General features: G+C 36.7%; 2 protein-coding genes across 2 annotated transcripts; both read left to right on the forward strand.

Moving 5' to 3' along the window:
- Positions 1-6346: 6346 nt before the first annotated feature.
- Positions 6347-17380, forward strand: LOC128243827 (uncharacterized). Its single transcript, XM_052961794.1, has 7 exons — positions 6347-6470; positions 7213-7395; positions 8657-8830; positions 9373-9543; positions 12833-12974; positions 14881-15060; positions 16367-17380. Exons 2-7 carry the CDS (start codon positions 7227-7229, stop codon positions 16557-16559), a joined length of 1029 nt encoding a protein of 342 aa, XP_052817754.1. The 5' UTR covers positions 6347-6470; positions 7213-7226; the 3' UTR covers positions 16560-17380.
- An 11524-nt stretch (positions 17381-28904) lies between these two features.
- LOC128242574 (uncharacterized) lies at positions 28905-41592 on the forward strand. The gene is made up of 7 exons (XM_052959778.1): positions 28905-29067; positions 29813-29995; positions 32480-32653; positions 33196-33366; positions 36392-36533; positions 39095-39274; positions 40579-41592. Exons 2-7 carry the CDS (start codon positions 29827-29829, stop codon positions 40769-40771), a joined length of 1029 nt encoding a protein of 342 aa, XP_052815738.1. The 5' UTR covers positions 28905-29067; positions 29813-29826; the 3' UTR covers positions 40772-41592.
- The last annotated feature ends 12235 nt before the right edge of the window (positions 41593-53827 follow it).

The raw sequence follows: 53827 nt of genomic DNA on the forward strand, positions 1-53827 counted from the left end.
CGAATCCCCGCAACAAACCGAATCCATGAGTGTTGGACAAGGAAATGTTCATAAATGTTTATGAATTGTTCACACCGCAGATGGATTTGAACGATTCCAAGTCCAATGCTGGAAAGAAAAGAAAAGTGGAAAAACTGTGAGATGGATAACATTGTGAAAAAATAGACTTCAGCAATACCTCCCCCCAACAAATCGAATCGATGAGAGTTGATATGTTGGACAAGGACAATGAACCTATGGATCTTGTTTAAATCAAATGCTTTTCTAGTGGAAATAAATGATAATAAACCAATATGAATATTTGTTGTATTTATTGATTTCAATTCAGTATCAGGCATATTATTGTTTATCCTTATTAAAAAAAAACTGAAGGCGAGTTGTCAAAAAAGTTCGTCACCCTAAAATATATGTACATCGTCACTTGTTGTGCTTAATTTTGTGATTCAGTTTAATCGTTCTAAAATCAATAAAGAATATACTACAAGGGGGTACTAAATGTGAAAAAACTACATCGCTTAAACGCAAATGCGCTTAGGTAGATACATAGCTAAAACGCGAATGCACTATAGTGAAAATCCAAAGTCAAAACTTTGGAATTTTTGAAAAGTTGTTTAAACGAACCATGATTTTAAGCACTTTATTAATGTAGGGCTCTATCATTTGTAAATCAAAACTAAAAGAATGCTTAATCTGTTTTGAAATTAGGCATTTATCATTTTCATTTTATGTGATGGTAATGTGTACTAGTATGTGCGTCGGTAAAAATTGCTTGTGGACGCGGTACAGTCTTCAGTTTTGATTGTATCTCGATGAAACTTGTACAGTATTTAGATATCTATTAGTGCTCGTGTTTTTTTGAAAACCAGCCAGATCCGCCCATGCATGTCTAGATTATGGGCCTTGAAAGTATAAAAAAAATCAGTGCGTCAGTAAACAATTGCTTGTGAACGCGATACAGTCTTCAGTTCTGATTTTATCTCGATGAAACTTGTACAGTATTTAGATATTTATTAAAACTCGGTTCTTATTGAAAACTAGCCAGATCCGCCCATGCATGCCTAGATTATGGGTCTTAAAAGTATAAAAAATGCTATTTTTAGCAAAGTCTATTTTTAGCCAAGTCTACATGAGCGAAGTCTATTTTTCGCTAATTTTAAATGTCAAGTCACAATTGCTTGTGAATGTTTGTTCAAATTATTCCCCTGGGGTCATTACTGGCCACGCCCCTGGGTTCACAGGTTTGGTATATTTAAATTGGGAAATGTTAAAAACCTTTTTGGCTGAACAGCTATGCAGATCCTTGCTATTTTGAACAAGGCTTAATTTAGAAGTCCACTACCATGGTTGTTCAAATAATGTCCCTTGGGTCAAAATTGGCACTGCCCTGGGGGTCACAAGTTTCCTAGAGACTTATGTAAAAATATTTTCAAAATATTCTTGTTTCAAACCACGAGGCCCATACCTTTGAGATTTGTTGTGGAGTATCATATGATGACCGTCTAGGAAAACCTTTTAACTTACTTTTTAATTATTAAAGCTACAGCAATTAAATTTTGACCATGTGTACAGTTTTGCAAACAAGCATCAATGTTGTCCTCGGATGTCCTTGACTTTGACCTTTTGACCAACTTTTTTTATTTTTAAAGCTACAGAAATGAAATTTTGACCATGAGTACAGTTTTGAAAGCATATTTGTATACCCTCAGATTACCTTAACTTGGCCCATATTAAAATAGTTCATGCAACTAATCTGCTTACAACACTTCTGTCCTCAGATGTTGAACGGACAGCGTTTTCAGCTAACCCAAACACAAAAAGTGAACTATATATTTGTTGCCCATTACTCATACGAACATGCTCTGGACTGAAAATGACCACGAGAGCCATGCCAGTAGAGCATAGTCCCTCTTGGGCCTCTTGTTGTATAAATCCATTGTCATTATTGAAACCAAAATTTACCAGATTAAAAAGAGGATATTTGTTTAATTTAGTGCATTTTATTTCACAAGTGTAATAGAAATACATATTTTAACGAGTGGCAAAGCCACAAGTGAAAAAATAGGTTTTCTTTGATCACGAGTGAAATAAAATACGTAGTTGTCAATTTTCTATTTCCGGTATGTTGAGAAAAAGTTCTCTTATATTCTTTTTTATAGTTAATTATTCGCTCGTTTTTAGTGCTAAGGTTTTATGAACAGTAATCAATGAAGTTTTACGAGTGCACATATGTTCCAAAATGTTTAATGAAAACACCTTTATTTTAAGCGGAGCATGAATACATAACCAAATTACTACTCCGCCATTTATTGAATGAAAATTTAAAAGGTTGAATGTGTTAGCAAAAGAATTGCGGATAATCATTGGATATCAAACATTTTTCTTAGTGTTAGAGTGTGTTTCATTACACATGGATTTTCAGTCATCTTTCTGTCAGAGACCAGTCTGTTTTGCTTGAAGACAGCTCGATTTCCAGGTAATGATGAGGACCACGCTTGTTTGTTGACAAATTTTGAGGCGTGGGTGGGGTAAAAAATAATCAGTAAATTGTTAGGTGAATTTTCCGGGAAGCTCGTATTAAGTATTACAACAACAAACAGTTCTAAATACATAAGAACGATGATATAAAAAATCTATTTATGCTCGAACAGTTGTTTTCCTCTGTTATTTGTTTGGTATGAAAGCATTCAGCTTCGCCTTAGTTCATAATCATGAAAACGTTTAAAAAATGGGATAACCGGTTATAAACGGTAAGTTGTTAACTTCCAAATATATATTTATTTAAACATTTCCCCCAATTGATATTTTCACTGTTGTTAATTCACTAATAAAACCCCATTTTTCATCGAAAAGCATAAAAGAAAAACTGTTCATGTTCATTTTTTTATTTTCAAACATGTTCAAACTGACACTCATAAGCCATATGTACAAAAATAATTGCACTCTGAATTGCAATTTCATGGTCTGAACAAAAATTTGTATCGAAAATTTTGAAAATCTATAAGTTTTCTAGAAGGGATCTCAAGATTTCATAAACGAACCATAGGCTTCATCCCTGAAAAAATCTAGGCTTCATGAAACTCAAACACTCAGATTGCAAAACCTTCAACAGTTGTACTCTGAAACTAGCGTTCACACCAGTTTTCATGAAAAAAAATCAAATCTTAAAATTCATAATGTTCAACTGAGAATGTCAACAATGTTTTTCAAAGGATTGGAACGTAGAGCCTTGTGAGCGTCTTGAGCTCAGGGATATCTTCACGGGGTATGGGTACTGCAGATATTGTATGTGCGTGAAGTTAGCACCGTAGCACCGTATCACCATATCACCGCGTATATATATTCAAAATCAATACAATAAGAGGACATGCAATATTCTCGTGGAAACATGTAAGACTCGTTCTCGCAGAAACGAGCAAGGGGACCATAGGGACCTATGTCACTGTGTAACCGAGACCTGGCCCTAGGTGATGGCACATGTTAATACCCTTGGATTTTAGGCAGGCTATGCGGGATAGGGACATGAACTCGATCCCCAATGCCAATTTGGCCCATATTCAGACACTGTTATGGTGCGGATGCCTTAAAAACGAGCAACGGGACCAATGTCACTGTATCCAAGGGAAACTGTTAATACTACGAGGATTTTAGTCTGGCCCCGTCCTTAGCCCAACATTGTGCGTATATGGGCAATATAAGCCCTACTGACCCCTACCATACATGTAAGACTCGTTCACGCAGAAACGAGCAAGGGGACCATAGGGACCTATGTCACTGTGTAGCCGAGACCTGGCCCTAGGTGATGGCACATGTGAATACCATAGGATTTTAGGCAGGCTATGCGGGAAAGGGACAAACTGACCCAAAAATTTTACCTAACACCATAACAGTGTCTGAATATGGACATAACGATAAGTGTACTAGGATGAACTAGGCCACGAGCCTTACTTTATGATGCATTTATATCGCTGGAGCTGTTGTACTGAGTAGCCGAAAATAGAGCTCGAAAATCGACACTTTGGGGACGGACTGACCCGATTATTCGACTAAGGGGTCCCTAATAGAAAGTGTAGTGATAAACTAGGTTCAGGGCCTATAATGTGAACTATAGATAATAATAATACGCTTTCATGGCTCATGTTCTAGGCATTGACACGTTTGCTTAAAATTATCATGGCTATTGCCACTATGCTAAGGTGGTCGGCATTTGGAATCTCTTCAATCTCGAATATACCATTGTATTCGGAAAAGTCTGGTTTGAGTACATTAACACGTGAGCATTGCCTTATGCCTCAATATGCTGTGATGGCTCATGTTCGAGGCATTCACGAGTTTATGTTCAATTACCATGAATATTGCAAGAGTGGTAGGAATTTGCATTCCAGGCATATGCAGTGACCTATTCTGCTTGTTAATGGAGAACACTGCGTTGGAGATTGATTAACAACGGGTTGCAGACATCAGGTTTAAAGCTGCACTCTCACAGAATTACCGTTTTCCGTTTGTTTTATTTTTGCCTTGGAATTGGAAAATATTGCGTGAATATCTGCTAACCAGTGATTAAAGACTGCTTACAAAAAGTCAGATCGCAGATCTTCATAGTTCCATTCCAAATTTAATGTTTTATGGCTTAAACCGTTACTTACGGTTAAAGAAAAATGCATAAAACATCAATTTTGGGACGGAAATATATAAAGCTGCGATCTGATCTTTTGTCAGCAGTCTTTTATCATTGGTTTGCAGATACTTACTCAAAAGAAATCTCGTAATCAAGACAAAAAATAAAAAAAAGTTGTCAAAGCGTTCAATCTGTGAGAGTGCAGCTTTAAAGCCTAGCTTAAGATTTGAAATTGAGGGTGTTTCTAGCACAGTTTCGAATTTAAATAAGTTCTATATAAGAAACAGTCGTTACATAGTACCTGTTTAACAAAAACAATAGCTTTATATTTTTTAGGGACAGATTTTGCCGAAATTTACCTTCAATGCCTTATAGATAGAAATTTGGGATCCCCGATTCGCATCTTACGATAAACAATCGAATGATGACCAAACGATTGACTGCTACCGAACATCCTTATCAACGGAGGGTACACAGGGGTAACATTTTGGATGGTATAAGAGGTGCAGGAGAGAAAACAGTGATTACTTAACAGGGAAAAGAGGGCTTTTCGTTAAGCAGTGTTGTCGAGTATCCAATATGTTTACTTTAAGATCAAGATAAGTAGCATTATCTTTATGTTAAGGTCTATAAACGTATGCTACATATATACAATATATGTCTTGAAGAAATTATATTTAAAAATATGGTAACATTTTGTAAAGTTATGAATGTGTTAGTATCCTTTCCTGAATGTGGCCATTTGAAGCGGTAATTTATCAAAGCCTGTCATTAATAAGCATACATCAAGTATATAAATATGCATTTATCACAAATCAGCATTGCTCTCTGGGATACGACATTATGTAACGGCAAACATCTTCACCGTATTCCGGGATAGTTTCCAAGGCTCTGTCGTGTGTATGTATTACAAAATGCACAGTTTTAGAATTATTTTAACCGCGCATTTGTTTAGGTGTTAACATATTTTAGGCTAACATGGAAGACGTCCCATTCCCAATGTGACGCCATAAAATTAACGTTTCATGTCCATATAAATAAGTAAATATTACACCAAAGTGCACAGTTCAAGACTAAATTTAGACAAAATATTATAGCGTAAGAACCCTCAAATCTACTTATTCATTTATGCAGCATATTCTATGCTTCAAGGGGAAGACCGTTCAAGACTAAGTTGTGATCTCTAGGAAATATCAAATCGTGGACCGCCCATGACTAAAATAGCACATCTTATTGGGGTACCCTAGGCCTCAACCTCAACATACTTTGGGATTCCATGGAAGACGATGCACACCCAAAGGTGTTATGTCAAAGTTATTATTGACATGACAGTGTATTAATGTTAATTATACAGCATAGTCCACAGTTTAGGGCTTCACACACTTTGACCAGCCCAGTTGCGTTCATACCCCGATAATGACATCAACCCCGCAATTCATTCCTTAAACGAACATCAATATAGTCTGGGTATTAGTCATGATCATTTATTATGCCTTTAATATGATTAAAAATAAAACAAGGGCGTTGACAATTTGTACATTTTACTGCTATCCATAAACTGTTTAACTTAACCAAAACTGCGTTTACATGCTCTATATGTAGAATTTAAAATCCAGGGATCTGCCCTCCAAAACGTATCATATTTTGTATATCTTTGAAATTACATGATTCCCTTTATTTTTTGCAGAAATCCGTTGTCTAGCAGTCGTTCCGAATGCCCAATTCAACACGTGCAACCGTTACCCTGGCAACCGATGTGAATACACATGTACAAATGGCTACAAAGCTGCGTTTGACCATGCTGTTTGTCTAAATACAGGAAAATGGAATATTGATGTCAACAATTTCTGTAAACGTGAGTTAATAATATCATTCTAGGAAAAAACTAGACGAGGAAAATGATGCATGATACTGTAAATTTGCCTAGTTATGATATAGAAACATTCGCTATTTATGCGCTGTTCATCCCAAGCATAACATTACATATCAAGGATATAATAACCAGTGTATGTAAACCACGTGATAAATTACATCATAAATGCTACGTCAGAAGGCAACATTTTGCTTCGAATGATAGCTTAAAACAAAGATAACTTTTCTTTTTCTTCACCAGTTTAAATGAAACCAAGGGCAGTCTCTGCCGAGAGCCCAGCCTTCGTTTCATTACCGGAGTTTGATTAGGTGATACGTTTGCTCAAAACTCAAAAACATGGACAAACCTGTTTCCAAAATAATGTTTTGACAGCGCTCCATCAGACGGCCGTATTGTGAAAAGGTTTGTCGAAGTGTTTTAGGAAACTAAACTCTCAATCAAACACTAGTACAAGACCGAAGGCGAGGCGTTGTAAGCGGCGTAGACTGCATTTGTTTAATTTAAAATGGTGAATAAGTAGTCAAGTTATCTTTGTTTAAAGACTTCATTTGAAGCTAAATATTGCCTTCCGACGTTACATTTATGACGTAATTTATCACGTGGTATACACACACTGATAACGCATAATGTTACTCCTTGGCGTGGCATGCGGAAATTTGCAGAACAATCTTATCCATAACAAGTGCCATTTGTCTACAAGTGATTTCTTCCATTTTTAATGTAGTGCCACAATGTCCGATGACGCTTATGAATGGATTAGCGCAAATAGCCGCTAACTGTGACGTCAGCGCCGGAAAATTGTGCAAGTACACATGCGCGGACGGGTACACCCTCAACAGTAAACTACCATCACTCACCTGTGGAGTGAACGGACAGTGGGTAGTTAAAAGTGACCAGCCTTGCATTTGTAAGTATTTTACCCTCTATCGACCCCTTCCTTTATTTTTTTATTCGACGCTGATGAATGCAATGTAAATGAATATATCATTCGCTGATCGTCGTCGGCAACCAAAGTACCCAGCAAACAATTGACGTTAGATAGACGTTGTAACATCGTCAGAAATTGACGTTGGTTAAACGTTGTATATTATTTGAAAATGAAAGTTTTTTAGACGTCAGACTCCGACTTTGAAACAACGTCGGAATGCTAACGTTGGAACAACGTCGGAGTTACGTATACTTTCTTCCGTTACACTTCATACACAACGAAGCATGGCGCAGAAGTGTATTCGGGGGTATACGATGATGTTTGTTCGTGTGAAATAATGTTCTTCAAATAAAGTATCCTAACTTGAAATGTCCCTTTTCAGTATAGTAAACGGAGGACTGTGATAAATCATTGATATATTGCAAGATAGTACCAACGGTTAATGTATGTTAGTATGTTTTGACAGAAATATATGGTTTGATGCGACATAGTTGCATAACCATTTGTTTTGTGTAAATACATACTAACAACCTTTAACTGTTTAGTGTTCCACATTTTATTGTGTTAACTACCCACTAACCGGGCCGATGATATATTTCGCCTAACCTGATTTTTATCTATAATTTATCAGTATGAATCAATTGGTTTGGTGATTTACTTAAATGAGTGCATTGGAACACTTGTGAAATACTGTCTTCTCATTGGACAAAAGAAAATGTTGACCACTAATAAAGCTACTTTCGTTACGAATATATCTGGATTTGACAGAATATTCCCAAACCCTTTAAGAATTATCTGAATAAATGGACCTGGAATATTGATAAATGAACTGAATGGAATAAATTAAATGAGGATATGGTTAAGAATTGTATTAAATACTCTGGTCCCGACTGGGCCTAAAAATACATTTGGTTTGGATTACCCGACCCTAACTACGAAACAGGCGCTGACCACCCCGTTTTAATAGTCAGTTGTTAAAAAATAAAAAATAAATGTTATTCTTTTATGTGTGTGTTTTAATATGTTGTTTAAAACCTTTAAAGCCATAATATTACTTTAACATAATTCTCCAATGATGACAAATGTTCTTTTATAAAGCCTAATAAAAAATAAATGCAAAAAATAAAAAGCCTACCTTCACTACCCGTTTTTGAAAAGGATGTAACCCTAACCAAACAAATTTTTTTTTGGCCCTGCATGTATTTGTCAATCCTTTAACAATCATTGGTGTAAATTTCAGTGAAAACGTGCCCAGAAAATGCACTTCGATACGGAAACACCACTAATTGTAACACCCGCTCGGTCGGGACGCCTTGCAAATACACCTGTAACAGCGGATACAAGGCATTACCCAACTTAGATGAGGTGATCTGTAGAAAAGACCTTACATGGCACCCACAGAATGCTTGTCAAGGTAAAACTAAACGTGACCTTTGATAAAGTTTGAATGTTTTTAGAATAACAATGTGACTTTACACAATTTTCAGTGTTTTTTCTATCACTTTACCAGTTATATAATAATGTACATATTGGGCCGATTAATCAGCACTTTGTTTAAGTTAACTGTTTTATCAACTGAATCATTATTGCTCTTAATAAAAACATGGACATACATGTGATCTTTGGACAACTTATTCAGCTTTGTTTGTTTTTATATGATCTCGCCATAAAATAGTTAACCTTCAAAAGTTAACGTCGATGCCGTTAACAACGATGTTAACTTTAACAAATATCAGAAAAATCGGCCCAAGGTTAGAAAAGTTATTAACAATTGGACTTGTTTTCCATTTTAAAATGTTACAAACATGACACACAAAAGATGGAATTAAATGTTAAAAACATTGAACAGTAATGTCGACCAAATTTTATAAATCATTTTGCATTTTAAAGAGTAAATATCCCTTTTTACTGCAATGGGAAAACTAATATTCATTTTTGCGGGTTTTTACATTTCAGAAGCTAAATGCGACATGTCATTTGGATCCGTTACCATTCAAAAGGACTGTGACCTCAAGATCAACAGCAAATGCGGATATTCGTGCAGCAGTTCCTTTGAAAAACACTCAAACGTTACCATGTTAACTTGCCGCGCAGATGGCACGTGGAACCAAACAAACGTCTGCTTAGGTGAGTGGCACGAGAAATTTATTGTAACACGTGTCCATCTTAGAGATTCAGCAACCAATTGTATAAAACCGGTTGGTTTAAACATATTTTATTGAGCAAAATTTATCAACATTTCAATACAAATACATAATCAAATTTCAGGATGGAACGTTAGAAATAAACTAATAGAGTTCCTTTCCCTGGTATGATAAATTACAATTAGCATTTGAGGCAGATATTAGTGATGAAGTTATATTTATATTAATACACAAGCTCATATTAAATAATGTTTAAAATTTAGGTAATTAAATGAGAGACTTTAAATGCAACAACTTTTACTAAAGAAAAAAAAACTTTATTCCAAATTAAATAAGTGTATTGAAGTAGAAACAAATAATATAGTATGGGAAAGAACGAAGAAGAAATGAAAGAGAGGCAAAGTAAAAGATGTGTGATTGTGCACAACCAGTAAACTCTTTGGTTTGGTTAAAGTTAGTCTATTGTTTATTGATCGGTCAATAATAATCCAATGTCTGTTGACCGTTTAAATTACTTAAATGTGCACACTTACGAAAAAATAACCTGCGGATAAGTTGTCAATGGTTGGTATTCAATATGCAACTTATGGTCAAACTTGATTGACTCCATTCACTGTATAGGTCCGTTATTTATGGCACGCAATCCGATTAGCTACATCGTTTTTGGATCCAATTAAGACCAATATTGAATACCAGCCCAGTTTTATACCATACGATAACCTGGGGATACGTTATCCAGGGTTTGTATTCAATATGCAACTTATGGTCATACATGATTGAATCCATTCACTGTATAGGTCCGTCATTTATATCACGCAATCCGATTAGCTACATCGTTCTTAGATCCAATTAAGACCAATATTGAATACCAGCCCAGTTTTATACCATACGATAACCTGGGGATACGTTATCCGGGGTTTGTATTCAATATGCAACTTATGGTCATACATGATTGAATCCATTCACTGTATAGGTCCGTCATTTATATCACGCAATCCGATTAGCTACATCGTTCTTAGATCCAATTAAGACCAATATTGAATACCAGCCCAGTTTTATACCATACGATAACCTGGGGATACGTTATCCAGGGTTTGTATTCAATATGCATTTTATGGTCATACATGATTGAATCCATTCACTGTATAGGTCCGTCATTTATATCACGCAATCCGATTAGCTACATCGTTCTTAGATCCAATTAAGACCAATATTGAATACCAGCCCAGTTTTAAACCATACGATAACCTGGGGATACGTTATCCAGGGTTGGTATTCAATATGCAACTACAGTCAATCTTATGGTCATACATGATTGAATCCATTCACTGTATAGGTCCGTTATTTATGGCACGCAATCCGATTAGCTACATCGTTTTTGGATCCAATTAAGACCAATATTGAATACCAGCCCAGTTTTATACCATTGGTCCCCCGTGTAAATAAGCTTGATATTTCATCTCGTCATCCATAGTTATGTCAAATGGGTATGCCTAGTGACCCCATATGATGTCGGTACCATATGCAAGGGCATAGCTTGTTGATTATTTATACGCTCGAGTATAAAATAAATTACCTTGAAGGCTTGAGGTCATCTTATGAACTGGCGTACGACTAACGGGTTGTATTAATATTTTTAGTTAAATATCATGTCTGGGTTACCAATTTAATTGAATCTTTTAATCATAAAATCAAATAAATGTTGAAAAAAATGCTCAAATAAGCTCCTACTGGTTGGAGAGTAGTAGCCGGCAGTTTTTGCATGTTTTTGAAGATTTTCTCGGTAGATCGAAATGTAACGGAAATAATACTTACATTTTATTAAACTAGGGGTCAAGGTCTACTAACTTAAGTAGTACCCGGCAGTTTTATTTCAGTACCGCTCCTTGACTATAAAACCGATATTTATCGGCTTATTAAGTATAATTTCCCCAGGACGCGCCTCTATTGAACAGGGAAGTAATACTGGTAACCAAGCGCTGGAGTAGTCTCGCTTTAACAACGCGTCTAAAACCACACCATGGATACATAAAATTTTGAATATGTCTCAATATTGTTTGAAAGCGATTGACAGGCAATATGAAAATATCATTTCAATGGGCTTTTTAATACATTTTGCTGTGATTCATCGACGAATAATCGTTCATAACCAACACTTGACTGTCGCTAAATGCTAGTGCTATAATTAGATATGCAAATTTATTCAATTGCGCATGCGCAGTAACATTCACGTTCTCTCCCCCACGAGAAAGTTGGCGAACTTTTTGACATTTCCAATACTTTTTGTAAATAAAATGTTTAAATGTACGCTTTATGTTGGATTTGATGCAAATGGTGTTGCTTGGATACGATTCTTTTTTACCATTGTAAGAAGATTTAAAAAAAAACACGAATAAAAAGCGATTGACGGCTACTGCTTTCCGCCGGCTTCTGCTCTCCAACCAGTAGTTTTGAAAAAGTATGACTAGTCAGGAATACTCCTCCAAAAAGCGGTAGTACGATACGAGCGTAGATTAGATGGACCCATTATCCGTAAAATGAATATTATGCTAATATTTTTGGTTCTACCTTAATTCGGACGTATATATTGTAATCTCCCAAGCCCAAACAAAGCTAGTGTCCAGTGTTGTTTTCGGTATTTTTTCTCCTAATAAAACCCTTTTAAAATGATTCAAAAACTTGGGGTTACCTTACCTTCCAAGTTACGATATCGTAAAAGTTGTGGTTATACTTCTTTATGAAACGGCTCCCAGGTATCCAAAATTCACATAAAGTCAAATGTTACTCTGTCGAAGGCGTTGGGACCACGGTCATTGACGATTGTTTGTACAAAGTTTCAATAACATCAGCCTACATTCATGATTTGTTTTGAGGAACGTGGTCGTGTTTCCTTAAGTCGTAATATCAATGCCGTATTTGCTAACCTGCAAACAGTATGAAACGTGGTGTCACTGAAAACGTATATATTTTCAAATAATTTGAAAACATGTTACATCGAATAATTTTACTAAATAACACTTCAAACCAGTGTTAGAATCTTTCAATATGTATGATTTCAAGTAATTCCGATCCTGCAGTTCAAATAAAAAAATGTACATGTTTAAAGAAAAAAACATTACTATACATGAAGGAGTATTTTGTAACATGATTTTGAAACTGAAATAAATACATTTTACAACGTAATCTTACATGCAACAAAACTGACGACGAAATTAGCATAAAGTATGTACAGGCAGAACGTTAGTTGTATATATTTTAATTTTGTCTTACAGAGGCATCTAACGTGGCGGTTACGGATGCCCAGACCGGAAGTGGCGGAGCAATTTCCCAGGCCGGGGCAACAGCGGGGATTGTGATCCTTGTCGTCATAATTGTGGCACTAGTGTTGGTTATAGCCTTTGTCTTCTTTCGAAAGTAAGTAATGTGTTAGGTATGCAGTGCGCATACATGTACACGTAGCATATAGTTCACACTTTGTTTATCACGGGTAAAAAAATGTAACGAAAACGTTTGTAGAATTTTCTATATATTTATACCTAGCGTGTTTTCAACTGTGTAAAGTATTTTTAAAAGGGTTATACACCAGTCAATTGTAACCACGGCCCCTCCAGGTCTGGGGAATAGCCGGGACTTTGACTCTCGGTCCAGCCAAGCCCGGGTAAAACCCACGCCCTGCGGGAACGAACTAATGGTAAAATAACCGCCAAATGCATCCGCACCCCAGGGACCCTAGGTAAGGCACATAAAACCATCGCATTCACCCGGCACTGCGGGCCATTGGGAAGGTAAAAACACGGCCCATTTCCCCGGCTATCCCCGGTATACCCCCGGACCTTGGGGGGCCGTGGTTACTATTGACTGGTGCTTTAGAGTTAGCTTATCCTTTAGTCAAACGTAAACTACAGTCGAACTCGCTATGTCGAACTCTGTTATGGTTATGTCGAATTTTCTTAAAAAATGTGTTGCGTTTAGTTAGATATGTTTTGTATTTCGGTTATATCGAATGTTCGTTATCTCGAAATATTTCCCGAGGTCTCAACGACTTCGACATAGCGATTTTTGACTATATATGTGGATTGAGCATGCCTTTGCGCCACATCTTGTCATCGTCTTAGACGTTTGCGGCACTACAAGGCACATGTAATAAACGCTAGGTGATTCCATATTTGAAAACTTATTCGGAACTCCTCGGCCATTTTTTATCGAAATCAACCTCGGATGTATGCCTGTACATTAGTAGAAGGGGTTCGTTTACTTTTAAATAAAAGTATAGATTAATTTAAGCATTTTAACGTTTAAAAGTTTTAATTAATTGACCAATAACATGTATTTTTGCTGATTTTGCCATTAAAGTGAAACTCTTGATTGCCAGTGATGTGAATTATTGCATGAATGATTCAGATTTCCAAGAGTCAAGTTATTAATTTTAACTGCCTAATTGAAATTACTACGCGATCTTCTTGCAGCGTAGTTAAATATTAAGATTTCTGACATTGTAAACCGCCCACATACATCCGAGGATATTTTCGATGGAAAATGGCCGAGGTATTCCGAATGTCGAGAATTCTGTCAGTTTCATCGAAGAAACGATCATTCCGTTAAATTTTACCCTTGTAGCTGGTCCTATGCTTTGGGTTTTTTCCGAACGTATGGCATTGTACAAGAAATAAAATTTTGTTGGACGATACTTTTAATCTAATAATAAAAAAACGAAACATTTCTACAAATCATTAATATTTTAAAGTTTGTTAGAAATTGTGACTTTACATTTAGACTGATAACCCATTCATCCCAAGTCATCGTTTGGTTAAAGATGCACTCTTACTCCCAGATAAGATTTACCACAATTAATAAATAATTAATAATATTGTTTAAATATTCCTAAAAGGATGAATAAATGTTGAAAACAATGGTTCTTATGAAGGACACCGAGTTTAATTTGAAAAATGAGCATAAAACACGGTATTTCTACCTTATGAGACTACAGTAGACCACAGTAAATCTTTTAGCATTCACCAATCATTTAATATTTTTGCGTTTTCTGCTATTGAATACACGGTAACAATCTTGTTATCAGAAATTCTCGTGCACGGTCCGTGTACAACCGTAAGAAGACACTCTTTCAAAAGCTCTGCTTAGGGTCTAGTCGTATAACCATAAGATATGATTATCGATAAGTCGAAATGCAAGATTTTTAAAAAAAAGTTCATAGCCGAAAACCAAGTTCTATGATTTTTAGTGTCTAAAATTCATGGTCCATTGCTGAATCAAAAAGTCCCCTTTTGTACTTTTTTCTGACCCCTTATCCTGTTTGCTTTAGGAGGAAGTCTTCGGAAGTCCCATACTCCACGGCATCATTCCATAACAAAGGTGACGTGGCCATAGAGAATCCGGGTTACCGGGCAACACCAAGCGCCACGCCCACCCCCGATCGGCGAGGTAACTGCGTAGACGACCACACATACTCAACCGTGGATGCTAGCCAGATGCAGCCAGTCAAGTATGTATTTCAATTCTTGCTTTTTCAGCAAACGTTTTTTAAAAATACAGTTAAAATTCGCTATGTTAAAGTGGTTGGGACCTCACAAAAGACTTCGAGATAACGAAATATCGATATAACCGGAATATATGTTTTACTATGTCCAACACGTTCCGTTATTTTTCGACAAAACCAGAAAATCGAGATAACAGAGGTCGACATAGCGAGTTTCGACGGTATAAGCCGAATACGGCACACAAATTAATTCGTTAACCGAAAAATAAAACATGGAACTAGGTGAAATACGAAGTACAATACTGAAATATTTTAATTCAACTGTGTCGAGCCAATTGACCAGTCGCCATGCAATTACTGCAACTTTTATCTCGAAGTAACCAAACATGACAACAAAGGAGGGAGAAGGGATTCTTTTAAATATAATTGTTCAATTAGAGTTTGTTTTACTTACTTTTATAAACAACCACCAACTGGCAAACAGTCTATGTTCTGTGAATATAATCTTAAAATAATTCAAATTTCAAATGCGTTTTTAACGCTTTTCGGAGAAATAGAGCATACTTTGTTGCAATTTTCAATGATGATTAACCAAAAAAAATCATATTGAACTTTTGATAATGTTTATCATTAAACAAACATTTTCTTTAGCATTTCACACGAAATTATTTCTTGTTTCTCGCATGTGAGTTTGTTTCGTGGTCACCAAGCCGGACAAGTGTTTTTTATCGGGTACTCCGGTTTCCCCCACAACACAAGACCACCGTCTCGCGTAAAATCGTGTCAAAGAGAGTGATAAATATAATGGTGTTGTAACTTGTTTCGCAATCGTTGTTAAAGCTGCACTCTCACAGATTGAACGTTTTGACAACTTTTTTATGCTTTGTCTTGGAACGAGCCAATTTTTGCGAAAATCCATGGAAACCAGTTATATAAGATTGCTGACAAAAAATGAGATCGCAAAAGATTTTATATTTAAGTTCAAAAATTGATATTTTTGATTTTTTTCTTAAACCGTTAGGTTTAAGCCATAAAACATTAATTTTCGAACGGAAATATGAAAATCTGCGATCTCATCTTTAATCAGCAATCTTTTACTATTGGTTTGCAGATATTTACGTAAAAATTGCTCATTCCAAGACAAAACATTTAAAAGTTGTCAAAAGGGTAAATCTGTGAGAGTGCAGCTTTGAATAAATAACTCTAAACTAAACAAAACTAAATTATTTCTTTCGATAGCTGACCCTAAAACACATGGTCCTGCCCGTCTAATAACGTGATAAGATTATTGTTAATTACATTTACTTTTCAGATTTGATCGCCTCCCCAATTCACCTGGCAGTGGTGGTGCCAAAGACGATGGCTTCGTTAACCCGATGTACCATAATAACCAACCAGGAAGCGAACAACTGGCGGAAACAGCGCAGATCGATATCACCATGGATGGTGACGACAGCGTTCTTACCAAAGACTCTTGGTTCAAGGAACAGCAGAAGTTGCATTAGCTGACTTTACAACAGTTACCAGATTTCTCCACGTTTTATGTGTTTTGTTATTAACAGTGTACGCATGCAGTCGAATCCCGTTCGCTCGAAGTTCAATGGACCGGCGAATTGCTTCGAGTCTCGAGAAGTTCGAGCCAGCCGCGGGAATGTTTTTATTCGGTAAATTTGTTTTCTCGATCCTTTACATCCAGTTCGAGCCAACGGGGAAATCGAGCAAAGCGAATTCGAGCCAATGGGGTTCGATTGTACTTGATTGAATGTTATACATATCATTGACCTATTATGTTAATATAAACTTGATGATGTTGTTATATGTTTTCATTTGACGTTTGTGTAAGTGAAGTGAGAGATTGTTGGCATTAAAAGCGACGGAGCCAATCTTCACACATGTTTTAATTCCATTCATTAACGCGAAGACGTTGCCATGATTCTTAGACATGATTAGTTGAGAGCAGAATGCATAAAAGTATATATATACCGGTACCGATATTTGGTATCATTGTATTGACAGCTGCGTCGACATGTTACGAAGTGATACAAAACTGTGTATAAAGCAGTTGCGTGATGTTAGTAAACTTATTATTGGTATGTTTTACTGTGTTTATTTTCGCAATTATTAATTGCAATTATACTTAAGCAGAATAATCATATAGTCCCTATGCAATATGAAATCCTCTGATATGTTAATGAATATGTGATTTAGTGTGTATGTGTAACGACTGATCTTTTAAAAGATTTTTAAATATTTTAAAATATCTATATCAAATAAAAATGTTATATTTTCTATCGTTATTATATTAATAAAGGATCTTCTTACTGAACTTTCTACTTTGTTTTAAACTATCAGACTCGAACTAAGAATGACCGGGCCTAAAACTCGTGAAAATTTTAAGCATAACAAGATTTATTATCTTCCCTCTTAACCAAAAAACTGTTTTTGAAAACAATGTCCCTTTAATATTCCCAATCCCTTTAAAAGGACTAAATTACATCGACGTATACCAACACCAAACTTATAAGGTTAGCTTGTTTTAGGGGACTTAGATTGTTCGACCAGGCGTACTGGAAAACGAGATAAAAACGAATATGCATACTCACGAATGAGATATTAACACGTGCATACCGAAATTCGAGATATACGTACATGCTTATTGACACACGAGCTATACGTACAAGCATACTGACATACAAAATATATGTTCAAGCATACTGACATATGAGATATATGTTCAAGCATACTGACATACGAGATATATGTTCAAGTATACTGACATACGAGATTATATGTTCAAGCATACTGACATACGAGATATAAGTTCAAGCATACTGACATACGAGATATATGTTCAAGCATACTAACATACGAGATATATGCTCAAGCATACTGACATACGAGATATAAGTGCAAGCATACTGACATACGAGATATATGTTCAAGCATACTGACATACGAGATATATGTTCAAGCATACTGATATACGAGATATATGTTCTTGCATACAGGCATACGAGATATGGGTACTTCCATACAGGCATACGAGGTATGTGTATTTGCACAAAGGCATACGAGATATGTGTATTTGCAAACAGGCATACGAGATATGCGTATTTGAATACATCCATACGAGATATGCGTACCTGCATACATATACACGATATATCTGTTCATGCATACTGACAAACGAGATAGTCGTACATGCTTACTAACATATTACAAGTGTATTTATGCAAACTGATGTACGATGTGTGTACATGGATACTGACATTAGAGATGCACGAAAATGCATACAGGGATATGAAATATCTGAATATGCATACTGTTATACGAAAAATATGTACAAAACTGTACATTAATACTGATGTTCGAAAACAGTATAAAGATGTACGAGGAATTCGTACATGTACATTAATGTACGAGGAATGTGTATATACACACTGATGTACGAGGAATGTGCACATGACACTGATGTACGAGGAATGTGAACATACACACTGATGTACGAGGAATGTGTATATACACACTGATGTACGAGGAATGTGCACATACACACGGATGTACGAGGAATGTGCACATCCACACTGTTGTACCAGGAATGTGCACATGCACACTGATGTACCAGGAATGTGCACATCCACACTGATGTACGAGGAATGTGCACATACACACGGATGTACCAGGAATGTGCACATACACATTGATGTACGAGGAATGTGCACATGCACACTGATGTACCAGGAATGTGCACATCCACACTGTTGTACCAGGAATGTGCACATACACACTGATGTACCAGGAATGTGCACATACACACTGATGTACCAGGAATGTGCACATACACACTGATGTACCAGGAATGTGCACATGCACACTGATGTACGAGGAATGTGCACATACACACTGATGTACGAGGAATGTGCACATACACACTGATGTACCAGGAATGTGCACATACACACTGATGTACCAGGAATGTGCACATACACACTGATGTACGAGGAATGTGCACATACACACTGATGTACGAGGAATGTGCACATACACACTGATGTACCAGGAATGTGCACATACACACTGATGACCGAGGAATGTGCACATGCACACTGATGTACCAGGAATGTGCACATCCACACTGATGTACGAGGAATGTGCACATACACACGGATGTACGAGGAATGTGCACATACACACTGATGTACCAGGAATGTGCACATACACACTGATGTACCAGGAATGTGCATATACACACTAATGTACCAGGAATGTGCACATCCACACTGATGTACCAGGAATGTGCACATCCACACTGATGTACCAGGAATGTGCACATGCACACTGATGTACGAGGAATGTGCACATGCACACTGATGTACCAGGAATGTGCACATACACACTGATGTACCAGGAATGTGCACATACACACTGATGTACCAGGAATGTGCACATACACACTGATGTACCAGGAATGTGCACATACACACTGATGTACCAGGAATGTGCACATACACACTGATGTACGAGGAATGTGTATATACACACTGATGTACGAGGAATGCGCACATGCACACTGATGTACCAGGAATGTGCACATCCACACTGTTGTACCAGGAATGTGCACATACACACTGATGTACGAGGAATGTGCACATGCACACTGATGTACCAGAAATGTGCACATGCACACTGATGTACCAGGAATGTGCACATACACACTGATGTACCAGGAATGTGCACATACGCACTGTTGTACGAGAAATGTGCACATCCACACTGATGAAATAGAAATGTGCACATGCACACTGATGTACGAGGAATGTGCACATACACACTGTTGTACCAGGAATGTGTACATGCACACTGATGTACCAGGAATGTGCACATACGCACTGTTGTACCAGGAATGTGTACATACGCACTGATGAAATAGAAATGTGCACATACTTACTGATGTACGAGGAATGTGTACATACACACTGATGTACGAGGAATGTGCACATCCACACTGTTGTACGAGGAATGTGCACATACACACTTATGTACCAGGAAAGTTTACATACACTCTGATGAACGAGGAATTTGTAAATACACACTGATGTATGAGGAATGTGTAAATACACAATGATGTACGAGGAACTTGTATTGGAAACACACCTACACTTGTATTGGACACACACCTACACTTGTATTGGACACACACCTACACTTGTATTGGATACATACCTACACTTGTATTGGACACATACCTACACTTGTATTGGACACATACCTACACTTGTATTGGACACATACCTACACTTGTATTGGATACATACCTACACTTGTATTGGACACATACCTACACTTGTATTGGACACATACCTACACTTTTATTGGATACATATCTACACTTGTATTGGACACATACCTACACTTGTATTGGACACATACCTACACTTGTATTGGACACATACCTACACTTGTATTGGACACATACCTACACTTGTATTGGACACATACCTACACTTGTATTGGACACATACCTACACTTGTATTGGACACATACCTACACTTTTATTGGAAACATACCTACACTTGTATTGGACACATACCTACACTTGTATTGGACACACACCTACACTTTTATTGGATACATACCTACACTTGTATTGGACACATACCAACACTTGTATTGGACACACACCTACACTTGTATTGGACACACACCTACACTTGTAATGGAAACATACCAACACCATATTGGACACATACCAACACTGGTATTGGACACATACCTACACTTGTATTGGACACATACCTACACTTGTATTGGACACATACCAACACTTGTATTGGACACACACCTACACTTGTAATGGAAACATACCAACACCATATTGGACACATACCAACACTTGTAATGGACACACACCTACACTTGTATTGGACACATACCTACACTTGTATTGGACACACACCTACACTTGTATTGGACACACACCAACACTTGTATTGGACACATACCTACACTTGTATTGGACACATACCAACACTTGTATTGGACACATACCTACACTTGTATTGGACACACACCTACACTTGTATTGGAAACATACCAACACCATATTGGACACATACCAACACTTGTAATGGACACACACCTACACTTGTAATGGAAACATACCAACACCATATTGGACACATACCAACACTTGTAATGGACACACACCTACACTTGTATTGGACACACACCTACACTTGTATTGGACACACACCTACACTTGTAATGGAAACATACCAACACCATATTGGACACATACCAACACTTGTATTGGACACATACCAACACTTGTATTGGACACACACCTACACTTGTAATGGAAACATACCAACACCATATTGGACACATACCAACACTTGTAATGGACACACACCTACACTTGTATTGGACACATACCTACACTTGTATTGGACACACACCTACACTTGTATTGGACACATACCAACACTTGTATTGGACACATACCTACACTTGTATTGGACACATACCTACACTTGTATTGGACACATACCTACACTTGTATTGGACACACACCTACACTTGTATTGGACACACACCTACACTTGTATTGGACACATACCTACACTTGTATTGGACACATACCTACACTTGTATTGGACACACACCTACACTTTTATTGGATACATACCTACACTTGTATTGGACACATACCAACACTTGTATTGGACACACACCTACACTTGTAATGGAAACATACCAACACCATATTGGACACATACCAACACTTGTATTGGACACATACCAACACTTGTATTGGACACATACCAACACTTGTATTGGACACACACCTACACTTGTATTGGACACACACCTACACTTGTATTGGACACACACCTACACTTGTATTGGACACACACCAACACTTGTATTGGACACATACCTACACTTGTATTGGACACATACCAACACCATATTGGACACATACCAACACTTGTATTGGACACATACCAACACTTGTATTGGACACACACCTACACTTGTATTGGACACACACCTACACTTGTAATGGAAACATACCAACACCATATTGGACACATACCAACACTGGTATTGGACACATACCAACACTTGTAATGGAAACATACCAACACCATATTGGACACATACCAACACTTGTATTGGACACATACCAACACTTGTATTGGACACACACCTACACTTGTATTGGACACATACCAACACTTGTATTGGACACACACCTACACTTGTATTGGACACACACCTACACTTGTATTGGACACATACCAACACTTGTATTGGACACACACCTACACTTGTAATGGAAACATACCAACACCATATTGGACACATACCAACACTTGTAATGGACACACACCTACACTTGTATTGGACACATACCAACACTTGTATTGGACACACACCTACACTTGTAATGGAAACATACCAACACTTGTATTGGACACATACCAACACTGGTATTGGACACATACCAACACTTGTAATGGAAACATACCAACCCGCAACAAACCGAATCCCCCGCAACAAACCGAATCCATGAGTGTTGGACAAGGAAATGTTCATAAATGTTTATGAATTGTTCACACCGCAGATGGATTTGAACGATTCCAAGTCCAATGCTGGAAAGAAAAGAAAAGTGGAAAAACTGTGAGATGGATAACATTGTGAAAAAATAGACTTCAGCAATACCTCCCCCCAACAAATCGAATCGAAGAGAGTTGATATGTTGGACAAGGACAATGAACCTATGGATCTTGTTTAAATCAAATGCTTTTCTAGTGGAAATAAGTGATAATAAACCAATATGAATATTTGTTGTATTTATTGATTTCAATTCAGTATCAGGCATATTCTTGTGTATCCTTATTAAAAAAAAACTCAAGGCGAGTTGTCAAAAAAGTTCGTCACCCTAAAATATATGTACATCGTCACTTGTTGTGCTTAATTTTGTGATTCAGTTTAATCGTTCTAAAATCAATAAAAATTATACTACAAGGGGGTACTAAGTGTGAAAAAAACTACATCGCTTAAACGCAAATGCGCTTAGGTAGATACATAGCTAAAACGCGAATGCACTATAGTGAAAATCCAAAGTCAAAACTTTGGAATTTTTGAAAAGTTGTCAAAACGAACCATAATTTTAAGCACTTTATTAATGTAGGGCTCTATCATTTGTAAATCAAAACTAAAAGAATGCTTAATCTGTTTTGAAATTAGGCATTTATCATTTTCAGTTCTACTGGCCAAAGGCCAGAAGAGCTTATGTGATGGTAATGTGTACTAGTATGTGCGTCGGTAAAAATTGCTTGTGAACGCGGTACAGTCTTCAGTTTTGATTGTATCTCGATGAAACTTGTACAGTATTTAGATATCTATTAGTGCTCGTGTTTTTTTGAAAACCAGCCAAATCCACCCATGCATGTCTAGATTATGGGCCTTGAAAGTATAAAAAAATCAGTGCGTCAGTAAACAATTGCTTGTTAACGCGATACAGTCTTCATTTCTGATTTTATCTCGATGAAACTTGTACAGTATTTAGATATTCATTAAAACTCGGTTCCTATTGAAAACTAGCCAGATCCGCCCATGCATGCCTAGATTATGGGTCTTAAAAGTATAAAAAATGCTATTTTTAGCAAAGTCTATTTTTAGCCAAGTCTACATGAGCGAAGTCTATTTTTCGCTAATTTTAAATGTCAAGTCACAATTGCTTGTGAAAGTTTTTTCAAATTATTCCCCTGGGGTCATTACTGGCCACGCCCCTGGGTTCACAGGTTTGGTATATTTAAATTGGGAAATGTTAAAAACCTTTTTGGCTGAACAGCTATGCAGATCCTTGCTATTTTGAACAAGGCTTAATTTAGAAGTCCACTACCATGGTTGTTCAAATAATGCCCCTTGGGTCAAAATTGGCACTGCCCTGGGGGTCACAAGTTTCCTAGAGACTTATTTAAAAATATTTTCAAAATATTCTTGTTTCAAACCACGAGGCCCATACCTTTGAGATTTGTTGTGGAGTATCATATGATGACCGTCTAGGAAAATCTTTTAACTTACTTTTTAATTATTAAAGCTACAGCAATGAAATTTTGACCATGTGTACAGTTTTGCAAACAAGCATCAATGTTGTCCTCGGATGTCCTTGACTTTGACCTTTTGACCAACTTTATTTTTTATTTTTAAAGCTACAGAAATGAAATTTTGACCATGAGTACAGTTTTGAAAGCATATTTGTTTACCCTCAGATTACCTTAACTTGGCCCATATTAAAATAGTTCATGCAACTAATCTGCTTACAACACTTCTGTCCTCAGATGTTGAACGGACAGCGTTTTCAGCTAACCCAAACACAAAAAGTGAACTATATATTTGTTGCCCATTACTCATACGAACATGCTCTGGACTGAAAATGATCACAAGAGCCATGCCAGTAGAGCATAGTCCCTCTTGGGCCTCTTGTTGTATAAATCCATTGTCATTATTGAAACCAAAATTTACCAGATTAAAAAGAGGATATTTGTTTAATTTAGTGCATTTTATTTCACAAGTGAAATAGAAATACATATTTTAACGAGTGGCAAAGCCACAAGTGAAAAAATAGGTTTTCTTTGATCACGAGTGAAATAAAATACGTAGCTGTCAATTTTCTATTTCCGGTATGTTGAGAAAAAGTTCTCTTATATTCTTTTTTATAGTTAATTATTCGCTCGTTTTTAGTGCTAAGGTTTTATGAACAGTAATCAATGAAGTTTTACGAGTGCACATATGTTCCAAAATGTTTAATGAAAACACCTTTATTTTAAGCGGAGCATGAATACATAACCAAATTACTACTCCGCCATTTATTGAATGAAAATTTAAAAGGTTGAATGTGTTAGCAAAAGAATTGCGGATAATCATTGGATATAAAACATTTTTCTTAGTGTTAGAGTGTGTTTCATTACACATGGATTTTCAGTCATCTTTCTGTCAGAGACCAGTCTGTTTTGCTTGAAGACAGCTCGATTTCCAGGTAATGATGAGGACCACGCTTGTTTGTTGACAAATTTTGAGGCGTGGGTGGGGTAAAAAATAATCAGTAAATTGTTGGGTGAATTTTCCGGGAAGCTCGTATTAAGTATTACAACAACAAACAGTTCTAAATACATAAGAACGATGATATAAAAAATCTATTTATGCTCGAACAGTTGTTTTCCTCTGTTATTTGTTTGGTATGAAAGCATTCAGCTTCGCCTTAGTTCAAGATCATGAAAACGTTTAAAAAATGGGATAACCGGTTATAAACGGTAAGTTGTTAACTTCCAAATATATATTTATTTAAACATTTCCCCCAATTGATATTTTCACTGTTGTTAATTCACTAATAAAACCCCATTTTTCATCGAAAAGCATAAAAGAAAAACTGTTCATGTTCATTTTTTTATTTTCAAACATGTTCAAACTGACACTCATAAGCCATATGTACAAAAATAATGCAACTCTGAATTGCAATTTCATGGTCTGAACAAAAATTTGCATCGAAAATTTTGAAAATCTATAAGTTTTCTAGAAGGGATCTCAAGATTTCATAAACGAACCATAGGCTTCATCCCTGAAAAAATCTAGGCTTCATGAAACTCAAACACTCAGATTTCAAAACCTTCAACAGTTGTACTCTGAAACTAGCGTTCACACCAGTTTTCATGAAAAAAAAAATCAAATCTTAAAATTCATAATGTTCAACTGAGAATGTCAACAATGTTTTTCAAGGGATTGGAACGTAGAGCCTTGTGAGCGTCTTGAGCTCAGGGATATCTTCACGGGGTATGGGTACTGCAGAAATGTGCGTGAAGTTAGCACCGTATCACCGTATCACCATATCACCGCGTATATATATTCAAAGTCAATACAATAAGAGGACATGCAATATTCTCGAGGAAACATGTAAGACTCGTTCTCGCAGAAACGAGCAAGGGGACCATAGGGACCTATGTCACTGTGAAGCCGAGACCTGGCCCTAGGTGATGGCATATGTTAATACCCTAGGATTTTAGGCAGGCTATGCGGGATAGGGACATGAACTCGATCCCCAATGCCAATTTGGCCCATATTCAGACACTGTTTATGGTGCGGATGCCTTAAAAACGAGCAACGGGACCAATGTCACTGTATCCAAAGGAAACTGTTAATACTACGAGGATTTTAGTCTGGCCCCGTCCTTAGCCCAACATTGTGCGTATATGGGCAATATAAGCCCTACTGACCCCTACCATACATGTAAGACTCGTTCTCGCAGAAACGAGCAAGGGGACCATAGGGACCTATGTCACTGTGTAGCCGAGACCTGGCCCTAGGTGATGGCACATGTGAATACCCTAGGATTTTAGGCAGGCTATGCGGGAAAGGGACAAACTGACCCAAAAATTTGACCTAACACCATAACAGTGTCTGAATATGGACATAACGATAAGTGTACTAGGATGAACTAGGCCACGAGCCTTACTTTATGATGCATTTATATCGCTGGAGCTGTTGTACTGAGTAGCCGAAAATAGAGCTCGAAAATCGACTAAGGGGTCCTAACAGAAAGTGTAGTGATAAACTAGGTTCAGGGCCTATAATGTGAACAATAGATAATAATAATACGCTTTCATGGCTCATGTTCTAGGCATTGACACGTTTGCTTAAAATTATCATGGCTATTGCCACTATGCTAAGGTGGTCGGCATTTGGAATCTCTTCAATCTCGAATATACCATTGTATTCGGAAAAGTCTGGTTTGAGTACATTAACACGTGAGCATTGCCTTATGCCTCAATATGCTGTGATGGCTCATGTTCGAGGCATTCACGAGTTTATGTTCAATTACCATGAATATTGCAAGAGTGGTAGGAATTTGCATTCCAGGCATATGCAGTGATCTATTCTGCTTGTTAATGGAGAACACTGCGTTGGAGATTGATTAACACCGGGTTGCAGACATCAGGTTTAAAGCTGCACTCTCACAGAATTACCGTTTTCCATTTGTTTTATTTTTGCCTTGGAATAAGAAAATATTGCGTGAATATCTGCTAACCAGTGATTAAAGACTGCTTACAAAAAGTCAGATTGCAGATCTTCATAGTTCCATTCCAAATTTAATGTTTTATGGCTTAAACCGTTACTTACGGTTAAAGAAAAATGCATAAAACATCAATTTTGGGACGGAAATATATAAAGCTGCGATCTGATCTTTTGTCAGCAGTCTTTTATCATTGGTTTGCAGATACTTACTCAAAAGAAATCTCGTAATCAAGACAAAAAATAAAAAAAAGTTGTCAAAGCGTTCAATCTGTGAGAGTGCAGCTTTAAAGCTTAGCTTAAGATTTGAAATTGAGGGTGTTTCTAGCACAGTTTCGAATTTAAATAAGTTCTATATAAGAAACAGTCGTTACATAGTACCTGTTCAACAAAAACAATAGCTTTATATTTTTTAGGGACAGATATTGCCGAAATTTACCTTCAATGCCTTATAGATAGAAATTTGGGATCCCCGATTCGCATCTTACGATGAACAATCGAATGATGACCAAACGATTGACTGCTACCGAACATCCTTATTAACGGAGGGTACACAGGGGTAACATTTTGGATGGTATAAGAGGTGCAGGAGAGAAAACAGTGATTACTTAACAGGGAAAAGAGGGCTTTTCGTTAAGCAGTGTTGTCGAGTATCCAATATGTTTACTTTAAGATCAAGATAAGTAGCATTATCTTTATGTTAAGGTCTATAAACGTATGCTACATATATACAATATATGTCTTGAATAAATTATATTTAAAAATATGGTAACATTTTGTAAAGTTATGAATGTGTTAGTATCCTTTCCTGAATGTGGCCATTTGAAGCGGTAATTTATCAAAGCCTGTCATTAATAAGCATACATCAAGTATATAAATATGCATTTATCACAAATCAGCATTGCTCTCTGGGATACGACATTATGTAACGGCAAACATCTTCACCGTATTCCGGGATAGTTTCCAAGGCTCTGTCGTGTGTATGTATTACAAAATGCACAGTTTTAGAATTATTTTAACCGCGCATTTGTTTAGGTGTTAACATATTTTAGGCTAACATGGAAGACGTCCCATTCCCAATGTGACGCCATAAAATTAACGTTTCATGTCCATATAAATAAGTAAATATTACACCAAAGTGCACAATTCAAGACTAAATTTAGACAAAATATTATAGCGTAAGAACCCTCAAATCTACTTATTCATTTATGCAGCATATTCTATGCTTCAAGGGGAAGACCGTTCAAGACTAAGTTGTGATCTCTAGGAAATATCAAATCGTGGACCGCCCATGACTAAAATAGCACATCTTATTGGGGTACCCTAGGCCTCAACCTCAACATACTTTGGGATTCCATGGAAGACGATGCACACCCAAAGGTGTTATGTCAAAGTTATTATTGACACGACAGTGTATTAATGTTAATTATACAGCATAGTCCACAGTTTAGGGCTTCACACACTTTGACCAGCCCAGTTGCGTTCATACCCCGATAATGACATCAACCCCGCAATTCATTCCTTAAACGAACATCAATATAGTCTGGGTATTAGTCATGATCATTTATTATGCCTTTAATATGATTAAAAATAAAACAAGGGCGTGACAATTTGTACATTTTACTGCTATCCATAAACTGTTTAACTTAACCAAAACTGCGTTTACATGCTCTATATGTAGAATTTAAAATCCAGGAATCTGCCCTCCAAAACGTATCATATTTTGTATATCTTTGAAATTACATGATTCCCTTTATTTTTTGCAGAAATCCGTTGTCCAGCAGTCGTTCCGAATGCCCAATTAAACACGTGCAACCGTTACCCTGGCTACCGATGTGAATACACATGTACAAATGGCTACAAAGCTGCGTTTGACCATGCTGTTTGTCTAAATACAGGAAAATGGAATATTGATGTCAACAATTTCTGTAAACGTGAGTTAATAATATCATTCTAGGAAAAAACTAGACGAGGAAAATGATGCATGATACTGTAAATTGGCCTTGTTATGATATAGAAACATTCGCTATTTAGGCGCTGTTCATCCCAAGCATAGCATTACATATCAAGGATATAATAACCAGTGTATGTAAACCACGTGATAAATTACATCATAAATGCTACGTCAGAAGGCAACATTTTGCTTCGAATGATAGCTTAAAACAAAGATAACTTTTCTTTTTCTTCACCAGTTTAAATGAAACAAAGGGCAGTCTTTGCCGCTTTGAGAGCCCCGCCTTCGTTTCATTACGGAGTTTGATTAGGTGATACGTTTGCTCAAAACTCAAAAACTTGGACAAACCTGTTTCCAAATAATGTTTTGACAGCGCTCCATCAGACGGCCGTATTGTGAAAAGGTTTGTCGAAGTGTTTTAAGAAACTAAACTCTCAATCAAACTCTAGAACAAGACCGAAGGCGAGGCGTTGTAAGCGGCGTAGACTGCATTTGTTTCATTTAAAATGGTGAACAAGTAGTCAAGTTATCTTTGTTTAAAGACTTCATTTGAAGCTAAATATTGCCTTCCGACGTTACATTTATGACGTAATTTATCACGTGGTATACACACACTGATAACGCATAATGTTACTCCTTGGCGTGGCATGCGGAAACTTGCAGAACAATCTTATCCATAACAAGTGCCATTTGTCTACAAGTAATTTCTTCCATTTTTAATGTAGTGCCACAATGTCCGATGACGCTTATGAATGGATTAGCGCAAATAGCCGCTAACTGTGACGTCAGCGCCGGAAAATTGTGCAAGTACACATGCGCGGACGGGTACACCCTCAACAGTAAACTACCGTCACTCACGTGTGGAGTGAACGGACAGTGGGTAGTTAAAAGTGACCAGCCTTGCATATGTAAGTATTTTACCCTCTATCGACCCATTCCTTTATTTTTTATTCGACGCTGATGAATGCAATGTAAATGAATATATCATTCGCTGATCGTCGTCGGCGACCAAAGTACCCAGCAAACAATTGACGTTAGATAGACGTTGTAACATCGTCAGAAATTGACGTTGGTTAAACGTCGTTTCTTTCATGCTTTACGATGAAATATGGGGTTTAACAGTGAAATAACAACAGTGAAAATATCAATTTGATATTTTCACTGCAAAATAAGGAGTGAAAATATCAATTTTCAGAACTACTTTTAAATCCTTTGTTGTTACATGTACTTGCCTTGGTCAAAACAGAACACTGGACTTCAGTAAATTATGTCAAAAAAATGTTTTAAAAAATAAAGAAATATTTTATAAATTTAAATAAATATATAATTGGAAATTAACAACTTACCGTTTATTACCGTTTATTACCGGTTATCCCGTTTATCAAACATTTTACTGATCTTTGAAGCTGAATGTTCGAACATTTGCTTTCATTCCAAACAAATTACAGACAAAAACAACTGTTTGAACATAAATAAAATTTTATAGCATCGTTCAAATTTATTTTGAACTGTTAACCGTGTGGTACGTAAAATGAGCTTCCTGGAGAATTCACACAACAATTTACAGATAGATCCGATATTTTTTACCCCACCCACATCTCAAAATGTGTCAACAAACTAGCGTGGCATTTACTCTTCCGGAAAACAAACATTTTAAAGCGAAACAGACTGGTCTCTGACAGTAAGATGACTGAATATTAACTTACTTTAAAAACACGCGTATATGCAGTCTTAAACTAAGAAGAATGGTTAAAATCCAATGAGTATCCACATTTGTTTTGCTAACACATTTGACCTTCCAAATTTTCATTCTATAAATAGCGGCGTAGTAATTTGGTTAAAATAAAAAGTGTTTTCATTATTTTTTGGAACATTAGTGCACTAATAATACTTCATGTTTACTATTCATAAAGCTTTGCAATAAAAAACGAGCGAATATTAAGCAATAAGAATGAATAGCAGAGAACTATTTCTCAGCAAACCGAAAGTAGAAAAGTTGACAGCTATAATTATGCATGAGGGGCGCCCCACGGGTAGCGGCGTAAAGCCCACCCTTTTCAAAAAAGGGGTAATTCAGAAATAAATAAAAAAAACAAATAAAACTCCGAAAATAAGCATAAAAGAAACAGAAAATTTGTTTATTCCAGTGTAAGATCGTATTTAATTTCACTCGTGATCATAAAAAAACTACATTTTCACTCGTGGCTTCGCCACTCGTGAAAATATGTTTTTCTATGACACTCGTGAAATAAAATACGATCTTACACTGAAATAAACAAATATCCTCTATATATTATTTGAAAATGAAAGTTTTTTTAGACGTCAGACTCCGACTTTGGAACAACGTCGGAATGCTAACGTTGGAACAACGTCGGAGTTACGTATACTTTCTTCCGTTACACTTCATACACAACGAAGCATGGCGCAGAAGTGTATTGGGGGTATACGATGTGTTTGTTCGTGTGAAATAATGTTCTTCAAATAAAGTATCCTAACTTGAAATGTCCCTTTTCAGTATAGTAAATTTGTTGAAACGCCTTTAAACGGAGGACTGTGATAAATCATTGATATATTGCAAGATAGTACCAACGGTCAATGTTTGTTAGTATGTTTTTACAGAAATATACGGTTTGATGCGACATAGTTGCATAACCATTTGTTTTGTGCAAATACATACTAACAACCTTTAACTGTTTAGTGTTCCACATTTTATTGTGTGAACTACCCACTAACCGGGCCGATGATATATTTCGCCTAACCTGATTTTTATCTATAATTTATCAGTATGAATCAATTGGTTTGGTGATTTACCTAAATGAGTGCATTGGAACACTTGTGAAATAATGTCTTCTCATTGGACAAAAGAAAATGTTGACCACTAATAAAGCTACTTTCGTTACGAACATATCTGGATTTGACAGAATATTCCCAAACCCTTTAAGAATTATCTGAATAAATGGACCTGGAATATTGATAAATGAACTGAATGGAATAAAATAAATGAGGATATGGTTAAGAATTGTATTAAATACTCTGGTCCCGACTGGGCCTAAAAATACATTTGGTTTGGATTACCCGACCCTAACTACGAAACAGGCGCTGACCACGCCGTTTTAATAGTCAGTTGTTAAAAAATAAAAAAAAATGTTGTTCTTTTATGTGTGTGTTTTAATATGTTGTTTAAAACCTTTAAAGCCATAATATTACTTTAACATAATTCTCCAATGATGACAAATGTTCTTTTATAAAGCCTAATAAAAAATAAATGCAAAAAATAAAAAGCCTACCTTCACTACCCGTTTTTGAAAAGGATGTAACCCTAACCAAACCATTTTTTTTTTGGCCCTGCATGTATTTGTCAATCCTTTAACAATCATTGGTGTAAATTTCAGTGAAAACGTGCCCAGAAAATGCACTACGATACGGAAACACCACTAATTGTAACACCCGCTCGGTCGGGACGCCTTGCAAATACACCTGTAACAGCGGATACAAGGCATTACCCAACTTAGATGAGGTGATCTGTAGAAAAGACCTTACATGGCACCCACAGAATGCTTGTCAAGGTAAAACTAAACGTGACCTTTGATAAAGTTTGAATGTTTTTAGAATAACAATGTGACTTTACACAATTTTCAGTGTTTTTTCTATCACTTTACAGTTATATAATAATTTACATATTGGGCCGATTAATCAGCACTTTGTTTAAGTTAACTGTTTTATCAACTGAATCATTATTGCTCTTAATAAAAACATGGACATACATGTGATCTTTGGACAACTTATTCAGCTTTGTTTGTTTTTATATGATCTCGCCATAAAATAGTTAACCTTCAAAAGTTAACGTCGATGCCGTTAACAACGATGTTAACTTTAACAAATATCAGAAAAATCGGCCCAAGGTTAGAAAAGTTATTAACAATTGGACTTGTTTTCCATTTTAAAATGTTACAAACATGACACACAAAAGATGGAATTAAATGTTAAAAACATTGAACAGTAATGTCGACCAAATTTTATAAATCATTTTGCATTTTAAAGAGTAAATATCCCTTTTTACTGCAATGGGAAAACTAATATTCATTTTTTGCGTGTTTTTACATTTCAGAAGTTAAATGCGACATGTCATTTGGATCCGTTACCATTCAAAAGGACTGTGACTTCAAGATCAACAGCAAATGCGGATACTCGTGCAGCAGTTCCTTTGAAAAACACTCAAACGTTACCATGTTAACTTGCCGCGCAGATGGCACGTGGAACCAAACAAACGTCTGCTTAGGTGAGTGGCACGAGAAATTTATTGTAACACGTGTCCATCTTAGAGATTCAGCAACCAATTGTATAAAACCGGTTGGTTTAAAATATTTTATTGAGCAAAATTTATCAACATTTCAATACAAATACATAATCAAATTTCAGGATGGAACGGTAGAAATAAACTAATAGAGTTCCTTTCCCTGGTATGATAAATTACAATTAGCATTTGAGGCAGATATTAGTGATGAAGTTATATTTATATTAATACACAAGCTCATATTAAATAATGTTTAAAATTTAGGTAATTGAATGAGAGACTTTAAATGCAACAACTTTTACTAAAGAAAAAAAAACACTTTATTCCAAATTAAATAAGTGTATTGAAGTAGAAACAAATAATATAGTATGGGAACGAAAGAACGAAGAAGAAATGAAAGAGAGGCAAAGTAAAAGATGTGTGATTGTGCACAACCAGTTAACTCTTTGGTTTGGTTAAAGTTAGTCTATTGTTTATTGATCGGTCAATAATTATCCAATGATGTCTGTTGACCGTTTAAATTACTTAAATGTGCACACTAACGAAAAAATAACCTGCGGATAAGTTGTCAATGGTTGGTATTCAATATGCAACTTATGGTCAAACTTGATTGACTCCATTCACTGTATAGGTCCGTATTTATCACGCAATCCGATTAGCTACATCGTTTTTGGATCCAATTAAGACCAATATTGAATACCAGCCCAGTTTTATACCATACGATACCTGGGGATACGTTATCCAGGGTTTGTATTCAATATGCAACTTATGGTCAAACTTGATTGACTCCATTCACTGTATAGGTCCGTATTTATATGGCACGCAATCCGATTAGCTACATCGTTTTGGATCCAATTAAGACCAATATTGAATACCAGCCCAGTTTTATACCATACGATAACCTGGGGATACGTTATCCAGGGTTGTATTCAATATGATGCAACTTATGGTCATACATGATTGACTCCATTCACTGTGTAGGTCCGTCATTATATCACGCAATCCGATTAGCTACATCGTTCTTAGATCCAATTAAGACCAATATTGAATACCAGCCCAGTTTTATACCATTGGTCCCTCGTGTAAATAAGCTTGATATTTCATCTCGTCATCCGTAGTTATGTCAAATGGGTATGCCTAGTGACCCCATATGATGTCGGTACCATATGCAAGGGCATAGCTTGTTGATTATTTATACGCTCGAGTATGAAATAAATTACCTTGAAGGTTTGAGGTCATCTTATGAACTGGCGTACGACTAACGGGTTGTATTAATATTTTTAGTTAAATATTATGTCTGGGTTACCAATTTAATTGAATCTTTTAATCATAAAATCAAATAAATGTTGAAAAAAATGCTCAAATAAGCTCCTACTGGTTGGAGAGTAGTAGCCGGCAGTTTTTGCATGTTTTTGAAGATTTTCTCGGTAGATCGAAATGTAACGGAAATAATACTTACATTTTATTAAACTAGGGGTCAAGGTCTACTAACTTTACAATATTAAAATTTGTGTTGTCACGAAGCGCGTGCCTAATTGGGGCCACAAAGGGGGTAATCAATTAGTGCCAATTTACGGATTATGAGAAGCAGTACCCGACAGTTTTATTTCAGTACCGCTCCTTGACTATAAAACCGTTATTTATCGGCTTATTAAGTATAATTTCCCCAGGACGCGCCTCTATTGAACAGGGAAGTAATACTGGTAACCAAGCGCTGGAGTAGTCTCGCTTTAACAACGCGTCTAAAACCACACCATGGATACATAAAATTTTGAATATGTCTCAATATTGTTTGAAAGCGATTGACGGGCAATATGAAAATATCATTTCAATGGGCTTTTTAAAAAAATACATTTTGCTGTGATTCATCGACGAATAATCGTTCATAACCAACACTTGACTGTCGCTAAATGCTAGTGCTATAATTAGATATGCAAAATTATTCAATTGCGCATGCGCAGTAACATTCAAGTTCTCTCCCCCACGAGAAAGTTGGCGAACTTTTTGACATTTCCAATACTTTTGTAAATAAAATGTTTAAACGTACGCTTTGTGTTGGATTCGATGCAAATGGTGTTGCTTGGATACGGTTCTTTTTTACCATTGTAAGAAGATTTAAAAAAAAACACGAATAAAAAGCGATTGCCGGCTACTGCTTTCCGCCGGCTTCTGCTCTCCAACCAGTAGTTTCGAAAAAGTATGACTAGTCAGGAATACTCCTTCAAAAAGCGGTAGTACGATACGAGCGTAGATTAGATGGACCCATTATCCGTAAAATGAATATTATGCTAATATTTTTGGTTCTACCTTAATTCGGACGTATATATTGTAATCTCCCAAGCCCAAACAAAGCTAGTGTCCAGTGTTGTTTTCGGTATTTTTTTCTCCTAATAAAACCCTTTTAAAATGATTCAAAAACTTGGGTTACCTTACCTTCCAAGTTACGATATCGTAAAAGTTGTGGTTATATTTCTTTATGAAACGGCTCCCAGGTATCCAAAATTCACATAAAGTCAAATGTTACTCTGTCGAAGGCGTTGGGACCACGGTCATTGACGATTGTTTGTACAAAGTTTCAATAACATCAGCCTACATTCATGATTTGTTTTGTGGAACCTGGTTGTGTTTCCTTAAGTCGTAATATCAATGCCGTATTTGCTAACCTGCAAACAGTATGAAACGTGGTGTCACTGAAAACGTATATATTTTCAAATAATTTGAAAACATGTTACATCGAATAATTTTACTAAATAACACTTCAAACCAGTGTTAGATTCTTTCAATATGTATGATTTCAAGTAATTCCGATCCTGCAGTTCAAATAAAAAAGTGTACATGTTTAAAGAAAAAAAAATACTATACATGAAGGAGTATTTTGTAACATGATTTTGAAACTGAAATAAATACATTTTACAACGTAATCTTACATGCAACAAAACTGACGACGAAATTAGCATAAAGTATGTACAGGCAGGACGTTAGTTGTTTATATTTGAATTTTGTCTTACAGAGGCATCTAACGTGGCGGTTACGGATGCCCAGACCGGAAGTGGCGGAGCAATTTCCCAGGCCGGGGCAACAGCGGGGATTGTGATCCTTGTCGTCATAATTGTGGCACTAGTGTTGGTTATAGCCTTTGTCTTCTTTCGAAAGTAAGTAATGTGTTAGGTATGCAGGGCACATACATGTACACGTAGCATATAGTTCACACTTTGTTTATCACGGGTAAAAAAATGTAACGAAAACGTTTGTAGAATTTTCTATATATTTATACCTAGCGTGTTTTCAACTGTGTAAAGTATTTTTAAAAGGGTTATACACCAGTCAATTGTAACCACGGCCCCTCCAGGTCTGGGGAATAGCCGGGACTTTGACTCTCGGTCCAGCCAAGCCCGGGTAAAACCCACGCCCTGCGGGAACGAACTAATGGTAAAATAACCGCCAAATGCCCCCGCACCCCAGGGACCCTAAGTAAGGCACATAAAACCATCGCATTCACCCGGCACTGCGGGCCATTGGGAAGGTAAAAACACGGCCCATTTCCCCGGCTATCACCGGTGTACCCCCGGACCTTAGGGGCCGTTGTTACAATTGAATGGTGCTTTAGAGTTAGCTTATCCTTTAGTCAAACGTAAACTACAGTCGAACTCGCTATGTCGAACTCTGTTATGGTTATGTCGAATTTTCTTTAAAAATGTGTTGCGTTTAGTTAGATATGTTTTGTATTTCGGTTATATCGAATGTTCGTTATCTCGAAATATTTCCCGAGGTCTCAACGACTTCGACATAGCGATTTTTGACTGTATATGTGGATTGAGCATGCCTTTGCGCCACATCTTGTCATCGTCTTAGACGTTTGAGGCACTACTAGGCACATGTAATAAACGCTAGGTGATTCCATATTTGAAAACTTATTCGGAACTCCTCGGCCATTTTTTATCGAAATCAACCTCGGATGTATGCCTGTACATTAGTAGAAGGGGTTCGTTTACTTTTAAATAAAAGTATAAATTAATTTAAGCATTTTAACGTTTAAAAGTTTTAATTAATTGACCAATAACATGTATTTTTGCTGATTTTGCCATTAAAGTGAAATTCTTGATTGCCAGTGATGTGAATTATTGCATGAATGATTCAGATTTCCAAGAGTCAAGTTATTAATTTTAACTGCCTAATTGAAATTACTACGCGATCTTCTTGCAGCGTAGTTAAATATTAAGATTTCTGACATTGTAAACCGCTTTTATACATCCGAGGATATTTTCGATGGAAAATGGCCGAGGTATTCCGAATGTCGAGAATTCTGTCAGTTTCATCGAAGAAACGATCATTCCGTTAAATTTTACCCTTGTAGCTGGTCCTATGCTTTGGGTTTTTTCCGAACGTATGGCATTGTACAAGAAATAAAATTTTGTTGGACGATACTTTTAATCTAATAATAAAAAAACGAAACATTTCTACAAATCATTAATATTTTAAAGTTTGTTAGAAATTGTGACTTTACATTTAGACTGATAACCAATTCATCCCAAGTCATCGTTTGGTTAAAGATGCACTCTTACTCCCAGATAAGATTTACTACAATTAATAATATTGTTTAAATATTCCTAAAAGGATGAATAAATGTTGAAAACAATGGTTCTTATGAAGGATACCGAGTTTAATTTGAAAAATGAGCATAAAACACTGTATTTCTACCTTATGAGACTACAGTAGACCACAGTAAATCTTTTAGCATTCACCAATCATTTAATATTTTTGCGTTTTCTGCTTTTGAATACACGGTTACAATCTTGTTATCAGAAATTAATATTTTTCATAAATGCATTATTTAGTAAGTAGTTAAATATATATCAGTTAAAATTGATGTTTGTTATACATGTGTATGTATTGATTTTGAATAAGAGTGTCACTTTAACTGACTATTTGGAAGCTCTTTGTATTAATAAGGATAGTGTGAATGTATGTGCAGTCGGCCTTCGTTGGTTTTGTCACGCTGGCGTCTCTCGTCTCTCATTTAGAGTCTGTGAGGCAATACACGTGTGCCAAGAACACAAGTATTTGTCCTAGATATCTCCATGATTTCATAGCAATCACTTTATCTGAACGAAAGAGGCGTTTGTTCAATCCAGCACGTTGTTTTCATTTAATTTTACTACATTGTAAATATATGGTATTTGTAATAGATACAGTACGAGATTTTCTGTAAAAGAGTAACTGTATTTGACTTATGCGACGATAAATGTATTGCATATATAAGTGAGCAAATAAATGTATTAATAAATAAATAAATAAATAAATAAATAAATAAATAAATAAATAAATAAATAAATAAATAAATAAATAAATAAATAAATAAATAAATATAGATTTAAAAATAGATAAATAGAAATATTTTTCCGAAAGATAAACATTAGATTATTATCATGGCCTTTCTAAATACAATGTATCGGCTAGTGGGATTACTCAAAATTCTCGTGCACGGTCCGTATACAACCGTAAGAAGACACTCTTTCAAAAGCTCTGCTTAGGGTCTAGTCGTATAACCATAAGATATGATTATCGATAAGTCGAAATGCAAGATTTTTTAAAAAGAAGTTCATAGCCGAAAACCAAGTTCTATGATTTTTAGTGTCTAAAATTCATGGTCCATTGCTGAATCAAAAAGTCCCCTTTTGTACTTTTTTCTGACCCCTAATCCTGTTTGCTTTAGGAGGAAGTCTTCGGAAGTCCCATACTCCACGGCATCATTCCATAACAAAGGTGACGTGGCCATAGAGAATCCGGGTTACCGGGCAACACCAAGCGCCACGCCCACCCCCGATCGGCGAGGTAACGGCGTAGACGACCACACATACTCAACCGTGGATGCTAGCCAGATGCAGCCAGTCAAGTATGTATTTCAATTCTTGCTTTTTCAGCAAACGTTTTTTAAAAATACAGTTAAAATTCGCTATGTTAAAGTCGTTGGGACTCACAAAGACTTCGAGATAACGAAATATCGATATAACCGGAATATATGTTTTACTATGTCCAACACGTTCCGTTATTTTTCGACAAAACCAGAAAATCGAGATAACAGAGATCGACATAGCGAGTTTCGACGGTATAAGCCGAATACGGCACACAAATTAATTCGTTAACCGAAAAATAAAACATGGAACTAGGTGAAATACGAAGTACAATACTGAAATATTTTAATTCAACTGTGTCGAGCCAATTGACCAGTCGCCATGCAATTACTGCAACTTTTATCTCGAAGTAACCAAACATGACAACAAAGGAGGGAGAAGGGATTCTTTTAAATATAATTGTTCAATTAGAGTTTGTTTTACTTACTTTTATAAACAACCACCAACTGGCAAACAGTCTCTGTTCTGTGAATATAATCTTAAAATAATTCAAATTTCAAATGCGTTTTTAACGCTTTTCGGAGAAATAGAGCATACTTTGTTGCAATTTTCAATGATGATAACCAAAAAAAAAATCATATTGAACTTTTGATAATGTTTATCATTAAACAAACATTTTCTTTAGCATTTCACACGAAATTATTTCTTGTTTCTCGCATGTGAGTTTGTTTCGTGGTCACCAAGCCGGACAAGTGTTTTTTTCGGGTACTCCGGTTTCCCCCACAACACAAGACCACCGTCTCGCGTAAAATCGTGTCAAAGAGAGTGATAAATATAATGGTGTTGTAACTTGTTTCGCAATCGTTGTTAAAGCTGCACTCTCACAGATTGAACGTTTTGACAACTTTTTTATGTTTTGTCTTGGAACGAGCCAATTTTTGCGAAAATCCATGGAAACCAGTTATATAAGATTGCTGACAAAAAATGAGATCGCAAAAGATTTTATATTTAAGTTCAAAAATTGATATTTTTGATTTTTTTCTTAAACCGTTAGGTTTAAGCCATAAAACATTAATTTTCGAACGGAAATATGAAAATCTGCGATCTCATCTTTAATCAGCAATCTTTTACTATTGGTTTGCAGATATTTACGTAAAAATTGCTCATTCCAAGACAAAACATTTAAAAGTCGTCAAAAGGGTAAATCTGTGAGAGTGCAGCTTTGAATAAATAACTCTAAACTAAACAAAACTAAATTATTTCTTTCGATAGCTGACCCTAAAACACATGGTCCTGCCCGTCTAATAACGTGATAAGATTATTGTTAATTATATTTACTTTTCAGATTTGATCGCCTCCCCAATTCACCTGGCAGTGGTGGTGCCAAAGACGATGGCTTCGTTAACCCGATGTACCATAATAACCAACCAGGAAGCGAACAACTGGCGGAAACAGCGCAGATCGATATCACCATGGATGGTGACGACAGCGTTCTTACCAAAGACTCTTGGTTCAAGGAACAGCAGAAGTTGCATTAGCTGACTTTACAACAGTTACCAGATTTCTCCACGTTTTATGTGTTTTGTTATTAACAGTGTACGCATGCAGTCGAATCCCGTTCGCTCGAAGTTCAATGGACCGGCGAATTGCTTCGAGTCTCGAGAAGTTCGAGCCAGCCGCGGGAATGTTTTTATTCGGTAAATTTGTTTTCTCGATCCTTTACATCCAGTTCGAGCCAACGGGGAAATCGAGCAAAGCGAATTCGAGCCAATGGGGTTCGATTGTACTTGATTGAATGTTATACATATCATTGACCTATTATGTTAATATAAACTTGATGATGTTGTTATATGTTTTCATTTGACGTTTGTGTAAGTGAAGTGAGAGATTGTTGGCATTAAAAGCGACGGAGCCAATCTTCACACATGTTTTAATTCCATTCATTAACGCGAAGACGTTGCCATGATTCTTAGACATGATTAGTTGAGAGCAGAATGTATAAAAGTATATATATACCGGTACCGATATTTGGTATCATTGTATTGACAGCTGCGTCGACATGTTACGAAGTGATACAAAACTGTGTATAAAGCAGTTGCGTGATGTTAGTAGACTTATTATTGGTATGTTTTACTGTGTTTATTTTCGCAATTATTAATTGCAATTATACTTAAGCAGAATAATCATATAGTCCCTATGCAATATGAAATCCTCTGATATGTTAATGAATATGTGATTTAGTGTGTATGTGTAACGACTGATCTTTTAAAAGATTTTTAAATATTTTAAAATATCTATATCAAATAAAAATGTTATATTTTCTATCGTTATTATATTAATAAAGGATCTTCTTACTGAACTTTCTACTTTGTTTTAAACTATCAGACTCGAACTAAGAATGACCGGGCCTAAAACTCGTGAAAATTTTAAGCATAACAAGATTTATTATCTTCCCTCTTAACCAAAAAACTGTTTTTGAAAACAATGTCCCTTTAATATTCCCAATCCCTTTAAAAGGACTAAATTACATCGACGTATACCAACACCAAACTTATAAGGTTAGCTTGTTTTAGGGGACTTCAGATTGTTCGACCAGGCGTACTGGAAAACGAGATAAAAACGAATATGCATACTCACGAATGAGATATTAACACGTGCATACCGAAATTCGAGATATACGTACATGCTTATTGACACACGAGCTATACGTACAAGCATACTGACATACAAAATATATGTTCAAGCATACTGACATACGAGATATATGTTCAAGCATACTGACATACGAGATATATGTTCAAGTATACTGACATACGAGATTATATGTTCAAGCATACTGACATACGAGATATAAGTTCAAGCATACTGACATACGAGATATATGTTCAAGCATACTAACATACGAGATATATGCTCAAGCATACTGACATACGAGATATAAGTGCAAGCATACTGACATACGAGATATATGTTCAAGCATACTGACATACGAGATATATGTTCAAGCATACTGATATACGAGATATATGTTCTTGCATACAGGCATACGAGATATGGGTACTTCCATACAGGCATACGAGGTATGTGTATTTGCACAAAGGCATACGAGATATGTGTATTTGCAAACAGGCATACGAGATATGCGTATTTGAATACATCCATACGAGATATGCGTACCTGCATACATATACACGATAGATCTGTTCATGCATACTGACAAACGAGATAGTCGTACATGCTTACTAACATATTACAAGTGTATTTATGCAAACTGATGTACGATGTATGTACATGGATACTGACATTAGAGGTGCGCGAAAATGCATACAGGGATATGAAATATCTGAATATGCATACTTTAATACGAAAAATATGTACAAAACTGTACATTAATACTGATGTTCGAAAACAGTATAAAGATGTACGAGGAATTCGTACATGTACATTAATGTACGAGGAATGTGTATATACACACTGATGTACGAGGAATGTGCACATGACACTGATGTACGAGGAATGTGAACATACGCACTGATGTACGAGGAATGTGTATATACATACTGATGTACGAGGAATGTGCACATACACACTGATGTACGAGGAATGTGTATATACACACTGATGTACGAGGAATGTGCACATACACACGGATGTACGAGGAATGTGCACATCCACACTGTTGTACCAGGAATGTGCACATGCACACTGATGTACCAGGAATGTGCACATCCACACTGATGTACGAGGAATGTGCACATACACACGGATGTACCAGGAATGTGCACATACACATTGATGTACGAGGAATGTGCACATGCACACTGATGTACCAGGAATGTGCACATCCACACTGTTGTACCAGGAATGTGCACATACACACTGATGTACCAGGAATGTGCACATACACACTGATGTACCAGGAATGTGCACATACACACTGATGTACCAGGAATGTGCACATACACACTGATGTACGAGGAATGTGCACATACACACTGATGTACGAGGAATGTGCACATACACACTGATGTACCAGGAATGTGAACATACACACTGATGTACCAGGAATGTGCACATATACACTGATGTACGAGGAATGTGCACATACACACTGATGTACGAGGAATGTGCACATACACACTGATGTACCAGGAATGTGCACAAACACACTGATGACCGAGGAATGTGCACATGCACACTGATGTACCAGGAATGTGCACATCCACACTGATGTACGAGGAATGTGCACATACACACGGATGTACGAGGAATGAGCACATACACACTGATGTACCAGGAATGTGCACATACACACTGATGTACCAGGAATGTGCACATACACACTGATGTACCAGGAATGTGCACATACACACTGATGTACCAGGAATGTGCACATCCACACTGTTGTACCAGGAATGTGCACATACACACTGATGTACGAGGAATGTGCACATGCACACTGATGTACCAAAATGTGCACATGCACACTGATGTACCAGGAATGTGCACATCACACTGATGTACCAGGAATGTGCACATACACACTGATGTACCAGGAATGTGCACATACACACTGATGTACCAGGAATGTGCACATACACACTGATGTACCAGGAATGTGCACATGCACACTGATGTACCAGGAATGTGCACATACACACTGATGTACCAGGAATGTGCACATACACACTGATGTACCAGGAATGTGCACATACACACTGATGTACGAGGAATGTGTACATACACACTGATGTACGAGGAATGTGCACATCACACTGATGTACCAGGAATGTGCACATCCACTGTTGTACCAGGAATGTGCACATACACACTGATGTACGAGGAATGTGCACATGCACACTGATGTACCAGAAATGTGCACATGCACACTGATGTACCCAGGAATGTGCACATACACTGATGTACCAGGAATGTGCACATACGCACTGTTGTACGAGAAATGTGCATCCACACTGATGAAATAGAAATGTGCACATGCACACTGATGTACGAGGAATGTGCACATACACACTGTTGTACCAGGAATGTGTACATGCACACTGATGTACCAGGAATGTGCACATACGCACTGTTGTACCAGGAATGTGTACATACACACCGATGAAATAGAAATGTGCACATACTTACTGATGTACGAGGAATGTGTACATACACACTGATGTACGAGGAATGTGCACATCCACACTGTTGTACGAGGAATGTGCACATCACACTTATGTACCAGGAAAGTTTCATACACTCTGATGAACGAGGAATTTGTAAATACACACTGATGTATGAGGAATGTGTAAATACACAATGATGTACGAGGAACTTGTATTGGAAACACACCTACACTTGTATTGGACACACACCTACACTTGTATTGGACACACACCTACACTTTTATTGGATACATACCTACACTTGTATTGGACACATACCTACACTTGTATTGGACACATACCTACACTTGTATTGGACACATACCTACACTTGCATTGGATACATACCTACACTTGTATTGGACACATACCTACACTTGTATTGGACACATACCTACACTTTTATTGGATACATATCTACACTTGTATTGGACACATACCTACACTTGTATTGGACACATACCTACACTTGTATTGGACACATACCTACACTTGTATTGGACACATACCTACACTTGTATTGGACACATACCAACACTTGTAATGGAAACATACCAACACTGGTATTGGGCACATACCTACACTTGTAATGGAAACATACCTACACTTGTATTGGACACATACCTACACTTGTATTGGACACACACCTACACTTTTATTGGATACATACCTACACTTGTATTGGACACATACCAACACTTGTATTGGACACACACCTACACTTGTATTGGACACACACCTACACTTGTAATGGAAACATACCAACACCATATTGGACACATACCTACACTTGTATTGGACACACACCTACACTTGCATTGGATACATACCTACACTTGTAATGGAAACATACCAACACTGGTATTGGGCACATACCAACACTGGTATTGGGCACATACCAACACTTGTATTGGGCACATACCAACACTTGTATTGGACACACACCTACACTTGCATTGGATACATACCTACACTTGTATTGGACACACACCTACACTTGTAATGGAAACATACCAACACCATATTGGACACATACCTACACTTGTATTGGATACATACCTACACTTGTAATGGAAACATACCAACACTGGTATTGGACACATACCAACACTGGTATTGGATACATACCTACACTTGTATTGGACACACACCTACACTTGTAATGGAAACATACCAACACCATATTGGACACATACCTACACTTGCATTGGATACATACCTACACTTGTAATGGAAACATACCAACACTGGTATTGGACACATACCAACACTGGTATTGGGCACATACCAACACTTGTATTGGGCACATACCAACACTGGTATTGGACACATACCAACACTTGTAATGGAAACATACCAACACTGGTATTGGGCACATACCTACACTTGTAATGGAAACATACCAACACTGGTATTGGGCACATACCAACACTTGTATTGGGCACATACCAACACTTGTATTGGGCACATACCAACACTTGTAATGGAAACATACCACACTGGTATTGGGCACATACCAACACTTGTAATGGAAACATACCAACACTGGTATTGGGCACATACCAACACTGGTATTGGGCACATACCAACACTGGTATTGGGCACATACCTACACTTGTATTGGACACATACCTACACTTGCATTGGATACATACCTACACTTGTATTGGACACATACCTACACTGGTATTGGGCACATACCAACTTGTAATGGAAACATACCAACACTTGTATTGGGCACATACCAACACTTGTATTGGGCACATACCAACACTGGTATTAGGCACATACCAACACTTGTAATGGAAACATACCAACACTGGTATTGGGCACATACCAACACTGGTATTGGACACATACCAACACTTGTATTGGGCACATACCAACACTTGTATTGGGCACATACCAACACTTGTATTGGGCACATACCAACACTTGTATTGGATACATACTACACTTGTATTGGGCACATACCAACACTTGTATTGGATACATACCAACCTTGTATTGGGCACATACCAACACTTGTATTGGATACATACCTACACTTGTATTGGGCACATACCAACACTTGTAATGGAAACATACCAACACTGGTATTGGGCACATACCAACACTTGTATTGGGCACATACCAACACTGGTATTGGGCACATACCAACACTTGTAATGGAAACATACCAACACTGGTATTGGGCACATACCAACACTGGTATTGGGCACATACCAACACTTGTATTGGGCACATACCAACACTTGTATTGGGCACATACCAACACTTGTATTGGGCCATACCAACACTGTAATGGAAACATACCAACACTGGTATTGGGCACATACCAACACTTGTATTGGGCACATACCAACACTTGTATTGGGCACATACCAAACACTTGTAATGGAAACATACCAACACTGGTATTGGGCACATACCACACTGGTATTGGGCACATACCAACACTTGTATTGGGCACATACCAACACTTGTATTGGGCACATACCAACACTTGTATTGGGCACATACCAACACTTGTATTGGGCACATACCAACACTTGTAATGGAAACATACCAACACTGGTATTGGGCACATACCAACACTTGTATTGGGCACATACCAACACTTGTATTGGGCACATACCAACACTTGTAATGGAAACATACCAACACTGGTATTGGGCACATACCAACACTGGTATTGGGCACATACCACACTTGTATTGGACACATACCACACTTGTAATGGAAACATACCAACCCGCAACAAACCGAATCCCCGCAACAAACCGAATCCATGAGTGTTGGACAAGGAAATGTTCATAAATGTTTATGAATTGTTCACACCGCAGATGGATTTGAACGATTCCAAGTCCAATGCTGGAAAGAAAAGAAAAGTGGAAAAACTGTGAGATGGATAACATTGTGAAAAAATAGACTTCAGCAATACCTCACCCCAACAAATCGAATCGATGAGAGTTGATATGTTGGACAAGGACAATGAACCTATGGATAATGTTTAAATCAAATGCTTTTCTAGTGGAAATAAATGATAATAAACCAATATGAATATTTGTTGTATTTATTGATTTCAATTCAGTATCAGGCATATTCTTGTGTATCCTTATTAAAAAAAAACTCAAGGCGAGTTGTCAAAAAAGTTCGTCACCCTAAAATATATGTACATCGTCACTTGTTGTGCTTAATTTTGTGATTCAGTTTAATCGTTCTAAAATCAATAAAGAATATACTACAAGGGGGTACTAAATGTGAAAAAACTACATCGCTTAAACGCAAATGCGCTTAGGTAGATACATAGCTAAAACGCGAATGCACTATAGTGAAAATCCAAAGTCAAAACTTTGGAATTTTTGAAAAGTTGTTTAAACGAACCATGATTTTAAGCACTTTATTAATGTAGGGCTCTATCATTTGTAAATCAAAACTAAAAGAATGCTTAATCTGTTTTGAAATTAGGCATTTATCATTTTCATTTTATGTGATGGTAATGTGTACTAGTATGTGCGTCGGTAAAAATTGCTTGTGGACGCGGTACAGTCTTCAGTTTTGATTGTATCTCGATGAAACTTGTACAGTATTTAGATATCTATTAGTGCTCGTGTTTTTTGAAAACCAGCCAGATCCGCCCATGCATGTCTAGATTATGGGCCTTGAAAGTATAAAAAAAATCAGTGCGTCAGTAAACAATTGCTTGTGAACGCGATACAGTCTTCAGTTCTGATTTTATCTCGATGAAACTTGTACAGTATTTAGATATTTATTAAAACTCGGTTCTTATTGAAAACTAGCCAGATCCGCCCATGCATGCCTAGATTATGGGTCTTAAAAGTATAAAAATGCTATTTTAGCAAAGTCTATTTTTAGCCAAGTCTACATGAGCGAAGTCTATTTTTCGCTAATTTTAAATGTCAAGTCACAATTGCTTGTGAATGTTTGTTCAAATTATTCCCTGGGGTCATTACTGGCCACGCCCCTGGGTTCACAGGTTTGGTATATTTAAATTGGGAAATGTTAAAAACCTTTTTGGCTGAACAGCTATGCAGATCCTTGCTATTTTGAACAAGGCTTAATTTAGAAGTCCACTACCATGGTTGTTCAAATAATGTCCCTTGGGTCAAAATTGGCACTGCCCTGGGGGTCACAAGTTTCCTAGAGACTTATGTAAAAATATTTTCAAATATTCTTGTTTCAAACCACGAGGCCCATACCTTTGAGATTTGTTGTGGAGTATCATATGATGACCGTCTAGGAAAACCTTTTAACTTACTTTTTAATTATTAAAGCTACAGCAATTAAATTTTGACCATGTGTACAGTTTTGCAAACAAGCATCAATGTTGTCCTCGGATGTCCTTGACTTTGACCTTTTGACCAACTTTTTTTATTTTTAAAGCTACAGAAATGAAATTTTGACCATGAGTACAGTTTTGAAAGCATATTTGTATACCCTCAGATTACCTTAACTTGGCCCATATTAAAATAGTTCATGCAACTAATCTGCTTACAACACTTCTGTCCTCAGATGTTGAACGGACAGCGTTTTCAGCTAACCCAAACACAAAAAGTGAACTATATATTTGTTGCCCATTACTCATACGAACATGCTCTGGACTGAAAATGACCACGAGAGCCATGCCAGTAGAGCATAGTCCCTCTTGGGCCTCTTGTTGTATAAATCCATTGTCATTATTGAAACCAAAATTTACCAGATTAAAAAGAGGATATTTGTTTAATTTAGTGCATTTTATTTCACAAGTGTAATAGAAATACATATTTTAACGAGTGGCAAAGCCACAAGTGAAAAAATAGGTTTTCTTTGATCACGAGTGAAATAAAATACGTAGTTGTCAATTTTCTATTTCCGGTATGTTGAGAAAAAGTTCTCTTATATTCTTTTTTATAGTTAATTATTCGCTCGTTTTTAGTGCTAAGGTTTTATGAACAGTAATCAATGAAGTTTTACGAGTGCACATATGTTCCAAAATGTTTAATGAAAACACCTTTATTTTAAGCGGAGCATGAATACATAACCAAATTACTACTCCGCCATTTATTGAATGAAAATTTAAAAGGTTGAATGTGTTAGCAAAAGAATTGCGGATAATCATTGGATATCAAACATTTTTCTTAGTGTTAGAGTGTGTTTCATTACACATGGATTTTCAGTCATCTTTCTGTCAGAGACCAGTCTGTTTTGCTTGAAGACAGCTCGATTTCCAGGTAATGATGAGGACCACGCTTGTTTGTTGACAAATTTTGAGGCGTGGGTGGGGTAAAAATAATCAGTAAATTGTTAGGTGAATTTTCCGGGAAGCTCGTATTAAGTATTACAACAACAAACAGTTCTAAATACATAAGAACGATGATATAAAAATCTATTTATGCTCGAACAGTTGTTTTCCTCTGTTATTTGTTTGGTATGAAAGCATTCAGCTTCGCCTTAGTTCATAATCATGAAAACGTTTAAAAATGGGATAACCGGTTATAAACGGTAAGTTGTTAACTTCCAAATATATATTTATTTAAACATTTCCCCCAATTGATATTTTCACTGTTGTTAATTCACTAATAAAACCCCATTTTTCATCGAAAAGCATAAAAGAAAAACTGGTCATGTTCATTTTTTTATTTTCAAACATGTTCAAACTGACACTCATAAGCCATATGTACAAAAATAATGCAACTCTGAATTGCAATTTCATGGTCTGAACAAAAATTTGTATCGAAAATTTTGAAAATCTATAAGTTTTCTAGAAGGGATCTCAAGATTTCATAAACGAACCATAGGCTTCATCCCTGAAAAAATCTAGGCTTCATGAAACTCAAACACTCAGATTGCAAAACCTTCAACAGTTGTACTCTGAAACTAGCGTTCACACCAGTTTTCATGAAAAAAAATCAAATCTTAAAATTCATAATGTTCAACTGAGAATGTCAACAATGTTTTTCAAAGGATTGGAACGTAGAGCCTTGTGAGCGTCTTGAGCTCAGGGATATCTTCACGGGTATGGGTACTGCAGATATTGTATGTGCGTGAAGTTAGCACCGTAGCACCGTATCACCATATCACCGCGTATATATATTCAAATCAATACAATAAGAGGACATGCAATATTCTCGTGGAAACATGTAAGACTCGTTCTCGCAGAAACGAGCAAGGGGACCATAGGGACCTATGTCACTGTGTAACCGAGACCTGGCCCTAGGTGATGGCACATGTTAATACCCTTGGATTTTAGGCAGGCTATGCGGGATAGGGACATGACTCGATCCCCAATGCCAATTTGGCCCATATTCAGACACTGTTATGGTGCGGATGCCTTAAAAACGAGCAACGGGACCAATGTCACTGTATCCAAGGGAAACTGTTAATACTACGAGGATTTTAGTCTGGCCCCGTCCTTAGCCCAACATTGTGCGTATATGGGCAATATAAGCCCTACTGACCCCTACCATACATGTAAGACTCGTTCACGCAGAAACGAGCAAGGGGACCATAGGGACCTATGTCACTGTGTAGCCGAGACCTGGCCCTAGGTGATGGCACATGTGAATACCCTAGGATTTTAGGCAGGCTATACGGGAAAGGGACAAACTGACCCAAAAATTTTACCTAACACCATAACAGTGTCTGAATATGGACATAACGATAAGTGTACTAGGATGAACTAGGCCACGAGCCTTACTTTATGATGCATTTATATCGCTGGAGCTGTTGTACTGAGTAGCCGAAAATAGAGCTCGAAAATCGACACTTTGGGGACGGACTGACCCGATTATTCGACTAAGGGTCCCTAATAGAAAGTGTAGTGATAAACTAGGTTCAGGGCCTATAATGTGAACTATAGATAATAATAATACGCTTTCATGGCTCATGTTCTAGGCATTGACACGTTTGCTTAAAATTATCATGGCTATTGCCACTATGCTAAGGTGGTCGGCATTTGGAATCTCTTCAATCTCGAATATACCATTGTATTCGGAAAAGTCTGGTTTGAGTACATTAACACGTGAGCATTGCCTTATGCCTCAATATGCTGTGATGGCTCATGTTCGAGGCATTCACGAGTTTATGTTCAATTACCATGAATATTGCAAGAGTGGTAGGAATTTGCATTCCAGGCATATGCAGTGACCTATTCTGCTTGTTAATGGAGAACACTGCGTTGGAGATTGATTAACAACGGGTTGCAGACATCAGGTTTAAAGCTGCACTCTCACAGAATTACCGTTTTCCGTTTGTTTTATTTTTGCCTTGGAATTGGAAAATATTGCGTGAATATCTGCTAACCAGTGATTAAAGACTGCTTACAAAAAGTCAGATCGCAGATCTTCATAGTTCCATTCCAAATTTAATGTTTTATGGCTTAAACCGTTACTTACGGTTAAAGAAAAATGCATAAAACATCAATTTTGGGACGGAAATATATAAAGCTGCGATCTGATCTTTTGTCAGCAGTCTTTTATCATTGGTTTGCAGATACTTACTCAAAAGAAATCTCGTAATCAAGACAAAAATAAAAAAAAGTTGTCAAAGCGTTCAATCTGTGAGAGTGCAGCTTTAAAGCCTAGCTTAAGATTTGAAATTGAGGGTGTTTCTAGCACAGTTTCGAATTTAAATAAGTTCTATATAAGAAACAGTCGTTACATAGTACCTGTTTAACAAAAACAATAGCTTTATATTTTTTAGGGACAGATTTTGCCGAAATTTACCTTCAATGCCTTATAGATAGAAATTTGGGATCCCCGATTCGCATCTTACGATAACAATCGAATGATGACCAAACGATTGACTGCTACCGAACATCCTTATCAACGGAGGGTACACAGGGTAACATTTTGGATGGTATAAGAGGTGCAGGAGAGAAAACAGTGATTACTTAACAGGGAAAAGAGGGCTTTTCGTTAAGCAGTGTTGTCGAGTATCCAATATGTTTACTTTAAGATCAAGATAAGTAGCATTATCTTTATGTTAAGGTCTATAAACGTATGCTACATATATACAATATATGTCTTGAAGAAATTATATTTAAAAATATGGTAACATTTTGTAAAGTTATGAATGTGTTAGTATCCTTTCCTGAATGTGGCCATTTGAAGCGGTAATTTATCAAAGCCTGTCATTAATAAGCATACATCAAGTATATAAATATGCATTTATCACAAATCAGCATTGCTCTCTGGGATACGACATTATGTAACGGCAAACATCTTCACCGTATTCCGGGATAGTTTCCAAGGCTCTGTCGTGTGTATGTATTACAAAATGCACAGTTTTAGAATTATTTTAACCGCGCATTTGTTTAGGTGTTAACATATTTTAGGCTAACATGGAAGACGTCCCATTCCCAATGTGACGCCATAAAATTAACGTTTCATGTCCATATAAATAAGTAAATATACACCAAAGTGCACAATTCAAGACTAAATTTAGACAAAATATTATAGCGTAAGAACCCTCAAATCTACTTATATTTTATGCAGCATATTCTATGCTTCAAGGGGAAGACCGTTCAAGACTAAGTTGTGATCTCTAGGAAATATCAAATCGTGGACCGCCCATGACTAAAATAGCACATCTTATTGGGGTACCCTAGGCCTCAACCTCAACATACTTTGGGATTCCATGGAAGACGATGCACACCCAAAGGTGTTATGTCAAAGTTATTATTGACATGACAGTGTATTAATGTTAATTATACAGCATAGTCCACAGTTTAGGGCTTCACACACTTTGACCAGCCCAGTTGCGTTCATACCCCGATAATGACATCAACCCCGCAATTCATTCCTTAAACGAACATCAATATAGTCTGGGTATTAGTCATGATCATTTATTATGCCTTTAATATGATTAAAAATAAAACAAGGGCGTTGACAATTTGTACATTTTACTGCTATCCATAAACTGTTTAACTTAACCAAAACTGCGTTTACATGCTCTATATGTAGAATTTAAAATCAGGAATCTGCCCTCCAAAACGTATCATATTTTGTATATCTTTGAAATTACATGATTCCCTTTATTTTTTGCAGAAATCCGTTGTCCAGCAGTCGTTCCGAATGCCCAATTAACACGTGCAACCGTTACCCTGGCTACCGATGTGAATACACATGTACAAATGGCTACAAAGCTGCGTTTGACCATGCTGTTTGTCTAAATACAGGAAAATGGAATATTGATGTCAACAATTTCTGTAAACGTGAGTTAATAATATCATTCTAGGAAAAAACTAGACGAGGAAAATGATGCATGATACTGTAAATTTGCCTAGTTATGATATAGAAACATTCGCTATTTAGGCGCTGTTCATCCCAAGCATAACATTACATATCAAGGATATAATAACCAGTGTATGTAAACCACGTGATAAATTACATCATAAATGCTCGTCAGAAGGCAACATTTTGCTTC

Source organism: Mya arenaria, chromosome 8 (assembly GCF_026914265.1).
Source record: "Mya arenaria isolate MELC-2E11 chromosome 8, ASM2691426v1".
Taxonomy (NCBI): Eukaryota; Metazoa; Mollusca; class Bivalvia; order Myida; family Myidae; genus Mya; species Mya arenaria.

Coding starts and splice junctions, on each gene's coding strand:
- LOC128243827 (XM_052961794.1), top strand. CDS start 7,227: ATGACGCTTATGAATGGATTAGCGCAAATAGCCGCTAACTGTGACGTC. Junction 9,544..12,832: donor CCAAACAAACGTCTGCTTAG/GTGAGTGGCACG, acceptor TTTGTCTTACAG/AGGCATCTAACGTGGCGGTT. Junction 15,061..16,366: donor AGCCAGATGCAGCCAGTCAA/GTATGTATTTCA, acceptor TTTACTTTTCAG/ATTTGATCGCCTCCCCAATT.
- LOC128242574 (XM_052959778.1), top strand. CDS start 29,827: ATGACGCTTATGAATGGATTAGCGCAAATAGCCGCTAACTGTGACGTC. Junction 29,996..32,479: donor AAGTGACCAGCCTTGCATAT/GTAAGTATTTTA, acceptor TGTAAATTTCAG/TGAAAACGTGCCCAGAAAAT. Junction 39,275..40,578: donor AGCCAGATGCAGCCAGTCAA/GTATGTATTTCA, acceptor TTTACTTTTCAG/ATTTGATCGCCTCCCCAATT.